General features: G+C 43.2%; 2 protein-coding genes across 6 annotated transcripts in view; one reads left to right on the top strand and one right to left on the bottom strand.

Annotated features, from left to right (window-relative positions):
• Positions 1 to 683: 683 nt before the first annotated feature.
• On the top strand, positions 684 to 35,145 carry IL5RA (interleukin 5 receptor subunit alpha). Of its 5 annotated transcripts, none has more exons than XM_024747073.1 (13): positions 685 to 1,104; positions 2,347 to 2,482; positions 6,011 to 6,078; positions 6,675 to 6,759; positions 8,284 to 8,429; positions 9,397 to 9,535; positions 10,220 to 10,373; positions 10,448 to 10,635; positions 12,709 to 12,854; positions 16,143 to 16,281; positions 28,497 to 28,593; positions 29,856 to 29,940; positions 34,507 to 35,145. In XM_024747073.1, exons 4-13 carry the CDS (start codon positions 6,687 to 6,689, stop codon positions 34,591 to 34,593), a joined length of 1,254 nt encoding a protein of 417 aa, XP_024602841.1. In that variant the 5' UTR covers positions 685 to 1,104; positions 2,347 to 2,482; positions 6,011 to 6,078; positions 6,675 to 6,686; the 3' UTR covers positions 34,594 to 35,145. The 5 variants fall into 5 exon arrangements, with proteins under 5 accessions (XP_024602843.1, XP_024602844.1, XP_024602841.1 ...); XM_024747072.1 differs by having other exon boundaries at positions 685 to 1,071; XM_024747074.1 differs by lacking the exon at positions 6,011 to 6,078 and having other exon boundaries at positions 685 to 1,071.
• Positions 35,146 to 47,200: 12,055 nt separating this feature from the next.
• The window catches only part of CNTN4 (contactin 4), a 482,944-nt gene continuing 458,523 nt past the window's right edge, over positions 47,201 to 71,621 (bottom strand). The window contains exons 13-22 of the mRNA XM_024747094.1: positions 70,376 to 70,496; positions 66,190 to 66,348; positions 63,936 to 64,085; positions 62,147 to 62,217; positions 60,853 to 61,087; positions 58,786 to 58,898; positions 58,030 to 58,216; positions 57,491 to 57,603; positions 49,960 to 50,128; positions 47,201 to 47,565 (exon numbers count right to left, since the gene is read on the bottom strand). Of these exons, the coding sequence (XP_024602862.1) occupies positions 47,465 to 47,565; positions 49,960 to 50,128; positions 57,491 to 57,603; positions 58,030 to 58,216; positions 58,786 to 58,898; positions 60,853 to 61,087; positions 62,147 to 62,217; positions 63,936 to 64,085; positions 66,190 to 66,348; positions 70,376 to 70,496 (1,419 nt within the window). The 3' untranslated portion in view covers positions 47,201 to 47,464. The remainder of the gene's footprint in view (positions 47,566 to 49,959; positions 50,129 to 57,490; positions 57,604 to 58,029; positions 58,217 to 58,785; positions 58,899 to 60,852; positions 61,088 to 62,146; positions 62,218 to 63,935; positions 64,086 to 66,189; positions 66,349 to 70,375; positions 70,497 to 71,621) is intronic.

Here is a 71,621-nt window from a genome sequence, read left to right on the forward strand (position 1 = left end):
AATGGAGAATGATGTTTGCTGTGGGCTTGTCGTATATGGCCTTTATTATGTTGAGGTAAGTTCCCTCTCTGCCTACTTTCTTGAGGGTTTTTATCATAAATGGGTGTTGAATTTTGTCAAAAGCGTTTTCTGCATCTATTGAAATGATCATATGGTTTTTCTCCTTCAGTTTGTTAATATGGTGTATCACATCGATTGATTTGCATATATTGAAGAATCCTTGCATTCCTGGGATAAACCCCACTTGATCATGGTGTATGATCCTTTTAATGTGTTGTTAGATTCTGTTTGCTGGTATTTTGTTGAGGATTTGTGAATCTATGTTCATTGGTGATACTGGCCTGCATTTTATTTTTTTTGCTGACATCTTTCTCTGTTTTGGTATCAGGGTGACGGTGGCCTCGTAGAATGAGTTTGGGACTGTTCCTCCCTCTGCTATATTTTGGAAGAGTTTGAGCAGGATAGGTGTTAGCGCAGGACCTGCTAACATAGCAGAGAAGCGTTAATGCATCCCCAGAAAACTGAGCATTGCTGCTCAGCTTGTAGGGAATGGTGGATGCCCCGTTCTTCTGTCAAATCATGTGCCTGGTATTGTGTAAGTAACAGAGGCGCTATACGTACCCTAGTTGACTGAAGCACATAAAGAAAACCGAAACGCAGGGCTGGAAAGTGCTCAGAGAAAACCTGATTACCTTGTCACCCAGGAGCAAACGTTCAACTCCTGAAGAGAACAAAGTATCTTGAAGGAGAATGAAAATGCAGATGAGACAGTTATCAGATAGTGGCTATCAGGACAAGAGAGATCCTTCACTTGGCGGCAGCTTAGTCCTCGGGAGTTTCGGTTAAGGCTCGTCCAGAACTGCCCGCTCACAAATGCTCCTGAATATTTGCTTAGAGTAGCCCTGCTGCCATCCCATCGTCAAGGAAACTGGCTGTGAGTTTTTAACCATTACAGCTGCGATGATGAAACAGTGAAGGAGATCCGTCTCTAAGTCAAAAAGTGCACCCAGAGATAAGGTTCATTTTCAATGCCCTGCGGCTGCTTCTGATGACATGGCACTGCACTTCTCAGTAAGTGGGGATCCAAGGCTGATTCATCTCCGAGTGAGCAAATGTCTCTTTCTCTCTAATAATACCCTGGGCTCCACCTCCTAATGATTTCATTACACGGTGGGGGCGGAGGGGGGATGGGAAAAGTGACAGAGAATGATTTATAAATATACGGCCAACTTTTAAATAAAGGGGAAAACAAAACCCCTTGAAACTCTATTACTAGCAGGGACAGAACTAATACTGGTGCTATGGACATGGTATCAGGCAGGTCATATAGACTCTGGGTGTAGCGTTCTATTCCTGTGTGTTGGCTAAGTAACTGAGGTGTGCAAATCTGTGCGAAGGTGAGTCACATTAAAACAACACCTACAGTTTTTGTTGATGTTTCTGTAAGAGGTTTGTTTCCCACCGTTGCAGATACTTCAGTGATTAAAATGAGAACATGCATTCTGCCAAGATTTCTGAGGAAATATGTGAATTTAGAAAATAGGGTACAGGATATAATAAAATATCTCAATATTGTGAGGAAGTTTCAGTTAATTGAGAAAGCTACAAATTAAGAAACAACAACAACAAAGAAGGAGATGATTGCATTGCCTCTAACTGAAGGCATTCTGTTTTTTGTTTCTTCAGGGGATTCTAGGATTTTCAAACAATTTTTTCAAAATCGTTTGATTTTATATAAAATGTACAAAAACTTGCTGGAATATCTCACTTGGTTTTATGTTCAGTAATTCAATTTTCACCCAAAGCAATGTAAACATATCTCCATGTATACAGAAGAAATGGATGAAGAAAAAAAAAAAGGAGAAAGGAAGACAAAGAAAAATCTGAATCTCTTATTAATCTATTAGCCTAAAATTCATCAACACATGTAAAATGACTGCTTTTATAGCCATATTGATTACTGTATTTGATACCCAATTTAATGAATTATCAGGCCGAAAATTCCATTACCTGGTGCAGCTTCTACTTCTTGTGAAAGGGTATGCCTTCTTTCGTAGTTATTGAAAAATCTGTTAATGTATGTAGCTATTTGTTCAAAGTTTGCATTTCAAACATAATAAAGTTTTGGAATGCAAATCACCTCATTTGTTTTCATTACTTGAAATGCTGCTTGGGGAAATTTTTAGGCAAGTTACCAAAAGTATCACACCTCCCCCAAAACAGACCAGGCTTGTTATATGTTCCCAGCCTGCCGTGCTCTCATCTAACTTGTCCCTATGCTAGGTTTTACCGTAAAGGGCTTGACATGTTAAGGGTTGTGTGTTAATTTGCCTTTACTCTTTATAGGGCCAGGCATGTGCAGCACCTGCCCTGCACCTGACACTGTGCTAGGGGCTGATGGACGTGGTCCTGGCTTTCTGCTACTGAGTACAGTCGTGGGAAACAGGAGGACCGCAGGAGACAGCTAAGCCCAGGAAAGGGGGTGAGTCTGGGGAAGGGAACGCATGGACGTGGGATGACAGTGCACCACGTGCAATTCGCTAGAAGACATCCAACCTCTGGGAGATTTGCAGCAAACTCCTTCTGCCAGCAGTTTCCAAACACTCAGGGTGGCAGCACCTTTTCTGCCTTGGCTAACAAGTGTTTATGACTGTGGCAACAACCTGAACCCCTGAGTTACATTTCAGGACTATTTCAGAAAACTAATCAGAAGTTCCGTAGCAGGAAAAAAAAAAAAAAAGTTGCCTGCCTTATATATGGCCCTTGTTACCCACTTGTATTTTTAGGAGTGTGTAGATTTCTCATTTGGGGGTAAGGTAACATACCTAGCTACCTACCTAAACATGTCATTTGCATTTTACACCTTGGGTTATTTATTTATTCTTCATCCCCCCAAGAGATAGGTTTTATTGCTGATTACACTGTACAGGAAAAAAAAGGAAAAAAGAAAAGACGAAGTAAAAAATAAACTCTACTTTTAAGGGCTTAACAGACCATGAATCCTCTCAGTTGCTTTTCAATTTCTGTTCACTGAGATTGAGTTTGAATTCACTGTCACCACAGTTGACTCAAAAAGTTTCTTTAAAAAGGGTAAATTCAACTTTGGTTATAAAAAACAAATGTACCGGGGCAGCAAAATATGTGGGAAAGAGAGAGGGGAAAATATTGTCTGAACTTCAATAGAATTTGACGAATTCTCAGGAACACTGGGGAAATTTGTCGCCAATTGTCAGGACTTCACCCAACTTTCTAGAAACAGCTGTAGTGCAAGAGATGGTGCTCTGGTTTCCTCTAAATTTCAAAGAATATAACACCTACTAGAAGCCAGATTCTCAAGAGAGCGCTCGAGAAATTTTAGATTGACTCAGCAAAATGTCACACGAACAGGTAGCCCATGGACTCTCTAAGACACTGAGTGTGGTTTTTTTTTTCTTTTCTTTTTTTGGCTTCATTGGGTCTTCGTTGCCGCATGTGGGCTTTCTCTAGCTGTGGGGAGCAGGGCTACTCTTCTTTGTGGTGCGCGGGCTTCTCATTGCAGTGGCTTCTCTTGTTGCGGAGCACAGGCTCTAGGCGCGAGGGCTTCAGTAGTTGTGGCCCGCGGGCTCAGTAGTTGTGGCTCACAGGCTCAGTAGTTGTGGCTCATGGGCTCTAGAGCGCAGGCTCAGTAGTTGTGGTGCACGGGCTTAGTTGCTCCACAGCATGTGCAATCTTCCCGGGCCAGGGCTCAAACCCGTGTCCCCCTGCATTGGCAGGTGGATTCTTAACCCCTGCACCACCAGGGAAGCCTGAGCGTGCATTTCTGACAATCGTTAAGTAGGAAACACATGTTTTTTTTTTGTTTTTTGCGGTACACGGGGCTCTCACTGTTGTGGCCTCTCCCGTTGCGGAGCACAGGCTCCGGATGCGCAGGCTCAGTGGCCATGGCTCACGGGCGCAGCCGCTCCGCGGCATGTGGGATCTTCCCAGACCGGGGCACGAACCCGTGTCCCCTGCATCGGCAGGCAGACTCTCAACCACTGTGCCACCAGGGGAGCCCGGAAACCCATGTTTGCTGCATTCTGCTGAATTTGAATCTTATTTTAACAATGTAACGGTTTTCTGCTGGATTTTAATTGGTAGCCATGAAAAGAATGAATTGAACATGTCATTCTGATATATTTTTAAGGTAGCGAAATAGCCTACTGCACAATGAAATATTACCCAGTTGACATCTATATAGCAGTATATCTTTGGATTAAAGAGATGACCCCAAGAGACTCAAGCTGTTTTTCCAGTAAAGGTGATTGCTATGCCTGGAACCAGAAATATTAAGGCGACATGAGCAAAGGCTGAAGGTGTTTTCAGGGAACAAGCAGAGCAAACAGAATTATAGAAAATACGGGATCAATTGTCAAAACTCCAGTAATACCCAGCCTTGTATGGAATTTATCTGGCCCACAAAAAATTGTCATTCTTGGTAAAATTTATACTCCCACTTGACTATCTCATGTTGCCTATAAGACAACCATTTTTCGGTCAAAGTTATCATCCTGTTTAAGAGAAAATATCACAATAAGATGGGGAAAAATAGTGTATGGCTGTTTTATGGCCAAAAAATTAATCATTGAAAAAATTTTGAATGATCAAATGAAAATTTGAAAAATAATTCTATATTCAACAGCTATAAAAGCAGAACACATAGCAAATTCTAGGGGAGGCTGCTTGGTTGTGTAAAATATTCAATTATCTCCCCACTGAGACATTCAATAGTTTATTACTTCAACAATTTAATTGCAAAGGATAGACATTTATTATTTTTACAACTATGGTTATAACTTACTACTTACTCTGCCAGGCAGTAAAAGTCACTCAGGAATATCAATGTTACATTTTTTTCTGACCTAGAATTCTTCCTGTTAATGATGATTACTGCAAAGTTAGAACATATGTGATATTATTTTTGGAAATGCTGACATCTCAAAGACAACAGCTTCTAAACGTGAAGAGGAAGCTATCTTTGTTGTTTGTTAACGATTTTTTATTTTTGCTTCTCAGGCTTAGTAAATTACTAATGCTTCCCTTTAATTCCTTAACATTCTCACTTATTGAAACCTTTAAAAATACAAGAATACTTGCTTTTATTGTCACTGTTGTTTTAAAAATTCTTTTTCTACATGGTGTGAAATCATCAGAGAGAAAGAAACAGGATTATTTTTATCAAAAGCGGCATAACTCTGATTAGTAATACTTAAGTTTGTTTGAAAAAGGAGTTAAATGCTTTGTATGCTGTTTCTGTTTTCTATGTTGTGACATTTTACTAATTTCATTAGCAAGTGAAACAGTGATAACAGTAAGTTAAGTTGTAAAAGTGAAGAAAGCGTGGTTTTTGTACTTCCTGAACGTATCCATTTAGCCAAGTTCTATCTTCTGTGGTTCTACCAGAATTATGTTTGGAAAACACCAAACCATTTAAATAAATCTTTAAATTGAAAATCATGTCATTTAAATTAGTACAGAACAAAGGTTTTACGGTTGGAAGATCTGAGATTGGGTCTACGTTCCATGATTTACCAGACACGTGATTTTTGGCAAATTATTTAACTCATTAGACACCTTTTCACCCTCGTAAACTGGATAATAACCACACACCATTTCACTGGTGGGGAGGCGTGGGAGGTAGCTCATGAGAGAGAACAGGAAGAAATGCTTTGTAAAAGCGAGGGCAGCACACAGCAGGTGGAATGTTACTTTTGTTCTTTAAGGTCATATGAAAAATGCCTTTCGAAATTTTTGGAGGAAACACTCAAGATTTCTAATCTACAGTTCCCAACAAGAAATCCTCCACTCTTTTCTTTCACATGTAAAAAAAAGTTGCTGAAATGACCTAACCACTTTTTCAGATGGCCACACTTGAGTTATGTTAGCTTTTCTACTCGAGATTCCTTTTCATTGTCTGCTTATTTCAAATAAATAGAAATATTGTTTTTATCTTCTCCAGGCCTATTAACTACGTCTTCATTTTCTTTTATAGCCTGTTCCTTTCTGGCTTCATCGAACAATTCAGCCTCTGCACAGTTCAAAGTACCACACACATTCTAGGTTTGTGATACAAATTTTCTCTTTCCCACATTAAAATTGTTTTAGATTTAAGTTTCTTGTCATGTTGGCTCATATTTAAATACTTATTAATGAAACTGGCAATGGTATTTACTTTCAATTTGATTAACTCTGCCTAGAACTTTTACTGTTCAAAGATCTGCTCTGGTCTCCCGCTGAATAGCAATCCTCTCCTATTTTCTTTCTTCTCTTCCGGCTTTGCATGGCTGTGTGCAAGGCCACCAGAGATGCCTGTGCTCACTTGTGTGTGTGTCAAGAACTCTAGTTCATCCTTTAGGACTCAATTCAGAAGTCCCTTTGCTCCTACTGTGCCCCGTAAACATCTTTATGGGAGCAGCTTTTAGACTGGAATTACAATTATCGAGTTACACTTCATTCTGCCTCTCAGATTACGGATCCACACTGGCAAGACAAAGCCCAAGATTTCTTCATATTGGTATTTCTAACACGTAACAGAAAGGTCATAAATGTTTCGTTAAATGGCAAAATGACTACATTTTTCTTTAGAAAGGAGCTGCCAGTTTTTCTTTAAAATGGCAACAGGTGGCAATTTGGATTTTTGTCTCTGTTTTCTGTAGGATGTCATCATCATGGCACCTGCATCACTGATACTTTTGGGGGCCACAGTGATACTGCAAGTAGACTTACTTCCTGATAAAAAATGTAAGCACCGTCTATTAAATTCAATAATATTTCTTTTTCTGAGAAAAAGTACATTACAAAAGGGATAGCATTATTTTCTCCTAAATAATAATTAATTAGGAAATTATGATTTTTTAAAAAGGGATGGAACATTTATTCTTATCAGAATACAAACTCTTTAAACATGCTCTATTTTAAGAAAGCAACGTTGGCTGAAATGCACATTTTACGCTGCAGTTTACCCACACTTCACATTCCAAGGGTGGGTAAACGGGCACTCAGAATAAAGCTGCAGCTGATGGCCGTATTTGAAACGTCTTCCCAGGCAAGGGAACGGTTCCAAGTCCTCACAACCAAAGAATAAGAAGCTTCCAGTAGGTTTGCTTCAGAAACTTGTTCATCAATGGGTTTAAGAAAAGAAGAACTGCCACGTGGTTCCCCCATCAGCACTAAGAGACCTTGCTATGGCCATGACAATGTTCTGTATCTGCACTGTCCAGTGGTAAGTGACTATCGAGCACCTGAAATATGGCTCATGCAATGAAGACAATGAACATTTGATTTTATTTAAATAAAATAGCCACGTGTGGCCAGTGGCTACCGTAATGGGCAGTGCAGTACAGACAGAGCCTCAGAATACTGTATGTGGCAGGTGTGGAAGCAGAGTCAGGGAAGGCTACTGAATATTAAAGGTCAGTGGAAACATCCTCACATGTAGTAAAGGAGATTTCATAATTGTACAATATTGTAATTTTTGCAAAAATTATAAAGTTGTATAAACATACGCCCAAGAAAAAAGATAATGAATGTATCACATGTTAATGTCACTCTCGGTGATAGAAGCACGGGTAAATTTTTCTTTTCTTTTTTGAGCATTTGTGCTTTCCAAGGTTTCTAAAAAGAACAGGCATTGATTTCGTAATTTAAATGAAACCTTTTATTTTGTGAAAGCTTTTATTTTCAAGGCAACATTAGAGAGCAGTTCTTTAACGGGGGGAATAGAACACTTTTCTTTCTATAAATGCCTATTTGAGTAATTTTGCTCACAAGTTTTTTTGACCTTGAATCATAATAAGAAATAAATCCTTTTATCATCATGAACCAGTACACATGCAAATATGTGAGTACATTTATAATAGAAACAAGAGGTTCATGAAACAGTACTTCTTATATATTTGATGCACCTGGTATTTTCTATTCTATTTTCTTCCATGTCATTAAACACATTGCTACCCACAAACTAATACATTACTACAGTCCATTAATGGATAATTACCCTTTGAAAATTATGCTTGTACTGAGGAATGATACAGTAAAATATTCAGATTTCAATAAAATACCTGTAGATGTTATAGGTAAATACCTGGGCAAAGTAAAAAGAAAATGAGCTAAAGACATTTCTAAGGAAACTTTTCCCAAGATTATTTCAGTGTTATACATTCTGATAGCCATAATAAAATACTATACTACACAAAAAAATACTTAACAACTTTAAAATTCTACGTAAAATTAAAAATTCTGTGGCTTTTTTCTTTTGATCTACAGTTTTACTTCTCCCACCTGTCAATTTCACCATTAAAGCTATCAATTTAGCTCAAGTTCTTTTACGCTGGGAACCAAATACTGATCAAGAACAAAGAAATGTCCAGCTAGGGTATCACGTGAAAATAAATGCTCCACAAGAAGAAGATGTAAGTGTTTATTCTGATGGCAATCCTCATTTAAATTTTAACTTTGACTGCATTTTCCTTATCAAAGAAATTTTAACTGAAAAAAAAGAAAACCACTAAAGGGCTTTTTGTTATATTCCCAGTAGAGCAATGTCTCTATTGAAATGACTGAGAACCAGTGCCACACCTGCATTAAACAGCAGCTCGGAACATTTTAACTTTGGGACAATTCTTCCACTTAAAAATCAAGTTTAGTAACTTCTGAGGTACAATGGTTCAGATATTGGTTTTATATAATTTCTTCTAAAATAGCCAAAAGAACAGAAGAGAAAAGCCGTATAAAAGAGGAGGAGGGCAGGGTACCTAATCGAAGACGCCAAGTTCGAATCCCAGTTCGGCCATTTCCTTCCTTTAGAATCGTGGACTAGTCACTTAACCTCTCAGAGCCCCAACTTCACTGCAGGCATATATTAAAGCACCAGGTACCTAGTAGATGCTCAATAAAATTAAACAAATTAAATTCCAGTCAATATGGAATTCTAGAGAATTTTCCGTCAAAAGTTACCTCTGGGGAGGAGACTGGAACTAGAGATGGTAGTCAAAGGAAACTGGAGCCTTCACTGTAACATTTTGTTTGTTTTTATAAGAAGCATTTATTCAGTTTTTATATAAAGCATTTATTTATTCAGAAGCATTTGAGATGTACACATCTCAAATTGGGTAATTTATTTATTCATTTTTAAAACCACTTTATTTTGATATAACTGACCTGTAAAAAGCTGCACCTATTTAATGTCTACAACTTGATGAGTTTAGGGATAAAGACATAACCTTGAAACAGTGGGTTTAATTTTTTCTAGCAAAACGATTTCATTGCATTGTGTTTACGTGCCATTTTAAAAGTGGAAGAAAACGCCTAGTTGATTAAAATAGTTCTCTCAAGGCCACTTCCCCTTTGCATATCGTGACTTGTGGGTCTTATTTTTAGTACGAAACCAGGAACACTGAGAGCAGACGCATAACCATCCTTCATAAAGGCTTTTCAGCAAGTGTGCAGACGGTCCCGTGGAGCGACCGCTCCCTCCAGCCAAGCAGCTGGGTTTCCGCGGAACTTAGAGCCCCACCAGGTAAGGCAGGCCTCTAAGAGCCCAGTTTTATATTTCGGGCTTTGTAAACACAGGAAAGTCAGAAAACAAACACCTCAGTTTTCTCTTCTGTCAGTCACCAGTTCCTGCCCGGTATCCTTCTACCTCATCAACATCCTCACCAAGACCATGATCACTTCTCAGTGTCATAACCCAGCCAACTCTGGCTGGCACGTCCCTGCCAGCATTGCGGCTGTTTCTCCTCCCCAGCTCAAAAGACAGAGGGTCATAAACTAAATCTGGGCCAATCAGGTCTCTCATAATTGGGTTCCAGGACATCTTTCCAACCACCCCCTACGTGATTCCTGCGCTCTTCTCAGATGGATTTACAGCCATGACGCCTACACACTAGCACAGTCCTGCCTCGGTGCCCTCGCTTTCCTGGGCTCACCTGACTGCTTTTCTGAATCCTTCCTATACTTCATAGCCCAAATCAAATCGTACCTGCTCTGTGAAGCCCTTTTTGATGTCCCCAATCACTACCCTTTCTAAAGAAACAATCAGAAGCTGTCATGGCAATATCTTGCTCTTTTTTTTTTTTTTTTAAATCTTTATTGGAGGACAGTTAATTTACACTGTTGTGTTACTTTCCGGTGTACAGCAAAGTGAATCAGTTATACATATACATACATCCACTCTTTCTAAAATAAAATTTTGACCATCTAGGGTCTCCTGGAACCTCAATTGTGAATTTAACTTGCACCACGAACACCAAGGCAAATAATTACACACACTTACGGCCGTACCAAGTTTCTCTTCACTGCACCTGGCTTGTTGGCAAGGATGCCCCTGAGGATACGCAGTATTTTCTCTACTATAGGTTAGTATCTGTTTTCACTTTCGCGAGTGGGTTGATTTCTCCAGCCTTAAAAACTTATGAGTGTTCCAATTCAGGTATGGCTCTTGGACTGAAGAATGCCAAGAATACAGCAAAGACACCTTGCAGAGAAATATCGCCTGCTGGTTTCCCAGGACTTTTATCAATAGCAAAGGGCGCGACTTGCTTGCAGTGTATGTTAATGGCTCAAGCGAGGAAGCTGTGATCAAGCCTTTCGATGAGCTCTTTGCCCTTCACGCCATTGGTAAGATGGGCTTGACTCAAAGCCAAAATAACTGAATCGCAGAATCTCAGCACTGGGAGGGGTTATAGGATCACCTTGTTTAGCTACTTGTCTGATGCTAAGTGACCATCTGCCCGCTGCTTAAGAACCACAGTGTCAAGGTTTCTCAGCCTCCTTGCTCGATATATTTGGCGAAAGAACTCTGGGTGTGGCCTGTCCTGTGCCTTACCAGGTGTTCAGTAGCAGCCCTGGTCTCCACCTACTAGATGCCAGTAGCACCTCCTCCCCAACAAATTGTGACAATAAAAATGTCCCCTAGGGGATAAAATCTCCCCTCGTTGAGAATCACCACTCCAGGGAAAGTAAACTCACTGCTGGAAGAACCCCATATCATCTCTCAGCAGCTCTGGCTGGTTTGGTAACATTTCTGCCCATGGGTCCTGTGATGGGCTGGTGCCACCCCCAAACAGGTCTGATTCTTTTCCCCACAAGATGGTCCCTCAGCTATCCAAAGGCAGCCAGGTTTCCCATCCTGAGATCCCTCTTCCCCGGGCTACCGGCCCCCAATTTCTCATGCACTCTTCTTATGATCCTCTACCCTTCTGGACTTTCTCCTCTGGGTGTTCTTGAGTTAGAGTGTCCCCCTTACCATGTGGTTCTCAGATCTAAGCCTATTATTTAAGCTTTCACGTACGTGCTCAGTTCTCAAAACTGAAGACCTCCTTTATCCTAGATACTTGTATTAAAGCAGCTCATCAGGAGCCTCTCACATAACATTTCTGGTTCTGAACGTTCAAGGTTTCAGTGGTGGCCTCTGCTTAGCAGCGTGGGCTGTGGAGCCAGGCTGCCTGGACTTGGGTCCTGGCTCCTCCACTGACTTGCTGAGTGATCTTAGACAAGCTGGTCATTTCTCTGGGCCTCAGTCTTTTTGTCTGAAATATGGGGAGAAATCAATACTTCCTACAAGGTCTCTGTGACAATTAAGTATGCTGATAATTATAAAGTGCTTAGAAGAGTGCCTGGCCTAAGTATCCATTAAATACGCAAAATGCGATTGTTTAAAGGACATGGTTTGGCATGGGACATCTGTATCTGTTTCTATCATCTATATGCGTATCAAACAGAGTATAACTTTGTTTAAAGAATCACAGCACTTGCTAAAGAGATTATATAATTCTCTTTGCTAGAGTATTACTTAGATGACCTAAAAATATCACTTTCATGAAAACAGATGATAAAAATTGCTGAGGGGGACCTGAGAAACAATGATATTAAGACACCAATGGACACAGCCTGGGACAGACCATGGGCATTTTCTTGTGTGATATTCATTTTATTGAGACCAATTTCTCAGATTACTAAAAGAAATAAATGCTCTTTTGATGAAAAATGTTTTGGCTTAGGGGATGGTAGGCTCTGGAGCCAGTGGGCCCCGTTCTTAGCTCGTCCCTAGGACTCAGTAACTGTGAGATCTAAGTCACATAACTTAAGACAGGGACACTCAGAGATAATTTCTATCTACATCAAGTGGCCATAAAACAATCATGTGAGATCTCAGGGGAAAGAACTGTGGAGTTATATGTAAAGACAAGTTCAGCTCAATCTGTTCTTTTTCTGTAAGAGAAAACTAAATCCTCACAACAAACCAAAACAAGATACACAAAACAAAATGAAATAAAAACTGAGTCCCAGGAAGAGGAAATAATCAGTCCAGCCACACACCTGCTTCATAGAGCAGGGCTTAGTGGAGGCTCCAGGGCATTTTCTCTCCAGGATCAGGTTTGTCCTCCAACTCGAGAAGTAAAAAATGGATGGTGGGCTGGGTCTGGGTCTTGCAGTAAGCTGAAGGAAAAGGCATTTAACCATTCGATGCCCTTTGAAGTAGGAATCTCTGAGGTTTACGGGAGAGATCTCTCCTTTAGCACCACAAGACGGGAGTCAGATGTGAGCCGCTGGAGTCCTGTGGCTTGCAGGTTCGTAGATTAAATCCTGGCGTACAGTACTCGAGAAGACACAGCTTAGAGATGCCTTGAGAAATGTGGGTGGATTAGATTTACCAACTGTGATCACCGACCTCTCGGTTCTTTAACCTAGATCGAGTAAATCCTCCAGCAAAAGTCACAGCAGAGATTGAAGGAACCTGTCTCTCTATCCAATGGGAGAAACCAGTTTCTGCTTTTCCGGTCCATTGCTTTGATTACGAAGTGAAAATTTACAACACAAGGAAAGGGTATTTTCAGGTAATGCTTCAGCTCATTCTGATATTCGATGATAGATTTCTTTTAGAGGCATTTAAAAAATTATTGTCAGTGACTGCGCTGGTTACCCCTTGCAACCCCATCTACCTGGGTTTTATGAAAATAAATCAAACCTTACTGGCTTTTTGTCTTGAAAGGATCTATTACTTTTGGTTGAAAATAATGCAACGGATCAGATAAAAGTTCATTAGCACCACTGCTGGTGAAATGGTGCAGCTGCTATGGAAAGCAGTACGGGGATTTCTCAAAAATTAAAAATAGAATTATCATATGACCCAACCTTTCTACTTCTGGGTACGTATCCAAACGAATTGAAAGCAGGGTCTCAAAGATCTCTGTCCATCCGTGTTCACAGCAGCATTATTCACAATAGCCAGAAGAAGGAAGCAACCCAAGTGTCCATCGACAGAGGAATGGATAAACAAAATGTGGTCTATCCATACAATGCAATATTGTTAGTCTTAGAAAGGAAGACAATCCTGACATGTACTGTATCATGGATGGACCTTGAGAACATTATGCTAAGTGAAATAAGCCAGTCACTAAAAGACAAATATTGTATGACTCCACTTATATGAGGTGCCTAGAGCCGTACAATTCATCAAGACAATGGGGAGACAATGGTGCTTTGCGGGGCTGGGGTGAGGGGGGAATGGGGAGTTTTTGTTTAACGAGTAGTTTCAGTTTCACAAGATGAAAAGACTGCTGGAGATAATGTGAATGTACCCTACTACTGAACTGTGCCACTTAAAAATGGTTAAGATAGTAACTTTTGTGTTGTGTGCATTTTGCCACAACTTAAAAAAAAAACTGCCTCCTTAGCCCTAATGGACAAAAAGTTCAAGGGGAAAGGAACTGAATGAAAGTCAACATTTACTGAGCATCAACTATGCATTATGCTTTATTATCCTCACAGTTACTCTATTATGTAATGATCATTCTCATTTTACAGGAAAGTGAGGCACAGAGAGATTAAGTAAGTTGCCCAAAGTCACAAAGCAAGAATAGAATAGAAGTCAGGATTCAAACTTCTGCCTTACAAATTCAATTCAATTCAATTCAATTCGGGTTAATAAATATTTACGAGCTGGCTTTTCTGTGGGATATACAGAGATAAATAGGTACTGTTTCTGCTATCAAGGGGCCTGGTCTACTGGTTGCACTCCCTCAGCCTCAGAGCTGCCTGACCATCGTAAATGTCAACGTGGATACAAAGGAGGGAATGGACAAAGCAAGCTGCCAGGGCCTCCACCCAGGGGAGGGGAATTGAACAGAATATTCAAGGATGAATAGAAACTTGCTTCTTAGTGGGAGAAGCAGAGAAGGACTTTTAGCCAGCACTTCCCCATGTACTTAAGCACACATGGTGAAAGACTGGCTTTCTTTCTAAAATTTCTAATCCACCCTACATTTGTACTTCTGTAAAATACAATAAAAATGATTTGCTAGAAAAAGCACATATAGCCAAAGACAAGCCCAGTGATCCTGGTCTTGAACGCCATGGCAATGCCAGGTTGCTATGAAAGCTCCCAAATTGTTGTTTCCCTTTCTATATTTATCTCCTCAAGGATCAGCAATAAACAGCTCCTGACTCACACCAGTCCTCCAACCACACTTGGAGTGGCAGGGGTTCTAGGCAGAAGGAGCCACTCCACAGCATGAGTGAGCATGGTTCCTTCAGCCAAGTGGCAGTAATTTAGTCAGCCTGGACATAAGGCCAACGTTGGAATCATAACTCTAGCTCTTACACTGGGACTTCTCCCAGAATGACTCTAAGATTTTGTTTAAAAAAAAGAAATGGTTTTTCTTTTTAAAACCATGGTCATAGGCAATGGAAACCACTAAAGTGTTTAGCTTGATTGAAAAATGTGAACACATCTGCAGAATCACAGAATTATTTTGGAAGCAGCATGAAAGCTGGGTATGGACGGAGAGGGGACATGTGGACATAGAATACCGGTTTCATGGCTACTGCAACAGTCCAAGCAAAAAATGATGAAACCTAAAATGGCAGTGGTTTTGGAGCAGGGACAAAGAAGGGAGAAACACATTCAGGAGTAGGTAAGATACAGGCGGCCAGGGACACATCTCGGGTTTGGGCTATTAGCTGCATGGTGGGGACACTGACCAGTAGAGAGAACATACACGAAAGGTTTGATTGTGAGAAAACAGCCTCATTTCAACACTAGACAATGTTAGCCTGTGTTGCCTACGGCAAATTGGCATTTACTGAGTGCTTATTATTAGGTTGAACTGCCCAAAATGGCTGTTTTTGCAGGTCAAAAATGGGTTGGTGAATATTATCACTTTTCATATGATTCAACCCAATATATCTTTAAACTTGGGCTTTACAAAGTTAATTCCATTTAATTCAATAATCCATTAGGTGGTATGGTTCCTATTTTACAGATGAGAAAACTGAGGCTCAGAGAGGTCAAGGAAATTGCCCTGCAGTTAGTTGGAGGTAGACCTGGGATTCAAACCCTCTTCTTCCTAGATTCAAGGTCCTTTTGCTCTTTCTGCTTCCTTATGCCCCCTCCATCCCTTGCTCCTTGCCCCCTGGCTTGGGGTGAGACACTGTATCAGGGATCAGCGCACTTTCATTGTAAAAGGTCAGACAGTAGGTATTTTAGGCTTTGCAGATCATACCGTTTTTGTCACAATTACTCAGCTCTGCCATCAATACAAGCGAATAGGCGTAACTGCGTTCCAGTAACTGTGCTTGTGGACACTGAAATTTCAATTTCATGTACTTTTCATGAGTCACAAAATATTATTTCTATATTTTTCAAACACTGAAAAATATATAAGTCATTCTTAGCTTGCAGTCCCTACAAAAACAGGTAGCAGGCCAGACTGGCCATAGACTGTAGTTTGCTGGATCCTGTTGAATATGACGGAAGCCATGTGATATTGTTAGGTGATTAGAGAATATCCAGGGACAAGATGAGGGAGGTTATGCATTCTGCTATGTGCCACTCCAGTCTTTCAGTCTGGAAATATCAGTTGGACCCGGATGGCTCATCTAGATCTTACAACTGCCTGTTTTATTTATTTTGGTTACTACATAGCTTTCCCCCCAAGGGTGACTGCCAACACCTCCATAGTGAAGTGGTCTAGAATAAACTAATCGATGCGAGTCTTACTGATTTTAAATGGGTCACTGAATACTGAGTCACATTACTTACATACGACCTCCCATCCTGATGATCGCCGTAATTTAAATTGCGTGTCCAGGGATTCTTACAATGATATTTTTTTCCCATGTAGACAGAAAAAATGACGACCAATACATTCATCTCCGTAATTGATGGTATTTCTGAGTATTCCATTCAAGTGAGAGCAGCAGTGAGCTCTGTGTGCAGAGCGGTGGGACCCCCCAGTGAGTGGAGCGAGCCTATTTATGTGGGTGAGTATCTCTTGTTTATTTTAAAGCAAGTGACCTTACTTGTAGTTATAACAGATCCTCCTGGAAAGTGTACACCTTCACTTGTGAGTCCTGAAATGCTTTCACATCCCTACTAAGCCTCATCCTCTGTCAGTCTGCTGCCTTTTTGACCAGAGGTGGATTTACCATGAGGCCAATGAAGCTGCAGTGTTCCAGCTTCTCACTAGCAAGAGCCCTTCCAAAGTCTAGTACTTTTTTTTTTTTCCAGATTATCTGGTCCTACTTCTATTCAGTTTTACCAAATTAATTTTTTTTGTTTTGAAATAACTGTAGATTCATATGCAGTCATAAGGAATAATGTCAGGAGAGCTCATGTAGCCTTTACTCAGTGTCTCTCAAGACTAACTTCTTGCAAAACTGTAATATAATATGGCAACCAAAAAAGTGGCATTGCTACAACCCACTGATCTTATTCAGATTTCATCGATTTCATATCTACTCATTTGTGTGTGTATTAGTTCTATGCAATTTTATCCCATGTGCAGGTTTGTGTATATGTCACCACAAGGGTCCTTCCTTTTGCCCTTTTTTAAGCACTTTCATTCCTCTCTCCTCTCCTCCATTCCTAACCCCTGTCGACTACTAATCTGGTCTCCATTTCTATAATTTTCCTATACCTAATTCTGAATTCATACTTTTGTTTCATTTCATAAAGAAGATTCCAAAACTGAATAAGCTCAGGGCCCACAAAATCTGGATCCAGCCCTGGGCCCTCAGCGTAACAGACCTAGAGGATCCCAAGGACTGGCATCACCTGGGCTCCTGCATGGGTTCTGCAGCTGTTTTTGTTTATGATTAAACTGACTAGCTTACTTGGCAAATAATATGATCATTGTATCTGTCTGTGGGACTGGAGAAGGGTGATGATGGTGGCTCTAAATGAAAGGGCAAATTTCCATTCTCCTTTTATGTCAGAGGGCAATTCCATAACTTGGAGAGGTGGCCTTGCACTGTGATGCTAGAACATGCACACCCTGTGTTTGATACTATCTGCGTATCTTGGCCAGTTAAAAAACAACTAGTGTAGCTCATGTATGTGCCACAGACATGCAGCCTGGGGATGCAGATGTATGTGGCTAAGTGCTGCATAAGAGCTACAAGGACACGAAGAGGAGGGAAGAATTCTGGAGTCTTCCATAGAAAGCTCAGGTTTAATGCCAGCCTTAGCACGTACTGACTACATACCCTTGAACAAACCACTTCTCTGCCCATCCGTGGATTCCCAGGACTAAGGAGGTAATTAATATCCACCTCTCCTGTCTCACAGGTTATTGTGAAATACAAACAACAGCAGCAGATAACATTTATTGCTGACTATCCTCCAAGCCCTGTGCTAAGTGCTTCACATGCACTAGCTTCACTAATCCTATCCACCAAACTGTTCTGCAGATGAGAAAACAGGTTTCGAAAGTTTAGACAGTTTGCTTAACTCTGCATGGCCAGTAAGTGGCAGAGAAGGAATTCAAACCCAAGTTGACTGACGCCAGCACCAGAGACCTTAGCTCTATGGCATGGGGGCTGGGACGCTGCAAGGTGCAAAGAGCTGAACAAATTAAAGACGCATTTAAGGGATCCTGGTAGCTAACTTTGTGATTATGGCTGGTCAAGCACGTGAATATCACTGTCCCTCAACATACGAGGTAGTTAACGCTCCACTGAAGGGTGTACCTAAGGAGAGATTTCTTTCGGCACATGCTAGGATTTTCTATCATTTCATTCATTCCCTTAGGCTAATGGGTATCTCTGCAGGGCACTCCTGGGCAGTGACCCACGGGCCCATGTGGATGTAAGTCAGGCCAGACGCATAGCAGGGAGATTTCCAAGGGAGACTGGGAAAGACAAGGAAAGACCCGAGAAATGGAGCTGGGTTCTGAGTCTGCAAGGGAACTGGTCTTACTGAGTCGCTGAGCTTCCAAAGGGGAAAGGAGCCTCTAGAGCTGTGTGACACGACCAGCACAGCCTTATGGCACGGCCACCACATCACCGCACTGGGACTCAGAGGACCAGCATGAGGCTTGCTGGGAAGGAAGCAGAAAGGACAAAAGGAACTGAGAACCGGCCAATTGCACCTACTTCAGGTTGCTGCCAAAGCCAGTCTTTCCCCCTCCCCCCTGCCTCCTCCCCAGGTCCAGGCCCCAACCTGACCAAACAGACCCACCGCATGCAGGCACCCCTTCCACACCGCTTTATCTGCACAGACAAAATCCACTCTACTCCCCGAGAGGGGGACCAGCAGAAGAAACGTGAATCCGTCTCAGGGAATTTTCAACAAGGCTATGAATTTCTTCAAACGCCTGCGACAGAAGCTTAATTTTCATGACCCGCATTTGGTGGATTTTTTTTTAATGCTTTGTTATTTCCCAAAGGCTGAAAACTCATTGGCCCCCAATTATTGACATTTCTGAGTGTCTTCCCAACATCACTGCGCATATAGTTTCAGAGTTTTTTTTTTTTTTTTTTTTATTTTCTGTGTGAGGACCTCAAACTAACTTGGAGACAGACCAAGGCGGGAATCTTGGCTACGGAGCCAGTTCTGATTTTTTAGTGTTTGGGTTTTGAGTTCTCATCAGTGTTGTCTGTTGAGAGTTTAGAACTTAGAGAGCAGAAGAAAGCGAGAGACAAATCGGGAGATCTAGGTTTTGGTCGTGGCTCTACCAGTGCCTAACTCTTTGACTGAAGTTAGAGATGCGGAGATAATATTTCATGAGCCCAGTTATCGGAGACTGCTTCCACAGCTGTGTTGAGAGGGAATCTCAAGTTACATTTAGGTCATCCGAAGGCGCGGTCATCTGTCACCCCGGCAGGGGACAGAGTGGTGACCAGCGTGGCAGGGTTTGGCTGCCCCCGACCTAGTCAGTCACCTCTAACCCCTCTGGGTCTCAGTTTCCTCACCTGTAACACGTGAGTCTCCTCACTTGTCAGTTCTTCCCTACTCTGCCTTTCATGTTCTCTTACCCCCATCAACCGCCAACCAAAGTGCTGAGAGAGAGATTGTGACCTGTGCTGAGAGTTTAAGCTTGTTTTTAATTTATTTTTCACTCTCCACTTTAGAGCTGGCGCCCCATGATTATTTTCTAAATAACAGCTTCCTAGCTTGGAACCGGGCTCATTATCATTTGCTCTCAGGTGTGCCTCACTGCCATCACCCACGGCAAATCCCATTTCATTTGCTGCCAGCCTGGTCATGAAGATGAGCTGATTAATATTACCACGCGCCTTATAAATCCATCCTTTCTGGAACTGACTTCCCTGCTCACTTTAGGATCATTAGTGAATTTAATCAATGCAGGCTCTCTACTGTCATCAGGATGATTAATAAACATCACAGGAAGCTCGGGCTCCTCTGGGACATTCCACATGGCTCTTCCTTACCCCGCGAGGATGCAGCGAGAATAATGCTCTGCTTGCAGCCTACCAGGCAGGGTTCCCGCTCCATTCATTTCCTCTAGACATCCTTCCTCCACTCCTACCTTGTCTTCAAAATGGCACCCTGGAGCCCTCCCCTTCCACTTTCACACCAAGGCCCGACTCACATATCACCTCTTTGTTAGACATTATTAAGTCCACCTCCTTTATCTGAGGGAAACGGAGGCCCAGAGAGATTAAATAATTCAGTAGTTATCAAACAGCCAAGAAGTGGCTATTAATGGATAATATTCTCAAATAGGTGACACAGGAGTCAATTAGCGAACTGGAATAGATTCAATTTACTAATTAACCCATCATCACCCAGGGTTATTGAATCAAGAGAGAGACACCAGATGAGCAAGTTTTGACTGATGAGAAAGGACTGCTGTCCTGCTCCAGCTGGCAAGGTCCCTGGACAGTCAAGAGGCGCAGGGGCAGCCATCAGGGGTCCAGCCAGCCACAGCGCGCTCCTCACCTGCCCTGAAACTCTGCCCTCCTGTGCTGGGATTTCCAGAACATGGAATACTTTTTTTTCTCAGATGCAAGGAGCAGTTTCATCTTATCAGCCCTCGTTATCAGCTGCCCTTCCTCAGCTGGCTTCTCTGCCTTATCTGAAGGGCTAACTTTCCACACTTCTTCCTCCTTTTGCAACTTTCTTAACTTCCGGATGCTTCTGCTCCCTCGTTATCTGGGCCATCTCCTGTTTACCAAAACCTGGTGTCTCCTGAGTGGTTTCTGGTCTGAGTGAAGATATTCCTTTTCTCAAGTTCATCAACTTCTCTTCTCTCTCCCCTCCTGGAAGCTCAAATATCATGCAGGAAACAAGCAATAATGAAAATAAAGTTTCCTACAATAACGCCCTTCCCCGTGGAAAAGAGTATTACACATCCATCCACCCAGCCGTGTTGCTGGTGTATCAGTGGTGACGGGTCTTCCTCCCCCCACCCCCGCCAGCGCACAGGCCCTGCCCCTCAAACAAAATCGGGTTTTGCCCTGACATCACTGAAGGCCGTATCTGAAGGCCAGGATCTATTCGATGATGGTACCAGGTACCAATTAAAATGTATTTACAAAAAAAAAAATATTGCTTTAGGCTTGAGATGTATAGCACTTACACCCCAGGGAGTAGGGGAAAGTTCACCGCACTTCTCAGATGCCTCAGCTGTGCGGTCAAGGTCGACACGGGCTGGCGGCTTCCTTTCGGGGCATCTTCCTCGAGACCTGTTACTCACAGGAAATCCTGGCCGTGGCTTTCTGTCACAGTTTGTTTGCCTGTGTGTGTCTTTAGGGTGAGGGGAGCCTTAGAGTCACATCACACATTCTAGAATCCGTAAGGACTTCATGAAAAGAGTTGGAAGCAGAAAATCAGGGAGGGAAGTTAGAACTGGGGCTGGGATGGAAGCAAGGGTCCCACAGGGAGACTCTGCTGCCTTTGTCCTCGGACTTGACATTCATGGGCTGTGAATGAGTGCGGAAACCCGGCACACCGGCCCCAGGGCACGTGGAATCAAAACCTGGAGGGTTTGAAGGTTTGGTGCCACCTTCAAGATCCTCCAGCCCACCTCCTACATTTTACACTTTGCCGGCTCCACCCTCAGACTCCGCGCCTGTGCTCTTTTTCTTTTCCTTTTGCCACCATCTTTCTTTCTACATCCTCACACTGTTGTGAAAAAGGGAGAAAACCAGGAAGGAGAAAGGTGAAGGGGAGACACTGCAGAGAGCTCAGATCCACTATCCCTGGGTCTTCCAAATGAATTTTGCAAATTCAATAGCTTCTGTGAAGAAATGGCGGGCTTCTGGCTCATTAGCGACAAAAACTGATTGAGGAATAAAACGTTGACCCAGTCAGTACCTGGAAAAACCCACTTGGCTTCCCTGAGGGGGATATAACTTGTGACAATGATGGGTTTTCTTTGTAAATGGGGGGTTTCGGGTTGGTAAATGTGGTGGCTGCTTTTTCCTTTTCCCCAGGCTCCTGTGGTTTCCAGGCTGGTAGCCGTGGCCTGAGGGCGGGCCAGCAGGGAGCCTTCAACTTCTGTCCCCGAATGTGAGGAGCAGGGAGCTCCCCTGTGCTTTCAGGCCCGGCCGCCTGGAGGTGTGGTGTCCACACCAGACTGCCACACGTGACCTGTGCCTCGAGATGGGCCCGCCAGATGACGGGAGGAAGGTGGGACTCCCATCTTGGGGCAGGCACTGTGCTTGGCGTGTTCACCTATGTTATCTTATGTATCTTCACAAACACAGGATTTTCCTAATTTACAGATGAGCAAAGAGACGCAGAGGGGTTAAGGAACTACCCCAAGTGACAGAGCTAGGAAGTGATGGATCTGGACCTAGAACACAGCCACAGGACTGGGTCCATGCCATGCTCTTTCTGTGATGCTTCATCACCCCGTGGGTGACAGTGCCAGCCAGGGAGACAGAGGCAGGAGGACTGGCTGTGGAGACTGGCGGCAGTGAAAGGGTCGCCCTGCAGCTCATGAGCTGGTCAGCCTCCGTGGAGCCCAAGCAGTGGGGACATTTTCATTGACCTCTTCAGGCTACTCTAGTCTAAATATCCCCTTACGAGTTGTCCATGGCGTTCATTTTAATATAAACCTCCTTGAGGGTGCGGACCATCGTGCTTTATGCCCTCTCCTACCCTCTAGTATCTTGAATATCTGGTGTTTTCTTTCCCTCCAGGCCTGAGCTTATGACTCTGCCTTCTGAGGATTCTGAAAGGGCTCCAGCCTTAGTCTGGCTTTCATGATTTAGGGAAATTATCTTGATGCCTTACTGCTGACACGATGTGTTTAATCATAATCACAGTTATAATAACATTCATTGAACACCTACTATGAACTAGCACCGGGCCAATCACTCTGCAGGAATAACTCAGCCAGTTCTTATCCCTGTTGAGCAAGCCAGGTGATGGAAGCTCCTGAGGGCTCCCTGCTCAGGGTCACCTCTGCTGTAAGCGGCCGAACCAGGATGAAAGCGCTTCACCCCTGTTTCTTACTTCTACGTGAAGACTGCAGCCTCTGCAGCCAGCTTTCAGTTGCTTTAGCAGGTTGGTAGAACAGGGCCAGCAAACCCCTTACAGGGAAGAAAGTTCTGGGTTGCCTAGGGCCCCAGAAAGCACACACCTCTCCGTGCTGTGTGCAAAAGTCTGCAAAGAAGAAGAAGATGGCGAAGAGGGGTTCTCTATTTAGTTTCATCAGGTCGTGTCCTACTGGGGACAAATGCAGACCAACAGTACGGCAGCGATACCTCTAGGGAATCCTGAGTGCGCAAAGGTACACCTACACACCCGCCCCCCCATCCCAAGCATCTCCATGTCCTTTCCATATTTTGGGTCATTGAGCCCAATTTCCCCAGACGAACACAGAACACGTTTTGTGCATTTTGCTCTGGACCCTGGACTACCTACGTTCTGTCCACTGAGGCTGCATTTGCCGACCCCTCTCTTTCACTCTCCCAAAATCAGGTAAAGGGATTTTTTTTCCCTAAAAAAAACCTCCCACAATCCACTTGACAGCTGCCTTAGAAAGCTCGCCCACCCAAAGGGCTTGCTTATGATTTTTGCTGGCACTGTGAGCCTGTGACCGGCTTGGCGGGTCCCTTCGCAGACGATGCCACAGCCTCCCGCTCTAATGAGACAAGTGCAGGAGGCTTTGTAAACGAATGCACCTGCATCCTCTGTTATCCAGGCCTGTCAGTGCCCTCAGAACTCCTCCCAGCGCCTGCTGGTTTAACAGAGTAGGGCTGCTTCACTGGAAGAGCCCCATCAATTTACTAATGAGCTCTTTTCCTGCAGAACCTGTTGTTGAGTCTGAAACTAGATTCAAACGCAACATGGAATCCCTAAAAGTCATACTTGTATGAACAGCTTAAGGGTGGAACAAGCCTCCAAACCAAATCGACCTCTAAGTGTTATTAGTCTGAACTACAAAGATCATACAATTCTAGAACAAGTGGGGCTGCAGCACCGGGAGGAAAATGACTTGACAAAGCTCTGAGGGCAGAGCTGGGACGAGGTCCAGGGCCTGATTCTCTTTAAACACCAAGCTATTCGTCCCTCTCCGTCCCTTTCCCACCATACACTCCTGGGATATACAGCATGAGAATTTTCATTAGTTGGCTAATTGTCAAGGTTAAATGGTCGAGACGTCAGAAACTGAGGAAGCCGAGGTCACCAAGAAACCAGACAGCTGAGTTCCCAAATGCTCCAAGTTGTCAATATTGGGAGAACATCCTAGAATGAGGTGCAGAGTCTGAAGGGCTTCTTCTCCTTGGCAGGACAGGCTTTGCGACTCCGTCTTTCTAAAGCTCATCTCTGCATAACCAAACAGCGGCGCCCATCAATTTCTTGAAAAGAAACATCCGTGGCTTCCGTTTTGACGGCAGAAAACTCATTCTTGAGTCAGAGAAAAGATTCAAGTTACCTTGAAACGCTTGTTCTTAAGAAAATGTCCAATGTCAGAGACCCCAAAATTCAAATTAATGATGTACCGAGGGGCCTCCCAACTTCTACAGAATTAAAATTCTTCATCATTTTGACCGGAAGGATATACACTGTCAGTGGGAACTGTACCCCTGTTCTACCTTCAGTAAAATCAGAGGAGGTGCTGTCTTTAATTCATTTTACTTACATAACTGACTCTCAACTTCGTTTTTGCATTAATCCCCAAGCAATTTCCATTTGGTAGTGAACATGTGAAACCTTTTTCTTGCACTGAATTTACCTGCCAGTTTAGGTTTTCTTTGCAGTAAAGCTGACCTCGGCTCTGGGGGGGTTAGCTCTGTTCTCAGGTGGTGGTAGGGGAGTAGTTCTGAAGCAAGGTGGGACACTGCAGAAACCAGGCGGGGAGAAATGACTCACGTGCCCCCTCCCTCCAGGCAGTGACGGTGACTTTGCTTTCCACATAGAACCTTGCATGCACCGGTAACTTTTTTTTGATCGAAAGAAATAAACTCAGTTGCCTCTCCAAAGAGGTTTTGTTAATTCAGAGAGAATCTTCACTTATCAACATGAGTGCTCAAGTGAACAGCTAGAGAGTGGTTTAACTGAAAAGATTTGTGTAAGCACGCTCAGAAGTGAACGACACTTTTATCAGGACCTGACATACCAGCCTGCAGAGAATTGCACAATTTGAGACACCAACGGGACCCAGGATGCCACCCGGATAATATTGATAACACGACTCATTCTTTCTGCAGGACTCAAGCTTCACCTGTTTAACCTACTTGTAAACAGGAATAATTTTGCTACTTGGCATAACCCTTGCTAAATTTATGTTCCATGTACATGAGTCTAGAGTTTCTGAATGTACTTGTTAGGGGACTTGCATAATGGTTCAGAGTGTACTACAGTGAGTTTCAGAGATGGGGCAATGAAGCAGGCAGAATCCCTTATTCAGGAAATCAGAGTGGGAAATAAAGCGAGCTGGTATTTGACTTCACGGTAGTAGTATGTCCCAGTTGCTCTTTATATTAGCTACGTGCAAGTGCAGTAAAAACTAGGTTTAACGGGACACTCGGTGACAATCCAGAGAACTGAATACTAATCCTAGAACCAGTGAGTGTCTATGGGATTTGGGAAAATAAAAGGTTTGTAAAATGATGAAAAGCAGAGCCCCAGAGAGCCAAAGTGTGGCTACCACCTGTTTGTAAAACAGCTATAAATACATGAAACTTCTTTTTCAACGCCATGGTCAGAGATTTTAAATAAAGTGATTCGGTCCTGGCTAGAGCCTAGGGATCATCGGGAAGACTGGTATCTTACAAGGCAGCCCCCTTCTACTGCAGACACAGCCCGCAAACCCAGCCATGCCCAACAGCTGAGACACCACAACAAAACAGGGCTGCCTTGGAGGGAAGCGGTATCAGGCCGGGAAGAGGATGCTCAGGAGGGTGTTCCATGACAGAGAAATGTTTAGGATGTGTTCCATGAAGCGCCTGCCCATGCAGTGGGTCCTGGGTTTGGGCGTGGTGGGCAGTGGGACGCGGTCCCTGCACCGTGGTTAAGAGCACGGCTGCTCAGCACGTCCTGGGCTTCACCCCCGGCTACCAGCTGTGGTCCTCAGCTGACCCCCTCCGCCCTTCTCTGCGACAGCTCCTCCATCCATCAAACTAGGACAGCAGCGCCCACCCTGAAGCACTGCTGTGAGAATTCAAGTGAGACTGCAAGGTGAGCACTTTGCAGAGTGTCTGGTACCTAAAAAGGGAATGTCAAAACATGTATAGAAGATAAGCTATTGGTGACTGCTGGTTTCTGATAACTTTTATTTTTTGTTCTTTTCTACAACTTTCCAACTTTCACTAATGAAAATATACTAAAGTCAATTTTGTGAGAGGTCAGTATACCCCAAATGACAATGCCGTGGATTGGGTCAGGGGTACTAAAAAATGTGCTGCATTGAGAGCGTTCTTAAGGGTCAGAGTTCAACTTCCTCATATTTGCAGATGAGGAAACTGAGGCCCAGAATGGCCACCTTCACAACAAGCTAAGAATAGAACCCAGGTTTCCAGACTAGGCAAACTCATGACACAAAAGCATGCATGTCTTGCATTTATGATGGTACAGATGAACCTATTTGCAAAGCAGAAACAGAGACACAGATGTAGAGAACAAACGTGTGTACACCGGTGGTGGGGAGAAAGGGGGGTGGGATGAATTGGGAGGTTGGGATGGACATATATACGCCACTGGGTATGAAATAGATAACTAGTGAGGGCCTGCTGTATAGCACGGGGAACTCTACTCAGTGCTCTGTGGTGACCTGGATGGGAGGGAAATACAAAAGGGAGGGGATATGTGTATACATATGGCTGGTTCTCTTGCATTTACGGTTGGGTGTGATGTAAACCAAGTGGATGAGGAAAGGAGGGAGGGGCTACAGAGAATGAGAAGAATCCAAGTGCCTTCCAAGGATTCCAGTTTGGGATCTTGCAAGAGGGGAGATCAGAATGGGGAAGTTATGAGGGAAGTTGTTTTGATGTGAAGAAGGGTGTGAGTCTGGTTTTGAATGCTGTCAGCTTTGAGACACATCCCAGTGGGTTCTGCCTACAGGCAGTCTCAGATCCAGACTGGGAGCTGGGCAGGGATAAAGACTCAGGAGAGGATGCCATGGAATTAAAAGATGAAGCTATGCTCAACAAACATTTCAAAGTTCAAAGAATAGACCATAGTTGAAAATACCAAAGGGTTAAGGCTGAGCGGTGAGGGGCAGTTGAAATTAGAAAGGGGGGAAGGAAATGATATTGAAGAAGAGGAATATTTGGGTAAAGGAGCCAGTGGCTTGGTTTCCAGGTGGGTGCAAGCATCAAATCTGAATTCAGGAGGGAGGTCAGGAAAAATAAAGTTGGAAAAAGAAACTGACCGTCCTTTGGCTTCAACCAGGAGGAAGCCACCAGCAAATTGTTAAAGTGCTTTCTGAGATGGGAAAAGGAAGCTGCCTGAATCCCTTATTCAAGAAATGAGGCTGGGAAATAAAGGAGGTATTGGATAATAGTTGGGAGAGATGGCAGAGCAAAGTAATGGCTTATTCAAGATAAAGGACTCTATGAATATTTGAAAGCAGAAGGAAAGAGATGAAGGAGAGATTAAAGCTTTTGGGAGGTAGAAGATAAACCTCAACTAAGAGTTCTCAGGAGGCCAGAAAAACAAACAAAAAAAGGGCACGAGATCAAGGCAACATTGGAATCACTAGCATTAAATCCTCGAGACATCTCTCCACCCTGATACCTGGAAAGATGTGAGTTTTAAGTATTTTGGGGCTTTTGGAAGTCTTAAGATATTTTACAAGGGACTTGAAAATTCCACTTACATTCACTTCTCATTTTATAATAGAAACCGTTAATGGCAAACCAAGGATTGCTTCTCCTGGGGTGGGGTGTATATCTCACCTCTGTACTTAGAGCTGCTGTCACTAAATTACCTGTGTCTTTATTTGCTTATCGACTTCTTCCCTCAATTGCAGGAAGGGAGGGTTCACATGCTTTCTTTTAACACTGTCTCCCAGCAACATGCATAACGTCCCACACATAATAGGAGCCCAGTAAATATTGGCTAAATGGGCGAATAAAGGAATGAATGAACACAGAAAGGACCCATGCATTCAGGGAGATAACTCAAGATTTGCATTCTTCTCTAAAAATGAATCAGACAGTTTAGCAAGCAGGTTACCCTTTAAACACCATTTGGTAAATGGCCTTGGGTTTTTCTTGAAGGTATTTCCAGTACCTTAAAAAAAAAAAAAAATCACACACCCCCCCAAAGCTATCATCAAAGCCCACAGAAGAATCTATCCTTGAGTATAGATTAGAAGCAAATTTAACTAGATGGTCGGCAGCATGTGGCATGTTTATACTTTCTGTACTGAATCAAGTTAGCATCCACGTTTTCATTTTTGCACCTTTTTCATCTAAAAACCTTAGTACTCACCAAAAGCTCCTAAGCTCCGAGATCCAGCTGGCACATTACCTAGAATATACTCCATGAGTATCTGCTCACTGATTAAAGAATGCCTCAAGATTAAAAGTGGCCTCACTGCCACTGCCGTTATTTCATTTCACTCTTGTATCGACTCTGTGGGATGGATGCTCTCTGCCCACCCTGCCCCATTTTACAGATGAGAAATCTAAAGCTCGGGGAGGTTAAGCTACCTTCCCAGCATCACCAGCGCCTTGAACTCTGACCCAAGCCCCCTTAGGCCCTAGTGAAGTCATCTCTCTTTCCTGCTGACGATTCTAGTTCTGATTTCGTTTGCTTTGTTTTTTTTCGTTAGGAAACGATGAGCAGAAGCCCTGGACAACATGGTTCCTTATTGCAGTTATGGCGACCATCTGCTTCATCTTGTTAATTTTCTCACTCATCTGCAGAAGGTAGGTATTCTTTTTATTTGGGTGCTTTCACTGGGATCTAAATATTGGATTTTTACCTTCTTGCCATGCATCCACTGGATGCAGGGTTCTTGTTATCAGGTGGAATGTATGACATTGTTGTGTCTTCCCGGGCAGCCTTTCCAAGATGAGTGTGGACCAAATAAAAAACTGGTAAACAGTAGGTGATTTACAGAAACTGGATACAGAGCACAACACAGCCTTCGGTCGTTAGATACCCCCTTCCTGAATTTGCCGACAGTCTATTCATCTCCGCAAAGGATTTTTTTTTGGCTGCACAGCGTGGCATGCGGGATCTTAGTTCCCCAACCAGGCATCAAACCCGTGCTCCCTGCAGTGCAAGTGTGGATTCTTAACCACAGGAATGCCAGGGAAGTCCCTCTATGAAGGTTTTTACATTTGTGTTTCTTTGATTCCCTGACTGCCTTCCACTCCCTACCTGGTTGCCTCTGTTGAGCCCCCAGGGCATGCTTGTTACGTCTTGGGTAAAGGAAGGCATCCCATTGGATGCTGAACTCACTATGGTACCTCCTGTGTTATGATCCCCAACTATGAGGTACCAACTCCTACCCTGGCCCTTCGGTCATCCAGTCCCTTACTGGCTGATCATTCCCAGGTCAGACAGATTCTAGAAGTGTCATGCAGATTTGGTGGCCAAACCTAGAGCTTGCAAACGGCCCCATAAGAACTTCTCATCCCTTCTGGTGTCCGGGAAGGCCAAGCGCCACTTAGGAGGCTGCAGAACATGTTCTATCTTATTAGCTTTTTCATAATTTAGAAAGTGACTTTTATTTTAAACAGCTTCACTATTAAAAATGTCTTATCAGATGGCATCTATAGGCTGGGGGGCGGTTGGCAGCTCAAAGGAGAAGAAAAAGACAGTAAACCCTGAGAGCTGGCACCTAGGGGGAGAGGCTGCCTACCAGCATCATGGGTAACCCTGGGGCCCCCCGCACGTGATGTACATCATTTTCAGCAATCAGGCCTGGTAACACGCACCAACATGAAGCAACTGCCATTTTGTCTTCCTCGGATGATTCAGAAGTCCCATCAGAGCCTTGCAGCACCCCCAAGCTCTTCAACTATTACTACAGTGTAGATATTTGGAAGTCTTAGTCAATGAACATTTTGAATTCACAAAACAGCAGGCCCAGGGATTAACTAGGTCAAGTTTTAGAGTAGATATTTAAGGACAAGAAAGGCTGTTCTTGCTTATCTATTTCCCTCCTTTACTCTGTTTTCAGATGCCACTTGTGGACCAAGGTGTTTCCACCTGTTCCGGCACCAAAGAGTAATATTAAAGAATTCTTTGTAACCATCAACTATGAGGTAATATTGAAGGTTCTTATGACATGTCATATCTGCCCAGGGTTGGGTCCTCAGGGATCTGTCACTGGGTCATTCGTTTTCCATGTAACAAGGCAGGGTCTTTACCCAGGAGGCCAGGTGCCTTCAGGTTGCTTTTGTCATTCTGCTCTTCGGCTGATTGTTTTAATATATGTTCATTACAGTCTTTGAATATTGCAAAGGTCCTACTCCGTTATGAGTGTCCTCACCAGTCAGACTTGAGCTTTTATTTTCTATCACCCAGCTCTTATCACCCAGACCTTGGGCAATTCCTTCAACCCCATGGGCCCTGACTTCCATTTCTGCACAGTAAGGGGCACAGATGCGATGGTCCAATGACCTGTTTATCTCTGACGTTCTAACAATCAGTGTTTCTACACATGGGTACCCCAATCAGTAAAGTTTTTCAGAGGGATTTTTCCTAGTTCCTTAGTATAAAGAACCATAGAAAAGGCAAATGATTTCTCCAAATATGTTTTCTTAGGCGCTGTTAACCATTCAGAGCACTTAGGCTTAACTGAATGCTCACTTACCAATGGCATCCAATGGTTCTAGCATCACATGGTAGAAGTCATCCTTTCCCTAGTGAAATGCCTTGGCATCTTTGTTGAAAATAAGTTGTCCATGTATATCTGTGTCTATTTCTGGACTATTAGGTTTCATTGATCTATTTGTCTATCTTTATGCTAATACAAAGTCTTGATGACTAGAGCTTTATTGTAAACTTGGAGGCCAGGTAGTGTAAGGCTTCCAAACATGACTGTTCAAAGTTGTTTTGGTTATTCTAGGTCCTTTTTATTTCCATATAAATTTTAGAGCCAGTTTATCAATTTCAACAAAAAAAGCTGCTGGGATCCTGATCAGGATTGTCTTGTATTATAGGTGCATTTGGGGAGAAGTGACATCTTAAAACATAATGAGTCTTCCGATCTGTAAATGTGACATCTCACCTTATTTTTGTAGGTTTTCTTTAATTTTTGTCAGCAAGGTCTTGGGATGTTCAGTGTATTGCAGGTTGCTTGTTAAATCTGTCCTTAAATTGAATGGTTATTTAGATCGGGGCCAGCCAACTTTCTGTAAAGAGCCAGATAGTAAACATTCAAGGGCCAAATGTTTTATCACACTGTCACTGTAGTGGGAAAACATCCACAGACAATATGCAAATGGCTTTGGCCAATAAAACTTTATTGACAAAATCTGGCAATGAGCCAGACTCAGCCCACAGGCTGCAGCCTGCAGACCCTCATCAAGCAATTTTCTTAATAAATTTCATTTTCTCTCTGATAAAGTTACTCATGGTAGGATGAGTCAACTGGTGACTGGTTGTAGGGGCGTTTGGGTCGATCACTCACTCACCAAAATGCATCACTGCAGTAAGAGGTGACCTTTCTTTAGAGTTTGCAGTTCGGGTGTTTGGGATGATCTAGCGGATGACAGTTACTGACCTACTGAAGCAGAGAATCGAGGCTGGCCCAAGAGTCACCCCTACCCTCAGTTCCACGCTTGTGGTCTCCTTTATCAGGGGGACCGCCAGCTTGCTCTTGTTAACCCATAGCTTTTCTGGAAGGAAAGTGTGCCCCACTGTGAAACTTGTTTCTCCTCCTGTGAACTCGTGCTGTGGATCCCTCCTGGATCTGGCACACTCATGCCTGGAAAGCACCTGTGGTTTAAGGAGCAGACTCAAGTCATCTGACCCAGCCTCTTAATAGCACATCTTAGTGCTGGTATCTCATTTCCCTTCACAGCCCCCAAAGATTTCCTTGCACATTCTGAGGTTGGTAAAAGAAACTGGCTTAACAGCTTACTGGGTAAGTTTGCGGTTTGTTGTTAATTAATATCAAGCCATGGGGACTTCCCTGGTGGTTCAGTGGTAAAGAATCTGCCTTCCAGTGCAGGGAACGTGGCTTTGATCCCTGGTTGGGGAACTAAGATCCCACATGTCACGGGGCAACTAAGCCAGCGCCACAACTACTGAGGTCAGCGCCTCAACTAGAGAGCCTGTGTGCCGCAAACTACAGAGCCCACATGCCCTGGAGCCTGTGAGCGACAGCTAGAGAAGAGAAAACCCACACACCAAAACTAGAGAGAAGCCCGCACAACCAAGACCCGATGCAGCCAAAAACAAACAAACAAACAAACAAACCATCAAGTCATGTGTGCAAAACAAATCTTGGGATAGACAGGCTGGTTTCAGAATAAGCAAAGGATTTATGTCAAAACCCATCACTGCCAAGCTCTTCCGGACAACGCACTCTCCTCTCACATTGCAGCGGGTCAGGAAAAAACAGATCAGTGAGAGGGATGGGGTGGGGCGGGAGGGCCGCAGCATGGAGGGGGAGAGTGGGGAGAACTGGGGAAATGAACGGTCACCTCCTGCCCTCAGTTCTACCACCTCCACCTGGAGGAGTAGGTGCCTCAGTACAGAGCTGACCACAGCTGGGCCACGTGCGGCAGTGCCCCAGCCTGTACCTTCAAAGGCAGAGCCTGTGCAACCAACCCACTTTTGGGGCCTTTGCTCCAAGGACAATGAGGGGGCCCATTAGAGTTATGGGCAAACCGCGGGAAGCCTCCCCCTGGTGGGAAAGGAGACCCTCTGCTTTTCATCACCGCTCATACTTCTAAGCTTGATGTTGGTACCCAGAATCCTGGGGTTCAGAGGGTAGCTGCTATCCCAGAGAGGCTGTTAAGCATGTTTTTGCTTGTCCAGGCCTGAGTCAGAAATTGTTCTGTAACGTTCAAGACACAGGCTCTGGTGGGAGGAGAGGGAGGGAGGAAGCAGGGGGATGAGCTTTTTAGTGATAAAAAAGACTCACTGAAAAAACTCTTATTCTCAGCTTTCCATTGGTTACAGACTGGTTTCCAGCCATTCTGTTTCTACGCTGGTAACCGGAGAGGGTTCCTTCCGAGATTAAGTAGACAACAACCTATTAAAAGTACGTAAGGCAGAGAGCACAGTTGCCGTGTTCATCACTGCGTGTTCAATGCATCACGTGGTGTCCAGTGCAAAAAATGTGCTGGGACTTCCCTGGCAGTGCAGTGGTTAAGACTGCACGCTCCCAATGCTGGGGACCCAGGTCCAATCCCTGGTCAGGGAACTAGATCCCACATGCATGCTGCAACTGAGAGCCCACGTGCCGCAACTAAGAAAGATCCCCCGTGCTGCAACTAAGACCTAGCACAGCCAAAAGAACAAAAGTGTGGAATGATTCCTACATGGTTGGTGGGAACGTAAGTTAGTGCAGCCACTATGGAAAACAGTATGGAGGTTCCTCAGAAAACTAAAAATAGAACTACCATATGATCGAGCAATCCCACTCCTGGACAAAACTATAATTCAAAAAGACACATGCACCCCTGTGTTTACAGCAGCACTGTTCACAATAGCCAAGACATGCAAACAACCTAAATGTCCATCGATAGATGAATGGATAAAGAAGCTGTGGTGCATATATACAGCACAATGGAATACTAGTCAGCCATAAAGAATGAAATAATGCCATTGGCAGCAACATGGATGCAACTAGAGATTATCATATTAAGTGAAGTCAGTCAGAAAGAGAAAGACAAATACCATATAATATCACTTATATGTGGAATCTAAAATATGGCACAAATGAACCTATCTACAAAACAGAAACAGACTCATAGACATAGAGAACAGACTTGTGGCTGTCAGGGGCGGGGTGAGGGGGAGGGATGGGCTGGGAGTTTGGGGGTGGTAGATGCAAACTACTGTATATAGGATGGCTAAACAACAAGGTCCTACTGTATAACACAGGGCACTATATTCAATATCCTGTGATAAACCATAATGGAAAAGAATATAAAAAAATAATATATATGTGTAGAACTGAGTCACTTTGCTGCCCAGCAGAGACTGGTACAACACTGTAAATCAACTATACTTCACTTAAAAAAATATGAAAAACATGTGCTGAATGAGTAAAGGGGGTCAAGGAATACAATCTCTTACAGAAGGTATTTTTTTGGTCACGAATTTTGTAATTAATATCAGCATTATCTATGATAGCCAAAATTGGACATAACACCCCTATTTAAGGGAAGACTATAGTCAACTGTGGATGGCATACAATGGAACTATTCAAAATGAGGCAGCCAAAGAACATACAGTCATCCCTCAGCATCTGCAGGGAGCACGGTTCCAGGAGGCCCGGCGGGCACCAACAACCGCAGACGCTCGGGTCCATTATGTAAAAGTGCGAAGCCTGTGGATACCGAGGGCTGGCTGTATGGAATTTAAAATAAGATGTGATGCTACGTGGAAAGAAATCCACTTAGAAAGCTCTTCATATAACTGTAAAGATAACTTTCTATCTAGAAAAAAGGGCTGAAGACAAACAGTGGGCTGTGCTTGGGAGTTAAGTTGATCAGTATTTTTTGGTTTTCTTCCTACTTATTTTCCATACTTTCTTCAGTGACCATTTACTATTTTCATAAGCAAAATTGACTTGAAACCAATTGTAAAGAAATTCAAAGACTCAGAAAGTTCTCTAGAAGACATCTAAGGAAGGATGATTTGTTTTGCAGAAAACTGGTTCCAATGAAACAGAAACTGAAGTCATAAGCTATGCGGAGGAGGCTGGATCTGAGACCCTGGAGGACTCTGTGTTTTGACTGTCCCCGGAGCATCGTCAAAACCAACTCACACGTACGAGCCCCGGGGATAAGAATGGGAACAACTGTTTCTTGGCTAAGAGGAGTTTGGAGTTTACTGAACACTCAATCTAGCTGCAAGGGGGAAAACACCCAGACAAATCCCTAACTCACACAGGTTGATTGATTCATCTGACTGTCCTGCCAGGTCTGATCTCTGCACAGGGCAGCACCTCCTCACCTGCCAGCCTCCTGATCTGCATCACTCACCTCAAACACTTCTGCACGAGAGACAGTTATTAAGGCTAACATCAACTGTGTTTACTCTGGTAGTGAGTGCCACGTTGACTGGTTCAACTGCCAACGGCAATGATCAGCTAAAATCTCAGGAAGAAAGCATTTTGCACCATCCTGAACAGTGAACTTGGATTGAAGACTGTCTTCCCTATAGCAAGTGGGAGCCATGGTGCTTTTATTCTGAGTTCGGGAATACTTTTTCTTAGTAGTGTGTGTGTGTGTTTATGTGTGTGTGTGTGTGTGTGTGTGAGAGAGAGAGAGAGAGAGAGAGAGAGAGAGAGAAGGCACAATCAAGGTAGCATCACTTGAGGCAAACTAATTTCAAAACCTAAGAAGCTAACGTATCAGTCCATACCAAAGGAGGGGACAGGATTTTGTTTGAAGATTATATCCTCAAAGCCAGCCTTGATATTCTGGGAATATACTGAGGAAGGCATTGGGTGGAATTGTGTTGGAAGGGGATCACTTAATTAATGAATTTTCTGAAAAGACGTCTGCTTGCAAAGACTTCAGAGCAACCTGTTGGGCATCTGGTCAAGTAGTGCTGGGTCAGCACTAGCCTTGGAGGTTTGGAAGGGGTCCTACAGGTATCCCAACAAACATGCCAATCTAGACAGGAATTCCTCCTCTAACATCCTCCCGTATGAGTCTGCAACTAGATGGGTGGCCCCTGCGATGGGCCATGGGCTACAGGTAGAACCAAGTACAGGTGCGGCCTGGGCAGAGAGGGGTTAGGAGGGACAGTTGGTACTTGAAGGGATCCAAACAGTGCTGATTGTACACGGCCCTGGAGCAGGAAGCTTAGAACAGGGAAAGGTCACAGTGCTCATAACAAACCTCCACCATGGCAGACTCTTTACATGCTTTTCATAGTTGATTTAGTCAGTCTGATCGACGAATGGGGCATGTTGACTACCAAATACTTCCAGGGGTTGTGTTTCTTTTCATTTCTTTTTTTTTTTTTTTGGTTGCGTGGGGTCCTCGTTGCTGCACGCGGGCTTTTCTCTAGTTGCAACGAGTGTGGGCTACTCTTCACTGCAGTGCGCAGGCTTCTCACTGCAGAGCATGGGCTCTAGGCACACGCGCTTAGGTGCTCCGTGGCATGCAGAATCTTCCCGGACCAGGGCTCGAACCCGTGTCCCCTGCACTGGCAGGTGGATTCTTAACCACTGGGGAAGTCCCCAGGGGTTGTTCTTCTGATAACCATCCACTGCAAATAGCAGGGACCTGGGCCTAGGACAGTAGGCACAGCAGTCTGTCATCTGTCAGTTATTGCCTATTTCCAAGAGTTATGGACTGAATGCGCCCCACCCCCCATTCACATGTTGAAACTCCACACACCAATGTAGTGGTATCTGGAGGTGGGGCCTTGGGCAGATGACTCGGTTGGAATGCTCACGAATGGGATCAGTGCTCTTACAAACGGATCCCACAGAGTTTCTCCCCCACGTGATGATATGAGAAGTTGGCCTTCTGCAACCAGGAAGAGGACTCTCACCAGAACCCCAGCATGCCGACACCTTGATCTGGGACTTCCAGCCTCCAAAACTCTGAGAAATAAACGTCTGTTGTTTATAAGTCCCCCAGACTGTGGTGCTTTGTTACAGCAGCCTGAGCTAAGACACCAAATGTCAGGAGCTGCACCACACGCCTCCCAGACATCACCTCTAATCCTGAGAAGCCCACATGGTACGATTGCCCCTGTCTGACAGATGCAATCACTGTGGCTCAGAGAGCACGTTAGAGAAGAAATGGATAGTGAGGGGCTGAATCACAGGCACTAGTGACCCCGGAAATGTGGAGGGGACGGTTAGGAAACAAGCTGAAGCCTGCTTAGGGGGTGGGACCAGGAGGGCACGGCTGCAATGACTGGCAAAGTATCTCATCACCTGATGCAGAAGCTCTGTGAATGGAGGTGAGGAATCTGTAGGAGTCCTAGGTTAAGCATTCTCAAGCTTGAGCACATCAGAATCACCTGGCAGGGTCACTAAAGCAGATCAGAGCCTGTGACGGAGTAGGTCCTGGGGGCCTGAGAATCTGCTTTCCCCTAAGCTCTCAGGTGACGCTGATGCTGGTCTCCTGACCCCACTTTGAGAACAGCGGCTCCAGGTGATTCTGCTGAATATCAAAATTTGAAAACCAACTGTTTTGTTGCAGGCAAAGCCCTGCAAAAAAAAAAAAAAACAAAAAAAAACAACAAAAACCCTACCCCTTTTTCGACTTATTACTCCACATCTGATCTCTTTCAAACTGGGACCCGGAAACCTACGACTGTGAAAACTGCCTCTGCCGAGGAGGCTGGACAAGGAGAGAGCCGTGCCCAGTGCGGCCAGTTCTTTCTGTTTGGTGAGGTGCTGGCTTCACACCCACCTGCCTCCACCTCAGTAGCAGCCGTCACCCCGGTACTGAGCCCGACCCACCGCCTGATTTGGGGAAATCAGTGTCAGGGCAGCAGACAGCAGCCCATGTGTCTCCCTAGAGGGTTAGGCCCTTCCTTTTCTGCCTTGTGGAACTCACACTCAGTCTTTGGGAACGTGTACCCCACGTCTCCTCCTTCGTGAAACCTTCCAAAGCAGAGTCTGCTTGATCCTGCCTCCGGGGCCTCGTTCTGGGCCTCAGCCGCCCTCTTCCAGCGGCTGCCCTGTAGGATAGGCCATCCAGGACGATGGGGCTCATGTGAAATGCACTTTTATCTGCAGCCTCTGGGACAGTCCCTGACTCTTAGAAGGGATCAATGCTTCTTGGACCCTCTTAAACCCTCTTCCCACCCTGTCACAGTTCCTTGCAAACAGTTGGAACTGAATGCTCTCTGGTAGAGATCATCAAGGTCTAAACTGAAAGCACGGAGAGGAAGACGGGTGTCTAGTGAGAACATGATTGGAAATAACCAGGAGGCTCGCGTGTGCCCGGCCATCTGGCTGGTGTAGCCTGGGTCTCTTTCTGCTGATGACGTGACTGCGCTACAATGTGTAAATTACTAAACAAAAGGACTTGGGTTTTGAGCGGTGTGTCCTGTTTTCACTGCCCTGTCATGGCAAATCAGAGTGTGAACGCTTCACAGCAAATACCCTCGTCAGCAGGTTGATGAGATATAAGCACCCACCTCTTCCCATCTCCCACCAGGACACGGTGGACGGCCACCTCCCTCCCAAGAGCCTTCATGGTCACAGGCTCAGAACAGCGGTTCTGAACGACAGCCTTTCCAATAAGGATTTCAGCCCCACCTGAAATTTAGCGTTTGCGACGCGATGAGCTCAGCAGGGGACACGCCGGGAAGACCAGAGGGGCAAGGGCAGTTTGCCGAGAGCTCGGCCACCTGAGCCTCACTGAAATGCCTGTTGATGCAGTCTGGGGAGGAACTCCGTGTGGGCCGAGAACATCCTGATTAAAAATCCAAACGTTTTCATGGGGGAGGCTTGTATGTGTCAGGGCCATCTGCTGGTGGAATTAACAATCCTTAGGTGCTAATTTGTTAAAGAAAAAGTAGATATCTGGAAGCAAGAACTGAGAACTGAAAAGTCTTTGAGCGCACGACTAAAGGTGAAAAACCTAATTAGAATAGGACTTCGTGTCTGCTCAAGGGTCTCCGTGACGACCCCTGTGCAGCTATTCCTGCTTCCACAGCCTACAGACCAAGTTCCAGGGTACCTGGTTTTCAGAAACTATTTCTTCTTAAAGAATTAACCGTGTTTTTTCCCCCAGTATCCCCCTTTTAGATAATAGATATGAATGTAAATGCAGTTCAGAACGAGAAACGCCGAACACAACTGACAGCGAATTGTCTGCACATTGAACAGGAGCACATTTCTCATTTTCCCCCCAAACATTCTCATTCTTTGTCCACACTACTGTCTGCATTATCCCTCAGCTAGAACCAACGCAGCAGCCTCTCAGTATCCCGGCCTCCAGTATTTCCTTTACTTTGAGACATCTCAGCAGAAGCACATCTACCTAATTCACCCCTGCGCAAAACCCTTAAATAACTCCAGCACCTTCAAGTTCAAGCTCCTTTTAAAACAAAGTCCCCTCCGACTTGGCTTCCCCGTAGCTCTCCAGCCACGTCCCCCGGGAGCACCCCTGTATCACAACTACCATGTCCCTCATCCCTCCAAGCCGCGGCTGAAGCTTTCTCTGATGGACAAGCCCTTTCAATCTTTTTTTTTTTCCCCCCACCCTGTAGACAGTTTAGCTTCTAAATCTCGGCTCTTTGCCACCAGGAAGTCTATGTTCCCCAAGTACCTTCTGTTCCGTTCTATTTTATCACTTATTATTTAAAAATTTTCTGTCTCCTTTAAAGGAGAAACACTCCGAAATCGAGAAGGCGGCCCTGTTTATCTTTGTGCCCTGAACAGCTGCGTAGGAACCGGTTGAACTTACATCATGAAAAAGAAAGTTTCTTAAGTGCAAGCCAGACTAGACAACTCTATTCAGCTCAGATCGAAAAAACCGAACTCTAGGCAACACTCTTTTATTAACGCTGTGTGGAAACAGCAGAAATATCACTAGAGTTTAACAAAGAAGTTACAAGAACTCACGGTTGGCGTGGATCTCCCTTCAGAAACGCCTGCCTCGAGCTCAGCGGCCGGCCGGCACCCGGGCTCCCGGAGCCTCTACCGCCCACCGACCTTCCGGGAGCCCGTACCGCCCTTTCTGCTCACGTGACTCACGTGCCTTTTGTTAAAGTTCCAGTGGGCTCTTTTCCCCCGTGAAGGTGTATTATTCGTTTTCTTTCAGTTATTAAAATGAAAACCCAAGATTTGTCCCTGCCAGGTGATAAAATGAAAGAATGCATAAGCCTGGGGGAAAACTGGGGGAAAGAAATCAACACTTACACAACTGGTGCCATAGTTCAAAGGTCGGCCAGCTTCCTCTTAAAGGGCTCGACGACAGTAAACCTTTTCAGCTGTGAGAGCCATCCGGGCCTAGCTCCCTGGACACACACACACACCCCATCCTCGGAAAGGGGGTGGGAGAGTCCAGCAAACCAAAGAGAGCTTAAAACAGCAAACCTCGTGCTGGCACCCTCAGAGGCATCAACCTTCAAAGAACTGATCACACATCAGCAAGACCCTGGAATTTAGCACTAGAAATGAATTACCTCAATGAGCAGGCAACTTTTTCCCTGCATAAACTTGCCAGATTTAGCAAATAAAAATAGAGGAGGCCCAGTTAAATCTGAATTTTCGGTAAATGTTGCATGAGACATGCTTATACTAAAAAAGTACTAGTTTTGAAATCCAAGTTTAACTGGGCCTCCTGTACTTTATCTGTCTACCCTGATCTTGTAGGATAGCCCGAGTGTGAAAAACAACTCTGAGACACCTGAAGCCAAGTAAAACAAACAAGCAAAGACCCTCCTTTGTAGTTGAAGAAGTCCAAGCAGCTGAGCTAGACCGCTGTGGAGCAAAGAACTCACCACACCTGAGCTGTATGGGTTCTCCCTGCAGGAACCCTACACCTGGGAGCCCTGCCCGTGCCCCTGGTCACTTTTCAACAACCCGGTGTACAACTTCCTAGGAAGCTCACTACCCTTCTTGTTGGGAACCGGTATCCTTATCTATCTATCTATCTATCTATCATCTCCCTTCTTCCCTCCCTCCCTCCCTGTTGGTATAAATATCTAACTTTTTGGAGAAAGGCCTGGAGTCACAAGCCACCAGCATCTGAATTCCTGGCCTCCCTGGTCGGCTGTGTGACCTGGAACAAACCTGTAAACCTCCCAGCCTTGGTCCCCCATGTACCAAATACGAATACTATGTGGGAACTAAACCAGCAGGATGACTTGCAGAGACTGGCACATACTAAGAGCATCACTGTTGTCCGCAATTATTATCATCATTGCATTTCTCTGTATTGAGACAAACGCCGTGGCTGGTCTCTTGGCTTCCCCACCCAGCCTCATTCCAAACCAGGTGATTTCACACCAGCCTTAGAGTGTCCCCATCTCCTCCATTCTGCGGCCTTTGTGGGGTCCCCCTTCCTGACTGCCGGCCACTACCCTGTGCCTAGAACAGGGCCTGGGACACAGAGGGCACTGGGTTCCTCTGAATGGCTGTCCTGTGCCTGGTCCTAATTCAGAACCCCTCCCCCTCCCAACCTCAACCTCACCCACCTCCCCTCCCCCACCGTCTTCTTTCTGACTCAGTGTCCTGACTGCCCTCTGGTTGCATTTAAGAGACCAGCTTCTTACCCTCTCTTGTCCTTCCTCTCAGTAAATCCTTATTTCTAATTGTCTGTGTCACCATGGGTGTGTCGTATCACCTCTTTCCCTCCATTTCATGAGTGAAAAGGGGATGAAACCTGCATCTGCTGCTCTTAGTGTAAAGAGCCCTTTATCACTAGGAAAAAAATTCGAGTTATTATTCTTTGTTAGTTAAAATCCTAAGATATACACATTTCCTGGGATAGTTTTGTATGCCTAGCAACCGGTAAGAATATGTAGTGAAAGTCCAATTTACAGAGATTGGGAATATCACATTTAACTTACTTCGGCTTTGCAGTTTCCTGACATTCAGCTCTATCATTTGGTTGACCTTTTTAAAAAACTGCTTTCTCTCCGTGTGGTCTATATTATTGGAGGGCTTCTCATCTACAATGGAGCAGACTGTTGGTGATAAAGAACAGAGGGCGATTTTGTTGAAATTGTGAGCTCTGCTGAGTGTTGTAGGTTTATCCTTGAGTTGTGGAATTGGAACATTTATTCTGCATGGCCCATTTAGCATGAGGGGAAAGGGGCCTCCTTTCAGAATGGACAGTCTGACTGGCACATGGTAATCATATCCTGGCAGGAGGGCAGACCCTGGGGAAGTCACTCCAAATGGTGCCAGGGATTCTCCACCTTCTAGTTTTGTTAGGGTCAGAGATGGGTGCATACGAGCCTGGTAACAGAAGTTAAGAATCATAGCCAAACTGTAACCCTGAGATACTCTCTGTCTACAGGGAGGGAGAAGACACGAATGCCAGTGATTTAAATACCAGATAGTGGATACACAGACACTCATGAGTATTCATGACACGCTCTGGAATCACAGAAACGAGAGGTCAGTGCCAGATAGGGAAACTGAGAGAGGCTTTGTGGAAAACTTGGTATCTGACTGAGGACCCTACCGCCTAACTTCTTTTATTAACATTATTACATATTTTTATTTTATTAATTTTATTATTAAAATGATTAAATATTAATATTTATACTAAGAAGTGCAAATACTTAAGAAAAAGATGATAATGGATGTGTCAGGTGAGTTCAACTCATTTTGGTTACGGAACGCACCCACATTCTATGTCGGTTTTTTTGTGACTGTCTCAAGTCACTTGGGAAAAAGAACTATGGCTGATTTATAGAATAATTTGCTAGTATTTGGAGAGCTGTGATTCTAGAACTTCACAAATGTTATCCTGTCGAATAAGTGGCAATTGTCTGAATATGTAAGGCCCCCGTGTGTGTCATTTTGTATAGAATAATTTGGGGTAGGTCCAGAGATTGACTCTAAGTCTTTGATTTTTAAAAGGCTTGCTCCTGAAATCACTATGGGTGGCCAGAGGATTCTTCAATTGTCACAAAGGAAAATACAGCTAATTCGTAAATCAAGACTACAATGAGATATCACCTCACACCAGTCAGAATGGCCATGATAAAAAGTCTAAAAACAATAAATGCTGGAGAGGGTGTGGAGAAAAGGGAAACCTCCTACACTGTTGGTGGGAATGTAAATTGGTACAACCACTATGGAGGACAGAATGGAGGTTCCTTAAATAACTAAGAATAGAGCTACATATGATCCAGCAATCCCGGTCCTGGGTATATATCCAGAGAAAACAGTTGTTTGAAAAAATACATGTTCATTACAACACTGCTTACAATAGCCAACACATGGAAGCAGCCTAATCATCCATCGACAGATGAATGGATAAAGAAGATGTGATACATATATACAATGGAATACTACTCAGCTAGTAAAAAGAAAGAAAGAAGGCCATTTGCAGCAACATGGATGGGCCTGGAGATTATCATACTAAGTGAAGTAAATAATCAGACAGAAAGACAAACATCATATGATATCACTTATATGCGGAATCTAAAAAAATGATACAAACGAACTTATTTACAAAACAAAAACACTCTCAGACTTAGAGAATGAACTTATGGTTACCAGGGGGAAAGCGTGGGGCTGGGGGGAGGGGTAGATTGGGAGTTTGGTATTGACATGTACACACTGCTATATTTAAAATAGATAACTATTCATGGAAAAGACTCTGAAAGTACAGGTTTCTGGAAACTGACTATACTGCTGAACTGAATGAATAAGCATTTTCAGAAATCTAATGGAAAACTGATGAACTCATAAAAGTGCTAACAAAAGATCAAGATGAAAAAAAAGTAATTACATGGGACTGAGTGACCTAATGAGGATGATTATAATTTTTGTGACTTTCTGTTTGAATAAAAAAATAATCACGTAAAATAGATAACTGACAAGGACCTACTGTTTAGCACAGGGAACTCAGCTCAATATCCTGTAACAACATAAATGGGAAAAGAATTTTAAAAAGAATGGATACATGTATGGGTATAACTGAATCACCCTGCTGTATACCTGTAACTAACACATCATTGTTCATCAACTATACTCCAATATAAAATAAAAAAAAAAGAAAATACAGCCAATTCTTGATTATCTGTGTTAATGGAGGTGAACAGTAGCACTGATAATCCGATATGGTGTGCAAAAATCACCTGGTGGTTGATTACATTAAAATACTTTAAAAATTACATGACATTTTAGTAGCTAATTATGTACTATTTATGTACTTTTTAGAATTCAGCATTCCTGCAGCATATCTGCAGTAAGGTACAGGTGGTGGGAGACACTGGGAAAAGGTTCATCAGGATAGAAGGCTGCTTCCCAGATGTAAATAACCAAAAATTTGACGGTAGGCATAACTCAATCATTATTTTAAGATAAAAGCTTACGGCAGCTCCCACCTCAGGCTGGAAGAATTCCAAGCTCACCTGAAGATGAAGTTTATCACCCATGTCTTCTGCTCCCGTGGAAAGATGCTGTTTTGTACACAGGGTCTGTGGGCTTTATAAAAACTCAGGAATGCTGAGAGAATCCACTTATCTGGCAAAACAGAATCTCCTTTTATACAGTTAAATCACAGGTGGACTATTCACACACAAAATGAGCATCAGAGGAAGTGCTGGGAAAGATTAAATAAGCAAAGCAAATAGGCACTTTTCTAGTGCTTCTCCTTCAGAGTCACTGTGCAAAAATCCCAAGCAGTAATGCATCCCCCCTGCACATATTAACAGGTACTAGGGGTTGGGGAATCCCGCCTGGAGGGCTAAGCATAGAGAGTGTGCTGCTTAGACCTTCTTAGCGTTTATTATCCCATCTTCTAGAAACATCATCTCAATTTTCCTTTAAGAAACTCTCTCCTGAGTGCATGATCGAGATGCTCAGGTGGCATGACACAAATTGGATCGATCAGCCTCTTCTAGGAATTTGGATACTGAACAGAGTGGCAACAAAATCAGAAACAGAGCCAATTCATCCCCACAATAGCTCCCCCAAAAGACTTTGCAAAGTTCCTGCAGGCTTGATCCTCGGAGTGGCCTGCTTCTTATTCTCGCCAAGGCTTGGGCATTCAGTGTCTCCTTGGCTCATGTTATCTGACCAGGGTCATTCCTTTTTGTTTGCTCAGGTTATCCAGAGTTGCTTCTGTTGCTCGCAACCAGTGAGGCTAACCTGCAACAACCATGGAAACCAACAAATCAGACACGTTTGGGTGAAGGTGTCCACGGGGCACTGTTAAAAAACATCTTGAGCTCGGTCAGACTCAGCTAATCCAGGGCCTCATGTATCAGATGATGAAGCTGAGAGATTAAAGGACTTTTTCAAGGCATCAAGTCAGAAGCCAGGCCTTCTGACACTTTCTGCCACCTTGCAAAATAGTGACACAGTCTCCTCTGATTGGTTCGCTAGGGCACACAGGTAGGCAACTGATGCAAAATGCTACTTCAAAGACCCTTTCGATCAATTAAACAATGATTATTTATTGCAAGGCACTGTGCTAGGCACTATGGAGAGTACATGGAAGATAAGACCAAAGTCCCTGCCCTCAAGGAGCTTACAGTCTAGTTGGGAAGACAAGGCATACATACAAGGAAAATTAAGTAACAATACAGGAGTTAAGTTAAAATGCAAGATAACAGTACAAGAGATTTCCAAAAGTAGTACCTGATTAATTACTAAATGAGGGGTATCGACAGGGCTTACAGCTCGTTCAGAGGAAGGATGTCACCAAGGACTGGAGTGTGGGAAGGCTTCACAGACGAGCCTACCCTAGGACAGTGGGGATTCAGGTGATAAAGAACAGTGGGGGGTATTTCAGGAAGGGGCAACCAGATGCCCAAAAGGCACAGAGGTGAGGCCAAAAGCAAGCAGTGTTCAGGGGCCAGTGAGGACTCTGTATGGCCGGGTACAGAGTTAAGCTGTTATTACATTAAGAAGGGCCTCAAGTTTAGATTCTATCCTTTTAGCAGTGGGGTTGGGGAAACCTTAAAACAACAGATAGCCTTAGGTTAAATACAGAAAAGACTTAGCTAATGCAGAGGATCTATTCAAGTTTGATCTTCAGGACATTTATTTGTGGATTTTTGTCCCTCTCTACCTCCAAAGAGGATTTGCAATGATGTTTTCAGGGTTGTCAATTCCAAAGGAAGAGCTCTGGGTCAACTAGCTTTGGATCGTGACCAGAGACTTCTGAGTCCCTCTATGATCTTAAATTATAACTAGCACAAGGGTGAGCTAACAAATTCCCTGACAGGCAGGCAGGAAAAATGCTCTCAAAAGACAAGTATCTTTACAAATGACAGAATATTTATTAACAATACCTTTAAAAAGAGATTACATATGCTAGATCACTGGTAAATATTTACACTGGGGTTGGGAACTACCTGGGGTATCATTGTTTTTTCATTCATTTTATTATTTTGTTGATTTTTTTTGCACGTGATTTAAAATTTTGTTTTATTTTAACATAGAAGTAACCATATCAAACTAAGAAAGGAACACAGCTTGAAATACTGACAATATTTTTTTTCCAGTTACCACCCTAGTTTTTACACAAGTGGAATCCTGATTATGACTTTATTGGATAAATATAGCTAGAAGGTTGAAAAGTTAAGGAAAAATGACAAATTACAGGCAAATTTGAGCTCTCTGAGAAAGAAGTAAAGGTGGCAGCGTGTCTACATGTGAAAATTTTTATAGAAAATTTCATTGCCTTTTATATGCACTGTTTCACTAGTGTCAGCTTACAAAACCTCCCCCATTATTACAAATAGTTCTTTTCATAAGAATACAGTTTTGTTGATATTGTCATTTTCCAATGTGTGATTTTAAAACGTAGAAGATGAAGCTTGTAAAGCAATGAGGCTACCTATTGCAAAACAGGAGACTCATTGAGATACCACCACACCATTGTACTAAAGATCTTTTATAGAGTCATGAAAAAAATTCTTTGTGGCAGCTAGTTGCTGAAACAGGAGAAATCTGCCAGACTCCATACATAATTTTGATTCAAAAGAAGGGCTCTATTATTAAAGAGATACACATATTATCTATAAGAAATTTTGTAAAGAAGTTACGAATCCATCAACAGAGAATTACCCTTTTTGTTGTTAAATGTACATTCAAGACAGATACATTTAAAGATAGTAAAATTATCTTTTATCCTTTGAAAGACACGGTTGACTCTATTAACTTTTGGTCTATGTTACTACAGGATATTTAACTTCCAATGTCATGTCTAAGATAATGCTACTGCTACAAAGACAATGTTAACTGAGTTGAGGGAAAAGAAAGTCTTACCGTAGGAGGCTAAATTCAGGGATGGGAATATTGCACAAGGTGCCTCTTGGGCAAGTTAGTTTAGGTTTTGAGACTGCAGCCATTCCTGAAACCATCTCAGGTTGTGTTGAACAACAGAATTCACAGCAGGGCTGGAAAGCATATTGTACATGGCAGAACGACTTGATTCAGTACATTAGTCATCCCAAGAGTCATTTCCATACAGCAGCCTTGAGTTACAGACCAAGTCTTCAGCTGTTCTGCCACTAGACCCTTATAAAACTGTACAAGGAATCTGCGATGTACTTACCAAGGTGAGTTTCCAACTCTGTCTTTAAAGGAACTATTTTCAAATAATAACCATATGACTGTGTTGCCCATAGCATTTTACAGCAGAGGAAAAAAATTAATATCTACATTTCATGTTAACTTTAAAAAATTCTATAAAACACTAAATATATAATAAAAAATATGCATATAAGGACATATGTAAACTGCTTTGGTAACATCGTATTACAGATGTCTTCAGTGCATTGCAGAGTTTCCAAAGAAACTTCAGACAAAGCTAGATTGGCTTTGAGGAAGTACTGTAGAATGCCATTCCTAAAGAAGCAAAAAACATTTGTTTTTCCAGTAATAAGATGTACTTGAACAGCAATATTACTTCGTACTGGGTGTCTTCAAACAACTAGCTAAGCGCTGCTTATATTATAAACTGCAAGTCCTTTAGAGAACTGTTGTCATAAACTGGACCTGGCTGTGAGGGAGATCATGATCGTACTGATGGCCGACAGCGTGCACGCGTTGGAAGTGGACGGCCCCGCTCCTCTTGCATAGGCATCTGGAGAGAGAAGAAATTTACTCACCTCGGCAACAAAGGGAGGCGGGGCCCCAGGGCTTTTGGAAACCGAAGAACTATCTGAAGTCTACTGGAAATGACCATCTCTTGTTGACTTTTTCAGTCTCAGTTCTATGATCCCCTAGCTATGAACCTGGGAGCAGGTGGGGGACATCTCTGGATCTCTGTTTAAGCATCTGTAAAAGGAGGGTGTCCCCCTCTAACATGAGAAGAAACTTCAATATGACTGGTAACATTACTGATAAACACTACGATATCAATGATGCAGCAAAATAAACATTGATGTTCCCTTTCGAATTCAAGCTTAATGCTGGGCACAGAGCCACATGACATTTAATTCCTATAAAAACCCTGAAGACCTCTGGTATGGTTATCACACCATTTAACTGCTAAGGAAATGGGGGCCCAGAGAAGTAAGATAAGTCTAAGATTACCCAGTTAGTAAATAACTGAATTGGGATTCCAACTCATGTCTGTCTAAACATACCTCTTTTTTTTTTTTTTTTTTTTCCCAAAAAAAAAATCTCAAACTCAATCCTCTTAAAACTTTTTCTTATACATCTTACATTTTTTCACAGTAAGAAGTTACCAACTGTCATTTGAGGTTTTATCAAGATCGTAAGATCTCTGACCAACAAAATGGAAAACCTCTTGAGAAAGAGATCATGTTTTGCTCACAGTTACATCCTTATCATCTAATAATTTTACCAATAAAATTGCTTAAAATGTTTTTGTAATGAATTAAACCAAGAATCATCAGTCAGTCTTTAAAAAAAAAAATCCTTGCAATGATAAGCAAGTATGAAGTCAGATTTAAAGAAGGTGAGATAAATTAATCCCAAAACAAATTCTCATCTTGTGTTTTTTTGGCCTGGAGATAATTTCCACATCTCACCATAAATCTGGTTCCTTCCAACAGAAGTTAAGAGTCCTCTTCTGATATGTAGAAACCAATTCTCCCCAGTGTTTTAAAAGACAAAAATGCCTTTAGTGTTTGTATGCAAAAAAGGTGCAGTAAATATAAACCTCATCTGGAAACTGGCAAATTACTCCTGAATTCGGAGCATGTCTTGGGGCAGCCTTGGTTTCCCACCTGAAGTCCTGTTCTATTGTCCATTAACATTAACAAGTGCTTATTCAGAAGAAGGGTGAAATGACCATTAAACATTTTGTTTTCTGATTTGAGGCATCCAAATTTTATAGATGTAATTAAAATGGCTTAGTGGATGCTTTACTAAAACTTGATATCAGCAAGAATACTAGACCCTTTCCTCATCTGAAAACTACTATGATGGACACTTGGCAAAGGGGCTGAAGCTCAGAACTCTGTAGTGAGGGTTGCCCATGATTTAAAATATCGTATCTCCACTGATGGCTTGAAAGTTCCTATCTCCAGCCTTCACTGAACCCCTTATCTCTAGACTGTTAAATCCAAAGGCCAATGAAAATCTATACTTAGATACCTAATGGCAATCTTATACTTTTTATTATTGTGGTAAAATACACATGACGTAAAAGTTACCATTTTAAAGTGTACAATTCAGTGACATTAAGTTCACTCCAATGCTGTACAACCGGGACTGTAAGCTAGTTCCAGAACTTTTTCATCATCCGAATGGAAACCCAGTACCCGTTAAGCCACAATTCACACCGCTGGCCAGTCACTACCAGCCACTAATCTGCCTCTGTGGATTTGCCTGTTCTGTTTTTTTTTCTTTTAATTTCAAATAAATAAAATCATACAAAAAAAAACCCAAAAAATAATATGCTGCTGAGATATTTGCAAACATAGTATTTGAAAACTAAGTTGAATGTATTTGGCTCAAAAAAGAACACACTCTTCAACAGTCTTTGTAAACAAAGATAATCTTGACTATCTGTAGACATGTGCATTTATGTACATATGTTACATACGCATGCTCAAAATAAACAGTGTCAAGTTCAAAATATTTTTGGCCAAAGACATTATATTGTGTCACTACGGAGAGGTTTCCAGAGCATTTTAAAGAACGCTTTGCTTGTTCTTCCTGAGTCATGCTTTTAACTTTCTAAGCTGTAATTTTGGGGTTATTGTACATGCAAACTACATGGGTCCACATGGAAAAGCCTGGGTGACTAATTTGGGGCTGCTTTAACCTGATCTTTGATAGCCAGCTGATTAAATCAGTCAAAACTAGTCAAACTGTCTTCTGCACAAAACTACCTGAGGTCAGCAAATACCAGTAGTCTGAGGAAGGGGGATAGTATCGTCCATTTTTATTTTAGCTTTTTTTTTTTTTTTTTTTTCGGGCTTAATTTCACCCTAGCCCTGACTCACTGGGAAGCTTAGGAGATAGGGCAGACAGGGAGAAGGGAGGCAAAAAAAGACATTCTTACTTGATATCTTTGGAATTCGAATCTGTTCACTGCTGCTGCCATCTCCTCCATCACTGAATGGCTTAATTTCTATTATATAATCTTCATCAAAAGGCAAAGAAAGCTCCACTGATGTTTCATTTGTTTCAATGACAGATGTGCTGCTTTGTCTGCTCCATCTGTACAAGACCTGCCAATATGGAAAGAACAGGTATCACCTGCTGTCCTCACAAAGGCCCCAAGGAGGGAGCATTCCTTCACTTTCACCTCTGGGCACCAGTGAAATGCGGGGACGCCGAGGTTGTCAGGCTGCCCACTTGCATTTGGAAGGCTCATTTAATAGCGAGGGGCATGTCTGCAGCCACCACTGATTTCATTATGAGGAAAGAGTTTAAAGCGTTGTGCAGCATGGCAGCGGGGCTAGCATGAGTCTAACGACGTGCTGTGTGGCCTCATGTAGCCTCTGGAAGGTCAGTTAACACACATGGAGAAGGTGGATGTACAGAGCTCAGTTACACATGAGGGTCTTTGGCATGAGGACAGACTTGGCTGCTGTGTGACCGTGGCCCACTTACTTTCCCGCTCTGAGCCTCACTGCCCACATCTGTAAAACGGGGACAATAACACCCACTTTTCTGGGAAGTCTTTACAATTGCACAGGACTGAATAAAATGAAGGGCTCAAAGGAAGCATGTAAGAAACAGTATCTATGAAGCCTTAAAAGGAACAAAAGGTACAAACATACACAGCAAAGGTTAGAAGCAAAAAGTAAGGTGTAAAAATCAGGCCAAAAGTTATCATTATTATTAATCCTTTGGAAAGAGGACATTTCAGAACAGGGAGAGCATCTCTGAAAGACAAGTGCTATAACCCCCCGAGGACACTGGACCGCTTTTTCAGCTACACAGAAAAGAGGGAATGTTATGGGGCAATTACTCTCACTCTAGAAGTGTCTGTAGCTTCAACAGTGCCACTCATGTAGCTTCAACAGTGCCACTCTTTGTTCCCCTTCTTGGTTTCCTCTGGGTCAGAGACTAGGCTGGTAGTTCGTGTGAAGAGATAGGCAACTAGCTCTCTTGAAGATACATTCACCACCTGGCATTGCCTACTGTGGTCACCAACAATTCCCACCAGGAACAAAAGATAAAGGCCCAGAGAGGTGCACCTGCCTTTCTGGATATGATAATTGTGACGAGAACTGTCCCACAAATACTTCCTGATGTTTACAATGAGCCAGGCACTCTATTGACATGACCATATTTAACTGCCACAACAACCTGACAGGACAGGCACGGTTATTCTTTTCTGCAGATGAGGAAACTGAGGCCCAGAGATGTCACAGAGCTGGTGAGTGGTAAGATGAGGGTTCCTAAGCCTGTACTCTTAAATCACCATAACCCATCATTTCTCTTGACAATAAAAAAAAAAAAAAATAGGGTTGGGTAACATGAATGGTTCTGGTCCTGGCTGTGTGTTAGAAGCACCTGGGGAGCTTGTAAAAAATACTGAAGCTGCAGGCCACTGGTTCTCAACAGGGGTGGGAGCGGGGAGGACCAGTTTTGTTCCCTGGGGCATCTGGCAATGTCTGCAGACGTCTTCTGTTGTCACAACGGATGGGTGGGTCCTCCTATAACGCAGAGGACAGTCCCCACAACAGAGAATTATCCAGCTCAAAGTGACACCAGTGGGGAGGTTGAGAAATCCTTCTCCAGCCTCGCCCCAGCCCTCCTGTGTCAGGCTCCATAGCAGAAGGGTCCAGGCCGTGACACATTGTTAAGAAAGATCTTCAGGGGATGTTCATTCAGTGAATCATGAATGAGATCAGCGTTCTCCAACCTGAGCCTGTATCAGAGTTGCCTGGAGGGCTTATTAAAACACAGAACACTGGGCTCCACCCCAGAGTTTCTGATTTAGTGGGTTTCAGGTGGAACTTGAAAAATCTGCATCTCTAACAAGTTCCCAGGTAACACCATTGCCTCTGCTCCAGAGACCACACTTTGAGAACCACAGGACTGGCTCCTCTTTCCCTAAGACCCACTGTAAATTCTGATTGGCTGAGGTCAGAGACATAGGGTTACCCGTCTCTACCACTGCAAAAAAAAAAAAATCAAACACAAGTGAAATTCATAAAATTCCCTTAAAACGGTTTAGATCCCATTTGTTTCCTGGCATTTCATCACCTTTATTTATGTCTCTCTAATACAAGGTGGAAAACACAATTTCCTTGAGGTGGAAAGATTCATAAGCGTCCCCCTTCCTTCTCAGAGCATCCCCTCACTAATGATCAGGCTCAAATAAATCCTGAGGCACATTCAGGACTGTCACAGCATCTCATCATGGCCCTTCAGGAACATGAGCTGGCTGATGGGATGCAAGGGCACACCTGGCTTTGAGGAATAAATTGCTTCTTTGATTCAGCTCTGCCAGAGCACAGAGGATTCAACTAGTTTCAACTGTAAATCCAAAAGAAAGACTTCCAGGAAGAAACTGCCCTTTTATCAGCATTGCTTATCAGTCTTCTAATGATGGGGACTGCAGTGGCACCTAAATAAAGGCCTGTAAAACCTTTATTTACACTAAACACTTGGTTCAGCTGATTGACTTAAAGGCTGTGCTTGCATTTCCTATAATCCAGAGTGGAAGACACAGAGGAAGAGTGAATTTGTGAGAATACTGATAATAGAATCAAACGTTATTGAATGCTTACTATGTGTTTGAACACTTTATATTCTATGTGCTAATATAGATTACCCCTTGAGGTAGGCACTGTTATTATTCTGATTTTAAAGATGAGAAATCTGAGACCTGGAGGTGTTTAGCAATGTGCCCAGGGTCTCATGGCCAGTAAGTGGGGGATCCAGCATTCAAACCCAGGCAGTCTGGGTTCACAGCCTATATTCGTAACTGAGACCAGCTTGGCCACCACTGTGGGCAACTTGCTTCCCCTCTCTGGTCTCTGTCTTCATGAATGCAAAACAAGGGGGGTTAGATCATAGAAAGCTCGTGGCCCATGGGTAACATTTGGCCTGCATATTTTAACTATTGGGCCCTTAGTGGGTTTACATTTTTTTTTTTTTTTGAGTTAGATGTCAACATGTACAAACCAAGAAACTATACATGATAAAGTTTTGGGTTCTACTAAAAACTGGAAGATATGGCCACACTGGTCTACATTCCTGTCTGGCAATAATTGGCTGGAGCTGAGAAGCTGATGCCTATCCTGGACCATCACAAGCTCTGTAGCTTATCACACTCTCCAACACTTCCTATTGTGTCACATGGGCATGTATCTACCTCAGGACCTTTGCATATCCTGTTCACTATGCTTGGAACACTCTCAGAGAGCTGCCTATCTTATTCTCTCCTTTTTTCATGGCCCAATTGAAATGTCACCTCTTGATAGAGCCTTTCCCTGTGCTTTATTTAAAATAATGTCTCTCCTATCTATCCCATGGCACTGCCTATTCTCCTCACTCTTGGTACTACTTTATTACTTCTCTTGGTACTACTTTATTACCACTTGATCTATTTGCTTACTGATGGCAGGCAGAATAGCTGAGTGGTTAAAAGGTGGGACTCTGGATCCATACTGCCTGTGTTCAGAGCACAGGTCTTCAGTATACTAGCTGTGTTAACAACACTGTACCATATACTTGAATGTTGCTAAGAAAGTAGATCTAAAATGTTCTCACCACAAACAAGGAATGGTAATTATGTGATGGGATGGAGGCATTAGTAAATGTTATGGTGGTGATCTTTTTGCAATATATAAATGTATCAAATCAACACACTGTATACCTTAAACTTACACAATGTTATATGTCAAGTGTATCTCAATAAATCAGTGAAAAAAATACTAGCTATGTGAAATAGGCAAGTTACTAAACTCTATGCCATGGGTTCTTCATCTATAAAACTGGGGCTAATAACTGCACCTACTTCATGGGTTATTACAAAATTAAGAATTAAAACAGTGCTTGGCACGTATACTGACAGTATTTATTGAAAGGATTAAGCTAACTGAATTCCTTTACATAACCTGCCTGGCTCTGTAGACAGTTTAGTTTGTGATACTGAAACCAGACACTCTCTTTTTAGCTCAAGTATAATAAAGTAGCTTGACACTTTGTGCTGAAAGAATATTTTGCGCCTTAAACTTTCTAAAGTCAACTTCTTTTTGAGACTATTTACGCAAGCAGAAATCCCACGAATCTCAACAGTTTAGGTAGAAAACCAAAAACACACACACATACACACAGATGTATAATTTTTACAGAACTATATATATCCCTGAACGTTAACATTGTATATGTAGCATTTCAATATCTATAACCAGTTACAGTGAGATTCCTTGGGATCTAAATGAGGATGTGTAGGGAGTCTGGCTCCTCCAGTCCCAGCCCTAAAGGGCAGGGAAGGAATTGAGTCGAACTGGAAATCAAAAGTCACAAAGGGCCCTTTACTACCACCTGGTCTAACCTTGTTAATCCTCTTTCCTCTACTGTCAGCACATGTGGTTTCTGCAGCATTTTACACACTTCATACCCAGCCATGAGTGATGCTTCCTAAGGCATGAAATTCCCAACTCGGAGGTGCCACTCTATTTTTCATAGATATAGTTTAGATCTAACATAAAAAACCATATTTGGGGGAAAAAAAAAGCCTAAATGTTGTCTTTTTATTTTTTTTCCTGAGATAGTCTGTTCTTTCCTTGATTTCTGGATAGGACTCTATCTTAAGCTGTGGTGTCCTTTTTGTTTCTTTTCTTTTTCTTTCTTTTTTTTTTTTAATTAAGTCTGTGGTTGAGCCCTTGTGATGAATATGTTAAATAAATACATTTTGGATCCCCCCCATACCAAATTAGCCTATATCATCCGATCTGCCGCTCACATCTGAAAAGGTTCCATGCTCTCCAGTTGTAATTTGTTCCAATGTTTTTTTCTAGCTCTATAGAAATAAAAAGTTTCCCCAATTCTCCGTGAAGCCCCAGTTCTTTTCTGGGAGCTGAATACTGCCGTGTTGGTCTTATACTGCTTGATTCCACCACACCTGCCCGATTCTGTGCTGCTCAGGGGAATCTTCTAAATGTCTGCAAAAGTGTCTGTTGAATTTTAAAATATATATATAAGAAGGGCCTCCTTGGAAAAGTGCTACCAAGACAAGCTCATACGAGAGATTCTGAGAGGGGGCAGGAAGACAAAGAAGTAGCAACAAAATAATACTCATTTTCCTAGTTTTCTTCTAAAAATGCCTATAATCTTTTAGACCCAGTTCACTGAAGTAAAATTCAACTTGCATACAGATCCCTGCCCTGTGAAAGCTGAGGGCACTCCAAGTCACTTTACTCAACGGCCTTCAGTTTTCACGTCTGCGAAAGGAAGGGCTTTGGCTGAATGATCTTCAGGATTTCTTGCCCGACTAACATTTTGCTTGGTTCCCTGAAGTACTTTAGGCAGCTCCCTGCCTTTCAAATTTATTTCAGCACCAGCTTCAACATGAGCTTAAAATCTAGTAAGAGGTTCACTCATGGAACTTGTGCCCCTCCACAGGGACTCCTAAAGCTTTCTGAATTTTTATTGGGGTTTCTCTCTCTGTTCTACTGGGCGACACTGGAAGCAGGGAGGAAGACTTTCTCGCTCCCGTTTTTTTTTTGTTGTTGTTTGTTTTTTCACTCTCCTCCTTGGTTTGGTTAAATTAATTCGTCCCAGATCACATCTGCATCTCTCTCGTGCCGTGTTCAGTCCCGGCAGTGTTAGCCTGGGTCAGACCCCAAAGTTGCAAGGTCTGCCTTCACTTTTGCCTTCTTTCTTTGCTTTCTTTGAGCCTACGCTCTCCTCTCTCATCTTCCAGCCTACCAAACCCCACATCTCTCTCGTCTTACATAAAACTGATCAGATGAACTCTTTCCCATTATGTCGCACTAAGAGACTAATGATTCAGGAGTTCAAGGAATGAGGGCTCCATTTAATACCACCATAGTGAATGCATCCTTGGCTTGAGAAATCATGGGGACCATTCAGGCGCTGTGCTCGTGAGGTCCACAGTCTGGGGATTCACAATAAGTCATCAGCCAATTACAATTACCCGAGAGGATGGAAAGTACTTTAAAAAAATCTGACAAATAGCGAGAGCTCTGGCCATCAGGGAAGGCTTCTCATCTTAGACCCGAAAGATGAGTGGCTGATTAAGGATGCAGATGTAAGAGGCGGCAGTCCCAGGGAGACGGAATAGAGATGCAAAGGCTCAGGGGAAAATGAAGATACTGGAAGATTTCTCCTTTAATAAAAGGGAAATGCAGTCCCAGAAAGGTTACATGATTTACCTAAAGTCACATAATGACTAGAGCACCAAAATGTGGTCGTTTTTGCTCTATTCTGTAAGACCCTTCCAGAAAGTTTGCTTTTACAAAGGGATCCAGTGAAAGGTCTGAAGATTAGTTCTTAGGGAATGTTTCTCTGCTGGCAGAATACAAATCACTGTGCCACATGGATGAAGGAAAAATAGCCCATAGCAGCGAGGGTTTCTGAATCCCTCTCTAATCACATCACCTAAGGCTCTATGGCCAACTATGTCAACTCCCAATTCCAGCCCTGGCTTTACTAACTGTAACTAATGCCTGACAGCACTGTCACTATGCTGCATCCAAAAATGTCACCAAATAGCAGCCTGCAGGCTTGATGCATCCTGCAGACTAGTTTTGTTTGGCCTGCATTGTCTCAAATGTTGTTTCAAAGTAAAACAAAACAAGATACTTAAAATGCCCTTTAATTGTGGCACCAGGGCTACATCCATTTTCTTTTCTAGTTCTTTAAAGTCAGGCTAACGTTTATGGGATCAGGCAAACGAATGTCCTAAAAAATCCTTGTGTATATGTATGTATATGTACGTACGTGTGTGTGTGTGTGTGTGTGTGTGTGTGTGTGTATACATACCCCTAACAATAGGAACATGAACAAAAGAGATTAACCATTAGTAATAGGGAGAAGTTACTACTGTTGATTAAAAATACCATCAAGACAAGCACAGAACAAAACTGACAGTAGAAATGTTTAAAATGTGGTTCTTCATGATTTTTTGGAGACCCAACCACAGGGTCTTTAACTATTTCTGATTGTCCCTGCCTGAGCCCGAAGTATAGGCGATTCTCTAAATCCTGACCAGCTGTCATGGGCTGTTGACAAAACTCAGACCAAACCACTTTGGTGCTTGGGAGAAAGAGGCTGCCAGAGCGCTGTCAGGGAGAGAGAGGACAGGGTACTTTTTTTTTTTTTTTTGCGGTACGTGGGCCTCTCACTGTCGCGGCCTCTCCCGCTGCGGAGCACAGGCTCCGGACGTGCAGGCTCAGCGGCCATGGCTCACGGGCCTAGCCGCTCCGCGGCATGTGGGATCTTCCCGGACCGGGGCACGAACCCATGTCCCCTGCATCGGCAGGCGGACTCTCAACCACTGCACCACCAGGAAAGCCCCGAAGACAGGGTTCTTAAGATTCATGAGAACAGTCTGTCCCCACTAACAGCAGGAGTAGGTGCCTCTGCAAAAAGAAATTACCCACTTTGTATCCTTTTACTTCCGACTCATTATCCAGGGCCTTCACTTGATCCCAATTCAGGATAATTTTGGAGTCCGATGAATTCCATATGATGTTTCCGGGGGGTTGACTTGGCGCTGTAAAAATTTAAGATATACGAAGTCACAGATTATTAAATCTCAATGGATTCTGAGGAATATCTCCTTCCTAGAATTTGAGAGTGGAGGCAATTTAACGGGCTATTGCACTAATATGTGTCTTCAAGGTCACTAAAATCTGACGAGATACAGCATTGCAAATGGAAAAAGATTCAGTCGGTCACCTAACATTTATAGCTAAAAGAAGTGGCCCTTCCCAGTGAGGAGAAAACATTTATCTTTCTGTCCTCCGGAGCAATGAATTTTGTATGGTATTCGGAAAGGTTCAGTTAAAATGCTAAGGTAAATCTGAATTTCCATAGTGATACCAATTAGTATGCAAATGATCGCTGGGAGGTGGGGATGGGAATGAGCTTGGAATGTTTGATGAATCTCTAAAATATTTCTGAGCAAGAATGTTCTTACGTGGCTTTCTGGTTGTCACGTTGACTGTCGCACTGGAGGGGCCTGTCCCTGCAGAATTATATGCCTTGACGGCTAAATGATACAGAGCGCTGCCTTTTAAGTTGGTGATTTTTGTTGATGTCTGATTTCCTATTGTTCGTATTTTTCGAGCATTTTCTTCTTTGTCATCATGTCTCCAGTATTTTACCTGAGAAAATAAAAAGGAAGACGTTGGATGTCATACCTATTGGGGATGTCTCCAACGTCATCAGGTGATTTTTTTTTAAATACAAGATTCTTATGACAGAGTTAATTTTCTATACAGCAAGTCATAAGCAGAGCTTTCAGAACCAAGAGCTTTGTGCGTGCTGAGAAATCGTCGATAATTACAAAGGCCCCCTTTTTGTTCTTAGCTTCGGAGTGAGATGGTAAACTGGCACAGTCATGGTTGGGTATTTCTCCCTTTTTCCCCACCTTGTTTTGAGCCCAAGTGATCCTCGGTGTATCAGAAGTCAAAGCTCATTTTGCCAACCATCTTATACATGCTTAGACCTGCATGTATTTAGACAGAGCTCTCTGGAGAGTACCATGGAAATGGGTAACCTCACAGTGGAATGCTCAGGGCTTCCATTCACGCTCCTTTAGAAACAACGATTCTCTAAAACAAATGCCTCTAAATGGAACTTTAGGTCTTTTTCCCATCAGAGGGTGTCTAGAAAGTTCTCATTGAGGGGTAGGGACCCTTTCCCAGAGCCAAGGCACCTGTCTCTTGCTTACCTCATACCCTTGTATCCGACCTCTATTCTTTTCCATGGGGGAGGCCCAGAAGACTTCAACATCTGTTGCAGAAAGACTTCTGGCAAAGATGTTGGCTGGTGCTTTGGTGGGTTCTGCAGATAAGTATGGAAAAAGTTATGACTCTATCAGCTGCATCAGACTAGGCTTCTAGATGCAAAGGCATCATATGGGCAAAGAATCAACGATTACAGAATAGTCCTTAGTGATTATGATCCAAACCCTCATTTTACAGAGAAACCATCATTAACAGCTGGGAGAGAATGGTGAGGGAGATGGTGGTGAAGAGACTTTTTCAGTCTTTGGCTTCTAAATTTAGGGGTAGGTGGAAGGGAAGTAACCCAGGACACGTAAGTTTAAGCACCACGTCTCATAGCCAGCAATTTATTGAACACACATCCTTCTTAATTAGCATTTGTCCTAGGTGAGAGTCATAGTCACTGGTTATGAAAATTAGACAGAAAAAAGGAGAGTCAACTGACTTGACTAAGTTTCAGGAGGGCCGGGTGACAGTTCAGTTCTGCACAGCCAGCTGCATGTCTTACGAGCTTGGCTGTACAAGTCATTTATGCTTTCTGGGCCTCAACCTCCTCAGCTGCAAAGCAGAGTGTGGACACAGTCTGTCCCCTAAATTTCAGTTCTTTTTGCCAGATTTTTGCCAGAGCTGTGCACCATCTTTATGTAAAGATTTTCCTTCAGTGGTCTTTCTTAATGAACAACTCAGGCATGTCGTGAGTTATAACACAAATGAAATCCTGGTTTTGATTTGATAGCTGTATTTTTTTCTGATGCAACTCTAATCAATATGTAAGTATTAAATAATTTTAAAGGTTCATCTAGTACGTTTACAGTCAACTTGTGTGCTCCCTCTGGAATGCACATTCTGTTCCAGAAAATGGTATACATGGAGACCCCTAAGGTTTTGTCTATTTATAACAACATGTGATTCTATTTATGTGTTAATTCATTCAGTATCTATTAGGGGTCTGTGTGTCATACACGTTTCGACACTGGCGACACAGAGGTAAAAAATAAATAGCCGGCCCTCAAGAAACACACAAAACTAAAATTCAAAATTCATAATACATTGAGATGAGAATTATAACAGAGTGATGTTAAGACACAAGGAAAAAGAGAAGCACCTCACTCCGTGGGCCTGGGGAAATGAGAGAAGACCTTGGTTGTTTGAGTTGAGTTTTGAAGGATGACCATGAGGTCACAAGGTGGGCAAAGCAGGGAACTTTAAGAGAAGTTGAAGCATATACTAGGGGCTCAAGCTTGTTTGGAGAATTGCAAGTCCTTTGGCTATGGTTGGAACATGGAGTATGCAGGGAAGAGGGGCAGGAGTTGAGGCAGAAAAGAGAGGTGGGGGCTAGATCATGGAGGACCACCGAGTCTAAGGGGCTGACTTTTTTAACTGGATGGAAGAATTCATTGCATCATCACTTACTCCAAGTCAGTGACTCAACTTTTAATATGGTCTCATTCTGAACATCACCTTTGAAACAATGAAGGCGAGCTCCGATGGAGATGAAGGCCATTAGGAGAGGTATTCTGAGAGCAGGGATGGCACAGAGGCAGTGAAAATGAGTGAGAACCCCTAAACATGATAACACCGGAGATGACAATGAGAGCAATCACACCGCTCTGTGACTTACTCTATTCTTTAATAACAGAATAATTTTTGAGTACAATGTGATTTATGAAAAAAACCATATTGAGAGGAAATACAAATTATATGTTGGCATTCACTTAAAGGCATAACATAAAATAGAATTCTGTTGAAAGTAATGTGATAAATACATAGACATGAAGCTCTTATATGGTACCTGAGATTTCGGTCCTTAGCAGCGGAATTAATAAAGGATAAGCATTTGTTTTTATACACCACGGAGTTGCTGTCTTTCTAAGAGATCGGTGGTGGATAATGAACCATAGTTTTCATAGTACGCTTTTCTTGATTTAGGATATGCCTTCAGTTTACGGGTAGAGTGCTAAATCGATTGTACGTCCTGAAGTCAACTTCTCAGAATTGAAGAAACATCATACCTTCTTCTGCAGAATATACCACCGTGGTGGGACTGAAAGGGCCTTCTCCTTTATTGTTGAAGACGCCCACTTTCACCTCGAAGGGAGAGAAGGGATGCACGCTCTCATTCCTGAACACGTATCTGGAGGCGTCCGCGGAGGCCAGCACGGTCAGCATCCAGATCATTTTGCCATAAGGCCGGAAGGCCACCACGTAACCAAAGCCTCTGCCGTTCTGTAATTCCTCAGGGACCGTCTGGGAAGAAAGGGAGGCGGTCTTCAGAGGCTGCAGTACTTTGATGCACATGCTACATTGTTTTATTCCACTCCCCACCCCCACACACGCCCCTGTGTTCATGCTATCTTATTGGGGGCTTTGTCGAGAGTCTTCAATTTGGGATTTGCCATCAGTCTACCAGAGATATTCAGGGGGGATTGAAGCAGGGTTCAAAAAAAAAAATCAATGAAAACCTGCAGTGGAGAGCCTGGCTTCCTGATGGGGGAGACCCAGCTCTGAAACTGTAGGAAATGACTGTGGAAGGCAGTGGACAGTTGATCTAAAAAGCAACATTCCCAATGTGTACCATCTAGTAGGACCCTTCCTCCAGGGTCACACGGACACTCACTGAAAGAGCTCTCACCAAAGAAGTGAGGACCATCCTGGCTCAGGCAAGATCTTCCCTCTCAGCCCGGAAGTGCCGGGCTGGAAGGGGTGAGTGGTTTCTCTCACTGCTGGGGCTCTGGTTAAATGACAGATTGGAACTTCCGTGGCTGTTGCCTAGAATCCTTCAAAATCATTGTGGACTCTTTCTGAAACTATGACCTCCTGTCTCAAAATCAATTTTTAATAAAGTGGTGACTAACACACCTCTACGTTGGTGAAAAAATACTTTACACAAGAGGGCTCCTGCAGCAAAGCCAATCTTAGGAAATTGTGCTGGTACACAGAGTCTATTGTGGGCAGATGTTTTAAATCAATTGGCCTTGCGGTCATTCAGGAAAAAAAGAAAAACTGGTTTCTCTAAACCAGCCTTCTTTAATGTGCATATTATACATATATACATTTTTTCTTACATTCTCTTCCCTTTCATGATTGTTTTTCCTGTGACCAACTGAATTAAAACTTGACTCCACAACTGATGGGCAAGCGCCATCTTTTCCTGCTAGCCATTCATGTGAGAGGGAGTGTTTGCACTCAAACGGATTTTGGCTGTTAAAAACAGAGAAGGCAACTTCCCATATACGTTTAACACAGAGTAAAATAATACAATAGCCTAGGCTAATGTATGTTCCTTTCGTTCTTTGATTCATTTACCTCCCAGGTTATAACCAGTTCAGATTTGCTGCCTCCGCCTCCACTGACGTTAGCTGGGGTGACTTCGGGGACTGTTCAGGAGACAAAAGAACAAGTCATGTCAGGTGGCAAAGGCCAAGAGGGCCAGCAAGGTTGCCTGGCTGAGGTGACTCAGTTTAAACAGATACTCGGATGCACACAGCTTTGTCTCCTGAGATCAGAAATTGTATGGTCGAGGGTCCCGAAGCATCAGTTCGCGGAAGTGAAACATACCCGGGAAACTGCTATTAGTTACCTCTTTCCCATTCAACAAGAGGCACACCTGTTATCTGACACGACTGAACAATGATTCAGCTCCACCCCTAGAGGCCAAAGTTCAGGGGGATGAGGAAAGGACTGAGGTTCTGGTTCTAAGGCTTGGGTAGGCATCTATGAACCACGTGGCGGTACACAAAGAAGTGATGATACACACTCTGCCCGTGCAGAGCTCAGAATCTAGTTGGAGGGTGGGAACACATGCAGGACGATTACAGAGCCATGTCGACAACCAACAACAGTGCGGCACAGACAGAACGGAGGAGTGCAGAGGCCTTCTTTTACAGGCCTCTTCTGTAAAAGAGGGCAAATTATGCTAGCTTTCCCCTCACGATTGCTGAGAGGAATTCATTACATTACGATTTTGGAGGGGAAAAGGAAGCATGGGGTTAGCTATGGTATCATCCTGTAATGAAAGACTCCAGACAGAATCTAAAAATGTCCGGCTGGGGCATAGATTTGGTGACTGGGAATGTCCCCTTGGATAAAGCCAACGAAATACAGCCAGATGGATTTGTGTCCAAGAGTAGGGTCAGAGTTTCCATTTGCTCTGGGGCCTTCCTCTTCCTTCAATAAACATTTGGCCTCATCGCAGCTGGGACCTTCACACACACCCACACTAGGCCTCCCACTCTATGTGAGACAAATACAAGGGATGCAGATGAATTTATGTTGTTCTCTCACTGTGCTCACCCAAGCTGCGTACACAGAAGCTGCTATAAAACTGCCGGCCAGGCTTGCGTGAATTACTAGGATGTTCCCAACCTTAGCTTTTGGGAAGGGTTTATACCCTAAGAAAATCTTACTGAACATTTCTGAAGAACTTATTCTTTGCCACTTGACATTTCTGTGAGTTGATTTCATTTGAAGTGTGGGTGTGCATTTGAAAAAATAATAATCCTGGTAGGAGAGCCTCGGTGACAAAGGAACCAGTGAAGAAAGACGTGGTGTTTGAGAGAACGAAGCAGAGTGTCTCGCCCTGTACCAGGGAACCCAAGGAAGAGTGAGAACGTAACTCTGGATTGAAACTCACTGCTGGGACTCACAGAGACAGAGAACAAGCTAGTGGTTACCAGTGGGGAGAGGGAAGGGAGGAGAGGCAACGCAGGGGTAGGGGAGTAAGAGGTACAAACTATTATGTACAAAATAAGCTGCAAGGACATATCACACAGGGGAATATAGCCAATATTTTATAATAACTATAAATGGAGTATAACCTTCAAAAGTTGTGAGTCACCATATTATACACCTATAACTTATATAATATTGTACATCAACTACACTTCAATAAAAGTTAATATATAAAAACAAAAACACCAACAAAATGATGAAACTCCCTGGTGGTAAAGCTGAGCATCTATTGGTCTCATTTCTGATGATCACAGTCACTCAGGGAAGGGTGGGCTAGCACAGAGCCTCATTAGGGCTGAAGTGCAGGGAGATTCAAAGCCTTTCCCTAAGGAACAGGAGCTCCTGTATCCTTGGTGCTACTCACGGGCCTCTTCTGTCCTCCGCTTCTCAGAGGGCTGACTGGGCTCCCCAATCCCAATCACGTTGGCTGCAACTGTGCGGAATTCATATTCGACCCAAGGGTTCAAACCCACCACAGTTGCTGTGAATGTCTTCCCATCAATGAGTTCTGGGACTGAAAGACATCAAAAGGTGAGCATGTTTCATAGGATTCCACGTTAGGAAGACAGGAGCTTCTATCCATCATCGTCACCATCACTGTGTTCGGGGCACTGCTGCACGTCTGAGGGTAGCTGCACAAACAGCCCTTGCAGGGAGGTAATCCCAGACCTCTCTGTGCCAGACTAATAAACTCAAATCACACACCAGCAGATGCCATCACAAAAGACAGTCTTCAAAGCCCAAAGCTACTTGACCATAATCACTATTGTTCTCACCTCACCTGTTTTTCAGCATTTACTGTATCGGGCTGGGCATTATTGTTTAATCCTTCTAACTATCCTATGAGTAAGGTGAAATTATTCTCTTCATTTTTATAGATGAGGAAAACGTACCACATAAAGGTCAAGTGACTCGCCCAAGGTCATACTGGATTTGCACCTTTGTCTGACTGCATGGCTCAAGCTCTGTAACTTATTATAACAATGGAGTAATAATGTTATAAATCCACACAACTACTGTTAATGAACTGTGTTAGCATACCAAAAGAAAGAATCTGTAAACATAAAAGGAACGGCCCACGAAGAATAGAAAAAGAGTCGGAGAGGCAGAATTTGATAGGGTTCATCCAGCAGGATTTGGGGAAGGCCTCCCTTCACAGAGGACAGGGCCCCCTGCTTGATGCCACAAGCCACGGAGCTCTGGACTTGGCTTCTATGCTCACTGCACAACCTTTTGGGTTTTGAATTAATTACTATGAAGATTTCCCAATGGGCCCAGGAGACTCAGAGGGACGTCCCCTGTGACAAAGCTGAGGCCCCTGTGACTAAGCTTCAGTGGCTTCTAGCCTCCTTGGGACCACACTTATAGAGTCCTTCCCTCCAAAGGTGAAGAAAGTGCGTTCTGGAGTCAGACAACCTGGATTCTAGCCCTAACTCCACACTCAGTAGCCAAATGACCTTGGGCAAGTTGCTTCGCCTTTCCATGCCTTGGTTTCCTCACCGTAAAATAAGGCTAATAACAATATCTATTCACAGTGCAGTTGAGAACACTCAAGGAAAGCACTTAGCAGAACATACGGCACACAGTAGGGGCGTAACCAATTCCAGCTGTTTTCTTTTGTAAACCATCATTATTATCGTCATGGGAATCCGCAACTTCATCCCACTCCTTTCCTTCATTATATTTATTCAGCAATTTATTTTTTTTTAAGTATCACAATCATTTCTGTATGGGGTCATAACAATTCTTATTATTCCTATTTCACAGAAGAGGAAAATGAAGATGTATAGAAATCTGCTGACTAGCAAAGTCAGGACTAGAATTCTTATCTCCTTAACTTCCAGATTTTTCCCTTCCTTCCTTCCTAAAACACTCCCGTGACTCAGAAGAAAGTCAATGATTCAGCTGGAAACACAGAAACCCATTTCAGAGGTTAGATAAGCTGAAATGGAAAGACTAGAAGAGTGTGTAACTTGCTTGCAATAACTACTTGTTTGTCCACATTTTCCTCAAACGAAACCTAAATAAAATAACAAAATGAGTCAATTTGGAGGTATAGACAGCAGCAGGGATGGTACGGCCAACACATGTATTCTTTAGTTTTACAAAATCTCCTGCCTCTTCATGCCCAAATATAGCCATCTAAAAAAATGGGCAGCAAGTCAAGAGGCTCCACGCGGCCCTTAGATACGGGTTTCTTGAAAGCAGTGTACAAACTTTACAAAGACTGTGATTAAACAGTAACATAATCCACTGCTTTTCAAAGTGCCCCACTCGTGGTACACATATGATTTTAGGCAATGCACAGATGATGCATTTTATTTTTATAACTAATGTATTTTAAAATGTGTGTCAAAAATATAACACAACAGACCTACTATCATTGCAGACTTATTGCTTAGAACAAATTAACAAACAAACAAATATGAATCAATAGAAAGAAAAATATCAAATAGTATACTGGTTGAGGTATAGGAAACACTGCCATAAAGTCTCATCTGTAGCTGTGTCCGAATGAGAACCTAGACGCCTCTCGGCTTCCGCCACAGAGCTGTGTCCATTCTGCTGAGTTTCAGAAGCCCCTGTGAGACACCAGCACCAGGCATCCAACATGGTACCTGTATTAACTGCTTGCCAGCCCACGGAGAACGGAGTCCTGGCTTGAATGACATACATGGTGATGGGGCTGTGGCTGTCAGGCCCGGGTCTCCAGGAGAGCTGAGCAGTGGTGTCTGTAATTTCATCTATGGCCACAGCCTCTGGGGGGCCTGGAGGACCTGAGAAAAAGAGCAAGACCCTCAGAAGTTGAGCAGAGTGTTCAAATGTCCAAGGATGGGACCACTTTGTTGAATGGGGCGCTGACCTATTCAACCTTTGATTCATCCACCCACAGATTCATCACTTGTCAATTACTTTTTGGATAGCTATTAGGAGCCTGGCTTTCTTCTAGGCTCTGAAACTACAGAGATGAGCGAGACATGGCCTGGCCCTTCCTTCCACGGCTTCACAATATAATAGGAAAAACCAGGAGGTATACAAAGAATTACAATAGGATATTTGTTCTAGATGTCAAGAGAGAATATTGGGGTACCACCAGGGCCCAAATTCATTAATCCATCCATCATATATTACACGTTCCTACTATGGGTTGGACACTGTTATCTGGGTAAGTGAAGATTGGAGCCTCCTGGAAATGGTCACTTCTACCCCTGATGATGTGAGCGAAGGTGACTTTAGAACTTTGGGGGTCTCAGTGCTGCTCTGTACATTCCAGCTGCATTGGAATGTCCACGTAAAATGCCAACACACACTTGCGTGCCAGGGAACTGCTGTGAAAGTGGCCTGTGTGCACGAGCCCCAAGACTGTGCCTTCTTCAAAGCGATTTCAAAATCGGGTTGAGAGTCGAAGGACCACATTGGCAGTTTCTGTAAGTTTCACACCTGTATCTTCCTCCTTCTGCTCTGGATGTGCATTGTTTCTGCCATTGTACTTAGACCATTGAAACGGGAGGAAATCAGTTTTAAATGAAGGCTTGTAAATCATAAAGAAACAGACGGCTGGAAAGTGGTTGGTAAGCAAACACAAAAATAACAGCAGAGCCAGAGCAAAGACTCAAAGCTGTCCTTGATTCCAACATGAAACGCTCTTAGCAGGCGGTTAAAGGCATTTCTAACAAGTGACTACCCAGGCAGAGAAGGTGACTGTGAGGGACACATAACGACACAGTTTGTGTCCATTAGACAGGAGGAAGGAGATCTTCCTGGGAGGGATGGGCTGAGGCCCAGGACAGCAATCACATGTTCTTCCAAAATACTACGGGGCCATGGCGCAGGGGCAGGGAAGAAAGAGACCTTTCACAGAGTGCTGAGAAGTTAATGGCAATTTCTGGAAGTAACACTTTGTTCTGGGACTCACTTCCGTACCCTTTAAGTGATGCCCTAAATTTCTCTTTCCTTTTTTAAAGATCATTTCTTATAGACCCACAGATGAGACTAAATTTATCTTCTCCCTCCTACTCCTGAATGAAAGGTCTGCAAGTCGGTATGCTGGCACTGATTAATTTTCCATGGTGACATTTCAGCATGTCAGTCTAATGCCACCCAGATAGAACTGAGGTAACCTCTGGTCTTCAGGACTCTTATTAATCAGAGGAAAGTCCAGAAGACAATATAATCTTTTTTTTTTTTTTTCTCACCAGCTTTCTCATCCTAGCATTCCCATCCTTTCTTAAAATAGATGCTCCTTCCATGGCCTTTAGAATCAAAGTACAACAAGGAGAAAAGTGTTCCTCTCCACATTCCTCAGTGAATTAAATTGATAGAGGAAGATCTGAGCCCACTGTTGGCAACTAGGATGAAGGACATGAAGGGGTGGCATGAAGTTGGCCACGGGGGGTAAGATGGTACTTTCACAGCACGGTTTGCTGTTTGTTACGTCCCTGCTACCAGCCCCACCCAAGTGTAGATATGCTACACCCTGCAGAATGTTTACCACCTTTGTTTTGGGGAAGTTGGGTCTCTCTTTCAAAATGACAAAATGAGCAAATGTTTATCCTCTGAGCAAAGTGGTAACATGGTCTGGGGCTCAAACAGTTTGTGTCACAGGCAACAGCAGAGGGAATGCAGGTGTTACACCTGCATCCCTGTTTCTTTCTCAGGGAAGGGTGGCCTTTCTAGCTGCTGTTCGAGTGCTCTAGATTAAATAAAGTGGATATCAGAGAATCAAGGAAGCCAGAGACAAGACTCCAAGCTTTACTAGTTTCAGACACAAAAATCTCTTACAGGTCAGTGCAACGCATACCAGCCTTGCCTCTGCAACACGCAGAAAAGCTGAAAGGGCAGAGCTAGGAGGAGGTAAAACAAAAGATGATGGTTTAAAATGGCATATTAATTTATTGGCTTTATTAACTGATCAGGCTAGATGTTCTTTTAGACCGCATTTGCAAATTCCTCTTGGTATTTCATGTTATTTTCTGTGAAATGAAGTATACAATATCATTTAAGAAATTCAACTATTACTAATTTAAATATTTATTAGTCTAATTTATTGGTGTTTAAACTGCTGATCTGAACACTATCCTAATGAAATAGAGGATACATTTTCAACAACAGAATTCTTTTGGTCCCCAGTGGGAGAGCAGACCAGCTCTGGTGTATTTTAAAGTGGAAATAAACCCGGTCCTGTAGGTTATACTGTGGGTAGCTCTACCCAAGTTGGAAGTTCTTTCTCTTCTCTGGCCCTTATTCCTTCCATTATAGAAAGGTTTTTAAGGCGATTTAAAGGGGAACCAAAGCAGACCTGATGGAAAAGCTATTTTTCTTATCCTCTCTTGACAATCAGTTTGAGTTGCTAACTTCCACACACCTCCCCCCTCATGTTATGCCCACAGGATATGGCAACACTTTTTGTGGCTTCCAATAATATCTTATTCTCTGTGTACTCAGATTCATCCTGCCTCCAAATCTGACACCTCCTGTATTTGTTTGCTTGCACTCAAAATTCTGCTGGCCAAAGATTCCTAAACACCAATAGTTAGGGTTCGAATGAAGGAGATGCTGGCTAAGAGATTATTTGGATGTTCTGATTTGGCTTTACATTTAACTTTAGCAAACCCCTGAGCTTGCATCAGTTTGATTCTGGCATGTACACTGGTTCACAAAGACTTGAACTTTAATTAAAAAAATCGTTCTTAAAAGTCCACTTACTGTGCCTTTAAACATTGGTTTGTTGAGGCTCAGCCAAGTCATTCACAGCCATTTGGATGAAGTTAGGCCATGTCTGTCATATGCAAGAGAATCTCACCAATGTCAGTTTTGACATCAACTTCCTGCTTATTGACTATATCCCAGGCAGGAACTATTTCCTTCTAAAGCCATATTTTAGAAACTGGACAGAAGTATTAACTTTAGGGGAAAACAAATGGGAAAAACTGGTGATGACTTTACTTAAGCCACCGTTACATCAGTGACCTAACTCACTACAGTAAGTCCCTTACATGAGAATGAGTTCCATTCTGAGAGCGAGTTCGTAAGTCCAATTTGTTCCTAAATCCAACAAAGTTAGCCGAGGTACCCAACTAACGCAGTCAGCTATATAGTACTGTACTGTGATAGGTTTACAATACTTTTCACACAAATAATACATAAAAAACAAACATAAAAAATAAAGAAAACATTTTTAATCTTACATACAGTACCTTGAAAATTACAGTAGTACAACAGCTGGCCTACAGGGGCTGGCATCAAGTCAACATGCAAGAAGAGTTACTGACTGCAGGAAGGAGAGGAAGTGGGAGATGGTAGAGTTGAAAGATTGTCAACAACGGAAGATGGAGGGCAAGCTGCAATTTCACTCACGCCTGACGTTGATGGAACGCAAGTTTGCATCTTTGAAAGTCTGCAACTTGAAGGTTCGTATTTAGGGGACTTACTGTAATTTGGTTGAGCCCAGATGAAACAGCAAAAGGCACAGTTTCATCCTTCTTTAAGCTGTTTGCTTTTCTTAATCTAAAGTTATTCTGTTCTAGTTATTCTGGTGTTGAACTCCAACACTATCAATCAGAGTACTGGGAGCATTTATAGGAGTTATTTTCAGTACAGAGTAACTGAGTTTGCTCTGCACTTTCTGATCCCCTACGAGAAACAGCTGCACACAAGACTTCTGTAGACTCTCAACCACTGTTTACAATGTTTACCTTCTATCGTCTTTTCCCCTGTAATTCTAAACCACTGAGGTTTTTAGAACTCTGTGCAGGAGCAGATATCACAAGTATATTTTAAGAACAAAACCCAAAATTCCCATACCTCTCACAATCAGGTCAGCAGCGGCAGACAGCTTGTCTACACTTGTCTGGACCATGCAGACGTATTTCCCAGCATGCTTCAGCTGGATGTTCCGGATCATCAAATCACCAGCTGAATCCTGCTGATAAAGTAGGGGAAAGTGGCTACAATTACTTTTTAATGAGCTCTAAATACCATTATCACATGAAGGACACTGTAACTAATGGATTTATTTTACACTGGCTGATGAAAACATTAGTGATGCAAGCCATGGCCTATTAAAAATATGTGAGCCTGCCTGAGAGATAACAAGAGCAACATCTTCAGAACACACCTAGGACAAGACCTCAGGTGTCTGGCTTCTCTGTGTCTCTGGAGCAGTTTGCCATCCACGCTGGAAGCACTTAAACTTACGTAATAAAGCAGCTGCTGACCTAGTCCTGTGGGTTTCTTCAGATACGCCCTCAGCCTACAGCCTTCGCTGGCACTGCAGTACTTGGGAACTCTTTATTTGGAAAGGGGAGGCAAGCCCACATTTGGAAGCATCTGTTATTTTACTGCACAACCCTGTCTTATAGGCATCATTCTGACTGCTCCCAGGTTTGAATTAATGAATTATGAGGACCAGACTCTCCAAGGAAATCTTGCATCACCTAGTGTGGAACAGTGCTAATTTGTTTTCCAATGCCAAATGTATGTTTGATCAGCAGATGAATAGGGCTAATTACATCCCGGTACGGATGTCTATGTGCCCTAGAAATATTTCTACATCATTCACCAGCACGGGACTTTTAATACATGTGAGGAGATGCCTCCACAGGCCATCACAAAGCTGGCATTTCAACTGAAGAACACTGCTACACCTTGGAGTTCGGTTTCAGAGCTCTGTTCATCAAAAACTTGGAGAACAACTGCTTGAGCAAGCGAACACCCAAGGGTTCAGAGTCAGGAAGCTATGCTTATTTCTAAACCTTGATGGATGACAAGATAACATAGGTTATTTTGGCCCTCTTGTTATGCTTCTAAATGACAATAATATTGGATAATACTTAATGGTACTTAATATCTGGCAGGCATATATTACACCAAATACTGACATGTCCTGTGAGGTAGGTACTTTTATTATCCCTACTTTACAGATGAAGAAGCTCAAGCACAAAGAGGTTATTCGTCTTGCCTAGAGTCACCTAGCTGATCAGTGGCAGAACCAGAATGTGAGCCCACACGGTTTCAGGCTCCAGTTCCTACTCGTTACCAGACTGCTGTA

This window comes from Neophocaena asiaeorientalis, unplaced genomic scaffold, assembly GCF_003031525.2.
Source record: "Neophocaena asiaeorientalis asiaeorientalis breed wild unplaced genomic scaffold, Neophocaena_asiaeorientalis_V1.1 scaffold130, whole genome shotgun sequence".
Taxonomy (NCBI): Eukaryota; Metazoa; Chordata; class Mammalia; order Artiodactyla; family Phocoenidae; genus Neophocaena; species Neophocaena asiaeorientalis.

Bases quoted from the DNA above. Each gene is read 5' to 3' on its own strand.
- IL5RA (XM_024747073.1), top strand. From the start codon at position 6,687: ATGGCACCTGCATCACTGATACTTTTGGGGGCCACAGTGATACTGCAA. The intron at 9,536-10,219 runs GTAAGGCAGGCC...TTGACCATCTAG, and splicing joins GGAACTTAGAGCCCCACCAG to GGTCTCCTGGAACCTCAATT. The intron at 12,855-16,142 runs GTAATGCTTCAG...TTTCCCATGTAG, and splicing joins CAAGGAAAGGGTATTTTCAG to ACAGAAAAAATGACGACCAA.